Below are 72089 nucleotides of genomic sequence, written 5' to 3' on the forward strand. Positions count from 1 at the left end.
TTACATATATCTTACTCTAATACTTATTTAATACTTACTTTACAATTCGAGACTCATATTTGTTGAACTAAATAAAGCATTAAATACAAAACTAAATTTGCTTTATTTTAGTTTCTTTAGAAAAGTACATTGGAAGTGTCACTTAACAAAGAAATCACTTTAAAAAAATGGTCCGAAGGATCTCAGTTCAGTATTTGTAATACACAAGTTCACATCAATACCAACAGTTTAGAATCCCCCCGCTTTTTTAATTTTAAAATATGGCAACCCTAAGCTGAGATCGCAAATTTACAAAAGTTTTAACAATAGCGTTATCCACGAATTAATTTCTTAACAATTCAGAAAACATACAGTATCCATCATTATTACTATCTATGTTGACCGTCTTACATGTCTAAAGAGAACGAAAATAAGAATATTATTTTTTTTTTAAATAACAACATAGTCATTCATAGTTGAAAAAATTCATGAAAATTTTAACGGATTAAAATTAAAAATTCAAGTTCTGAAAAAATAATGGATTAAATTAAACTTAATATAGGAAAAAAGGCAACGTTTAAAATTAGAGTCAATTTCAAAATTAATTGGTTAAAATTAAAGTTTAAAATGGCAATTCTCAATATCATGAATAAGAATTGTAAGTTTGAAAGAGAAGGTCTCGCGACGATCCAGTCTATTGCCTAACATAGATAATTGATATTAATAAAAATAAAATAAATAGTTATAAAACTATTGAACACAGAAAGTTAATGTACGTTACTTTTAATTGTCATTGTTTAAGTTCCATTGAATATATATTTCTGCTAAAACGAATTTCGTTTGTAGAAAGTGTGTTTTAAGGCAGCTCAATATGTGGAAAGAATATAATTCGTCTTTTACTTATACAAATTCTTTATAACAGAAAGTAACATATCTTTTTGTAAACCAGGAAGTAATTAAGTATATATTTCTCGGAAATATCCCGCTTTTAACGGAAAATACCTGAATAAATGTTAATGTTTTTCAACGTCTGCACAAGTTAAGTTCCCGCTTCTATTTAATTCGCCCAATTCTACAGAATAACTTTTAGTTCAATATTTAATTAGCCTGGTGTATGGTGTACCTACCTACGTACATATTTAAAACCCTGCCAGGAAAATAATTAATTTAACTTATTGAATTTCTTTACAGAAAATCTCCTTTCAAACAAAAAGGATGTTTTGTTTAATACTTTCAGAAATTGAGAAATTCTGTCAAATCTCTTATGAGACAGCAAACAATACTACTTAATCGAAATGAGAAACATGGTATAAAACTTTTCCTTTATAAGTATAGCCATCTTTCGAAAAAAAAATATACGTAAAATTTGACATTTTTAAATTGAAATTTCCAGAAAGATGAACTTTGCATAGAGTGTTTTACATCAAATTATTCATGTCAAAGAATCCTGTAATTAACCATATGATCGAATATCTAAAAGAATTTAAAATTTTGTCATCTAAAAATTCTAGAAATTTTTTTCATCTAAACTTTTCTGAAAAATTGTCACACGGATGATTCATCCCCTATAATTGGAACAATTCTAAACTCTTTTCAGTAATAAACATTATGACATTAGAAAAAGAAGAAGAAAGATCTTCAAACCTGCAATATTTTCAGAGTTGATTTTAATGTTTGATAATAAGCTTTAGCTCACGTACCAGGTAGACTTTGTGGTAAACTTTTAAAATGCGGTAGTTTTAGCATAATTGCAGATATTGTAGAAATAGGTTTGAGACAACACGGTTGACTGAAGTTTAGTATCTTTTACGAACAGATCATTCGCATATTTATAAGACTTTTATCCAGTTTTACTTATAATCTTTAAGAAAAGTACGAAAACTGATGATAAGATCCAGTATAATGCGAACTCAAACAATATACATCATTGCATAAAAATCCAACAAAATCGAACATATTGGAGGGGACTAAAGTCTACCTCTAATTCTTGACTGATATTTAGTACCCTTCTGATTTTAGAAGGAACTTCAGGATGGAAATAAGATCCATTCTTGGGACGTGTAATAAATTGGAGAAAACAGCTTCTATCTATTTCCGTTCTTACTTCATAGCTATCGAAGTTAAAACCGGTAGTGGTTGATTTCTGTCATTTCCTGTTTCAGTCGACAGATTAGAATAGAGATTAAATATGTCTCTGGGACGCTTAATTAGTCACAGAAAAAAAAAGTTGGTTGATATTTGTTAGGATTTTTGTTCCATGGCTATCAATGGTAAAATCGGAACTGGTTGATTTGTGATATTTCCGTTTGGAATAGAGGGTTAAGTAATAAAATTGTACTTACTGTTAGAATACTAGGTAGATTCCAAAAAACCTCTTCTCTCTATCTGTTAGCGTTTTTGTTTTATGTAGAGCAATATTGAAACTGGAAGTTGTAGTGAATTTCAACCACTTCCGGTTTAACTAGAGAGTTAAGGATGGAGATGTAATGTATTTTTAAGACGTTTAATTGATTCCAGAAAACCGGATCTCTCTATTATCGTTTTCCTTTAAAGCGATTAACCGGAAATAACTAATTTCTTGCTCCTCCGGTTTGCTTATCGATTCCAAAAACAAACTCGATTCTTAACTTTTGACCCTTAATATTCAGATGATGTCTGACTCACTAATTCTTGATATTTTTTGTCTCCCGGACGACGGATGGACGAATAAATATATAAAGGAGTTTTGTAAACCACACTCTTTAAAAATACGAATAGTTATTTATTCCTTAACGATTTTTTTAAGGATTATGAATTAAAAATTAATTCCTGGATAATTTCATTTATTAAATTAGAACTTAACAAAACTTAACTGATTAATTTAATCGTTTATTTTTTAACAAATTAATTACAAGTCTGATAATCATTACCGTCAACTAGGATAACTTTCCTCATTTTTCATCTTGAAAGTTCTTATACAGAATTGTACGACTAAACAACGTGTAATAATAACATAGATTATGTATAGGGAATATTTGTAAACGCTGTATATAGGCATTTCAAATGAATGATTATTGAAATTATACATCTTAATGCGATACCAAAACATAGGTCAGCAATTGGACAGAACGTTTTGAGATTGTCCACCAATCTAATATTTGTTAGAAAAATTTAAACCCCGTTCGTCCCTCTGAGATGCCCATAGCCTTCCATGTATATGTGTGATTTAGTATGGTAGCAGTGATGCGTGTGTGTGCATATAAAATTACTCTTTTTAAGGACAGTGTATTGTTGATGGATTATTAATCTCTTATGGTCGGTTCAAATAAGTAAATTAGTCCGTAATGCAAATTTATAGTAATTCCGTACCGTTATTCCATATTATTTATATCATACCGTTATTCCATACTACTTATAGTTAATCGATAATAGAGTACAAAGTGTGTTTAGTAGTGCAAAAGTTTGTTTTTATACTAACAACGTCATCTCGTGACGAGCGAAGAACTGCTCGTCGCTAGTGTTTTGTTCCTCCGAGACTTAAGAATGTAGTCAACTCGAAAATTACCCTTTTTTGTAATTATTGATGCATAAATATTAGTTTTGATCCACATGAATAGATACGTAGATGAATTACATTATAAATTAGCTGCTCTGAAAAGCACAATACGTTATGTAGTTTCATAATTAAATGATTAATAAAATTAAACTTCGAGTTTATCCTTAAAACAAAGTCTGACTATATGGCACTATTCTGTCGTCAGACTGCAGTTTCAAATTTTCTCTGTTCGTTACGTTTTGTGAACGATCTCGTTGTTGTTGTTTTTAAAATATAATTGCATTTAGTTAAGAGGATAATCAATAATATTGAATTTTCATTGTATATAAAATAATATGAAGCCATGAAGTTTAAATATACTTTGGTTTGTACTGAAAGAATCTAGTATTAGTTCATACAAATTCTCGCGTATTGATCAGTGTACTATAGTTCGTGTAGTGGCTTTTAATTTTAATATATATATATATATATATATATATATTGTAGTGTGAATAAATAATAGGACACCCGTGCATATATGAGCCCAGTTATAATTTTTGCATCAAAGTATTGATTGTATATATATTTGGTCTAGGAATTAATTGGTGCGGGTGGACAAGAGATGGCGCAACGAACGGAGCGTCCCACAGTTCCGTGTATCCACACATGTGTTGCAAACCCCTGTCATCGCGTATCGTTCGTAGTATAGGGCAGTGGATTAAAGCGTCAACAATACCAGTTTGTAGTTAAGTGAACATGGCACAATTTGTGCCTGATAAAGTGTTTTTGCGGGGTGTCCTGCTGCATTACTTTAACATGCAGAAAAGTGCGACTGAAAGTCATCGTATTTTGGTGGAAGTGTATGGTGACCATGCTCTAGCTGAGTGAACGTGTCAGAAGTGGTTTGCACGGTTTAGAAGTGGTGATTTCGGCTTGGCAGACCAAGAGCGAGCTGGACAGCCAAAAAAATTTCAAGACGAAGAATTGACAGCATTGCTCGAGCAGGATTCGTATCAAACGCAGGAACAACTTGCAGCAGCATTAGGCGTTGATCAAACAACAGTCTCCAAACGCTTGAAAGCCATGGGAATGATTCAAAAGATGTCACATTGGGTTCCACATGAATTGAAAGACAGAGACGTTGAAAGACGAAAAACCATTTGCGAATTGCTGCTTCAACGACAGAGCAGAAAGGGGTTTCTGCATCGAATTATTACGGGTGATGAGAAGTGGATCCATTACGAGAACCCTAAACGAAAAAAGGCCTGGGTGAAACCAGGTGAACCAGGTCCATCACAACCAAAACGAGATATTCACTGTGCAAAGGTTATGCTGTGCATATGGTGGGATATGAAAGGTGTGGTGTACTATGAGCTGCTGCAACCGGGTGAAACTATGAATGGAGAACGTTATCGACGACAATTAATGCGTTTGAAGTAAGCTCTGGCCAGAACACGACCAGAATGGGAGAACAGACATGATAAACTTATTGTTCAACATGATAACGCTCGCCCACATGTCGCAAAACCGGTCAAAACCTATTTAGAAAATGTCGGATGGGAAGTTTTACCCCACCCGCCGTATTCACCAGACGTTGCTCCTTCGGACTACTACTTGTTCGATTGCATGAACAACGATTTGATTGGACAGCGGTTTACTTCTTCAGAAGATATCGAAACATGGGTCTCTGACTGGATCGCTTCCAAGGATGAGGACTTCTTTCGCCACGGAATCCGTACATTGCCTGACAGATGGGCGAAAGTGGTGGCTAGCGATGGACAATATTTTTCTTAAGGTATTTATGTATTTTGTGTTTGTACTACAGCTTCAATTCGTACCAACCGCACGAATTAATTCCTAGACCAAATATATATATATATATATATATATATATATATATATATATATATATATATATATCCTGTGTATATATGTATGTTTCATGCACTGAACATTACGTCAGAATTTTATGTGAGGATAGTGTGTCGTGTGAAAATGACGGATTGTGTTTTCACTTCGTAGCTCGACCTTTAATAGTAACCGTACATATTAACTGCTCATATGGTCTGACGACGCGAATAGTGGTCATGTAGCAAATGAGTCCGGATAGCTTCCAAGTTATCACAGAACAGAATAGCCGTTTGCAGAATTGGTATAGTTTAAATATATGCGTTCAGCTTAAATTTGCGATACTACTCTGCAACTTTGAATTTTTTCCCACTGTTTGCCTAATTCCTCACCTGTCCAGAGGTGACGAAGGGAATAGGATTGAATGATATAATAATTTATTTACAGTAGAATCTCGTATTTCCGTACCAAGGTGTCGATTCTAGTGTTGTAAAAAAACGTTTTTTTATCTGTTAAGTTTTTTTTTCAATAAAAAACATCGTTCTTTTTCATGTTTTTTTCAAAGGTCTGTTTTTTTCTGGCAACTATTATTTATTGATTTATGTTGCAGATTATTGAAATAATCAACAGAACTTGAGTCGGAGCCCTCGTAACTTACAAATCCTTTGTTTCTTTGTACCTATACGAGCAAAATTGTGTGATTATCCCTTTGGGGATCCTGTGCTGCAATTCTGTACCATACGCGTTTTTCATGGTACATTGCATTATTTCTCTTCTATTTGAGCTTTTTCGTCCGGGTTTTTTGGTTTTCCAAGTCCAGAGGCCTTGTAGAAGACATTACGTATGGTTTCAGACCGTCCTGCGTCCAGACATAGGAGGTGATGACGTCATAAGTCAAATTTCTTTTCTCATTTTCTAAGCCTATGTTCAATATTTTTTGGCGGGCTTATTTCTCTACGTAGAAGATTGAAATTTTGCACAAACATTCAGTCCACCGAGTAGTATTTACCAGATTTTTTGTCCCGATGTCAGTACTAAAACAGGGGGGGGGGACCAGAGGGGCAAAGGGGTGAAAAAAGGGATATTTTTACCCCCAAAATCCCGTTTCTCGTCATTTCCCGGCCTCACATACATGATGGGGACACGTGAGTCATACCGTCTGAAAGGCAGTTCCATTCTAAAGAGAATGACGGTCGAATCATTGTCCTATGGTAATTAGGGACGTCTCAGGGATTTTTTGAAAAATATACTTTTATATAAAGAAAAATGGGACATGGTGGGTATATTTTTTTTCTGGCGGGCTTACTTTTGCACCTAGAAGATTGAAATTGTCCACAAACATTCAGTCCACCGAGTAGTATTTAACAGATTTTCTTTCAGATTTCTGCGTTAAAACAGGGGGGTCCAGAGGGGCTAAAAGTTGAAAAAAGTGAAATTTAGACCAAAAAATCCCTTTTTTCTGCAATTTCCCGCCTTAGATACACGATGGAGACACGTGAATGGTACCGCCTGAAAGGCAGTTCTGTTCAGAAGAGAATATGGGCGACACATGACCCTAGGGTAATTAGGGATGTCTCAGGAATTTTTTCCCTGAGATCATAGTGTTTTGTGGTAATTTGGGGCATGGTGGGAAATTTTGATAAAATTTCTCCCTCCCTTACTATTTAAGATAGAAACTTGAAATTTGGCACACACATTCAGTATACCAAGTACTATTTCTCAGATTTTTTAGATGGCTACGTTGGCACAGGGGGGTCCAGGGGGGGGCCAAATTTCGAGAAAAAAATCCCTCCGAAACTTTCACTTTGACATTTTTTCCCGCTTCTGGTATATGGTATGAGCATGCAAGTGGTACCATTTGAAAGCCAGCTTTATTCTGAAGAGAATGAGGTATGAACCATGATCCTAGGATAAATAGTGACGATACAGTAGCTGCTTGACTGAAAGTCTAAAAAATAGCCCAAAAAGCCAGGATCCGGAAAGGGTTATTCCTTTCGGACCCAGGTCATTTTTGGCGTTTTCCTACATTTTTCAGTTAGTGACTTATTGCTCAAAAACCATTCATTCGATTGATATGGTTAAGACCTTGTTTTTTTAGAAAATGGATGTGGCTATTTTTGGTGTAAGTTGCATTGCAGTGTTGCCAACGGGTAGGAAATTATTGATGGAAATGTAGGGGTGAAAATTTACCAAAAAAACCCTAACCGAATTTGAATTTTTTTGTATCTAGCACCACTGCTGCTATATGGATTCAAGTCACCAAAAAAAAACATTCTTTGGTGTGTTAACAAAGTCCAGTGCAATCATAAAGTCGCTGGCTTCAATTCAAAGAGGGCAAGAAAAAATTCTGTCATCATACACATGAAATTTCGACACTTTTTACGCCTCAGAAGCAAAAATCAACAGATATGCCGGGGCTACAGCTTCTCTAATTATTCTATTGAAACTTTTTATGGTGCGTTCTGTAGGCCAAAGAGGATGCTTTCAGGTAGTCGTACATTTGTTTCAATGTACCCAACAAGAGGGTAATAATAGAGGGGAAAGGGGAAATTTCCGAATTTCTCACCTAAAATCGGGAATTAATTGTTTTAGCTGGAAACACTGCTATCAGACAGACGAAAACTATCTGAAAATAAACCATAGTACTCCAAGAATATATCCTACAAGTATCATGTCGATATCTAACAAAGTAAGCATGAAATTTTGAAAAATATCTCATTCTACCTCAGAAATTCACCATTTTCTTACCATTTCCAAAAAATGGTTTATTATAAACCCCAACTGTACTTCTCCTAATTATTCTAGTGAAACTTTTTATGGTGCGCTGTATAGGCTAAGGATGAGGCTGTTAGACACTGGTACGTTTGTTCGAGTGTAGCCAACAAGAGGGAAATAATAGAAACAAAAAGGGATTTTTTTTTCAAAATTTGCCCCAAAGTCTGGAATTAAAATTTTCTGTAGCTGGCAACACTACTATCAGACACACACACACACACAAACTATCTTAAAATAAGCTTTGGTATCCCTCTAATATATCCTATAAGTATTGTGACGATATATAATAAAGCATGTCAATAAAAAATATCTCATTCTACCTTTAAAAATTACAGTTATCTTTCCAATTAGAGTACAAGGTCTAGTGTAAACCTCAACTGTACTTCCCCTAATTATCCTACTAAATTTTCAATAGTGCTTTGTGTAGGGCAAAGACGAGACTTCCAGATACTGATACGTTTGTTTCGATGTAGCCAACAAGAGGGAAATAATAGAGACAAAACAGATAATTTTCCCCTAAAATCTGGAATTAAAATTTTCTGTATCTGGCAACACTGATACCAGACAGACGCAAGCTATCGTAAATTAAACATTGGTACGCCACTAATATATCGTATAAGTATTATGGCGATATTTAAGGAACAAAGCTTCTAATTACCAAAAATATATTACGGTAAACATAAAAAGGGAAAAATTTTAAAAATCAAGGGTTAGAACCTAAATACGAATTTTTCGTGCGCCCCCTAATTACCCCCTTGTAACGATCTGTACTTGCGTTTGTTAAGTAAGGACAAATGTTCGATTGGCGTAAGTTGACTTGCACTCGGACGTATAGGTACAGATTTATAAACAAAAATCTCGAATTTTTTGCCCAAATTTTGGGAAGTTTTAATTTCCCTAATTGACAACACTACGCGCAGGCCCGTCCAATTGATATCAACAGTTATGTATCCATCCGAGGTATCTATCTTGCAAGTCTTAAGGAGGTCTTTCTACAACGAAGGAAGATACAAGGAAAAAGAAGTAAAGGAAATTCGAAATTAGAAAATTCTCGAATTTTTGACTGGGGTGAAATTTGAGAAGGAAATTCGACACCAGAAGAAACAGAAATTAATATGATAAACTATGGTTCAACCATATTTGGCAAGAATAATATCCCGATGTCTTAATTAGTGTCCACACAGGAGCGGATTCAAAAAGTGACACACCCGTGTGTGCCACTTTGGCCACCTGGTGTACATTTGATTTCATTTTTTTGAGTACCAATGTAACTGTACCAAAATTTTGCTTAAAATACTTTCCATATAAACGCAAATTCTGCGTTGGTGCGTCATGTGACGTTCGTCTGAATTTGTGCACTTTGTGCGGTGTATGCTTCTTGTTGATCGTGCTGCCGCCTAGTGGTGCTAAAAGACAGTATAGAAGAAGAAGAAGAGGAAAGTAAAGAGAAGCAACGTTTAGTTTTCTTGGTGTGTGTTGGTGTGTGTGGGCGTTATGCATGATTCAGCAAAAATTTCTAGAATATTACTAAATCTTCAACCCAAAACGTTTTGAAATATATAAATAGTAATATTCTTTATTAAGAAAACTTTGATATTTATGATTTTGCATAATCATCCATTAAAAATAATGCTGTTGATGTAGACGTTTTGATAGTTTTGAAATAAGGCATTATTAAAGTTAATCGATCCTAAGTAATATTGCATAGCAACAAGGTGGTGGTATAGAGATTAAGTAAAAAACAAAAGGACTTGGCAGGTTGTTCTTGAAGTCAACGGACATGTAATCAGCAACTAATACTAAAATTTATCGAAACAAGTCAATATTTCATTAGTAACTACAAAATAATGCTGCCTTTGGATTCGCCTGGAATGACTGTCTACTAAATTCCATGAATTAGAAGAAAGGACGATATTTGTGAGTGGATTCGACGGATGTTCGGTGTTTAACTTAAAAATGTGATCACATTCATCGTTGAGCCATGGTGGACAGAAACATTGAAGTGAGTAATGAAAAGTATACTTACGAATTCGTTACACGAATGGGGCTACTAAAGTAAAGAAAGTTTGTATATTTCAGGTATGTAGTTCATATTAATAAATGGCGCTGTAATATATAACTTTATTGGTTTTTCCTTCACAGATTGCATGACATGGTGAAAACGTGACTGTTGGGTAACTTGTGTTAAACTTATGAAAGTAGGGGATACTCTCGTCTATTTTCGTAATACGCCTTAGGTCATCTCTCAGATGGTTCGTCCGAACTTGGACCGTAACGGTGAAGAGTATTGCGCCTTTCTCAAACGATCGTCGCGGGAATAAACTTTCCGAACCCACAAATAAAATGGTGCAAAGCTGTATTATTTGAGGGCAAGGAGTAGGGAGTTCTCCGCGGAGGCCGGTTGAGGACGGTGCGCACTACGCAGCACTATGCTGCTTGAACCCAGAACCGTAACAGAATGGCGTTTCCCTCCAGGGACGTGTCAATTAATAATAATTTACGTTTTTATTAATTGATTCGTAACGAATGTGGCATCTGGGAGAGGATCTAAGCGTAATATTTGACAGGTTTTATTTCTCATGGTATGCTATATGCGCTAACTTGAAGATATTATTGGTGTTTGTTGTGTTTGTATATTTGTAATTTGCAATCATGGCAGAAAGTGAAAATTTGAGTTTGCAAACTTTGCTTGAAGCTATTAATAAAATTAATGACAGTGTAAATGACACTAAGCAATCACTTAATGGTGCTGTGAATGAAACCCAAGCTCAGATAGAAAAGTTTTCTAACGATCTTACAGGTAAATTAGAAATGTTAGAATGTAGGATGGATGGGCAAATTCAGACACTGTCGACTGAGTTAGTGCAAATGAGAAATGAAATAGACAGGGTTAGTCGTACTTGTGCGGATAACTTTGAAAAACTGTCAGCACAGTTTCAAGAGAAATTAAATGTACAAGAAACAAAAGTTGATGAAGTTAAACTTGACGTGAAAAATAACGAAGACAAAATACGTTTTGTCAATGCTAAAGCTAATCAGTTAGGAGATCAAGTCAGGGACACTGAGGAACGTATTATAATGATTGGAAATAAAGTTAAGGATTTAAGTTCCGATGTTGATTTAGTGAATGAAAAAGCTGAGCGAGCGCAGGAAAAAGTGGGGGAACACGAAAGTAGAATCATGAAATTAGATCAAAGTGTTCGTGAGATTTATGACGTAAGTATTGCAACACGAGAAATAGCTCACCATACTCAAACGATAATAGATGATGTTAAGGGTGAAGTAGAAAGTAAATTCGAGATAGTGAATCGAGAGGTCAGAAATTTGCGCGTGAGTATGATTGAAAGTCAAATTAGGTCATCAACGCACGTGGAAAATGTAAAGCCCGAGGTAGAAATTAAAGAAGAAAAAGTTGATACCAGTGTACGTAAAAATACCAACCCTTTCCTTGATTATGATGTTAGTCCGGTGTTAAGTGAAAATGATTCTTCGGATTCTTACAGTGAGAATAGCTTTGTTGGGGTAAAAACAATTAAACGGAGAAAAAGGCGAGAAAGAAAAGTAGCTTTAAAATTACGAGATTTAGAATCTTTCGAGAAATTCTCTGGTCATGAAAATGAATTGACTGCCACCGCATTCTTACGTAAGTTTGAAGATCAAGCTTCGCTTATGTCAATTTCTCGTAGTCAATATTTAGACATTATCAAATTTTTGTTGACTGGTTCCGCGCAAAATTGGTACATAAACAATTGTGGTTTTTTCACTTCTTACGACCGCTTTGCCGAATTGTTCAAATTAGAGTTTGAGAATGAACAGGTTCGTGCTAACAAGTTAATGGTATTGCAATACAAACCTTATGATGCAAAAGTTGACGGAAGCGTGTACAATTTCGTGTCCTATAGATGTAATAAGATTCAAGAAATCAATCCCGACATAAAAGAATCGTTAGCTATCAGTATGATTCTCAATTTGATTCCACCTTACTACCGGCGTCAGTTAACAACTTTGTCTACTATGAATTTGTCTTCTGTGTTGTCCGTTATACAAAGATTAGAAGCAATTCCTAGGTCTGATAATCGTAACAATAGCAATAATCATAGGTTTCTGAAAGTCAACCAGGTGTCCGTTAATAAGAATGGTAAGCGTGAAAGTAATCAGAATAACGTTAATGATTGTGATGAATCAGATCAGGTACAATCGAACGAAAATTCAAACAACAGAGGTAATCGAAAAAGAAAAGACTCCTTTCGTAGAAACAAAAAGAAAAAATGGAATAATAATAGTAGCTCCGATAGGCATGAAGAAAGTGTATGTTTTTGCAATCATGGTCCAAATGTAAGTAATGGCAATGGTAATGTAAATCAGAATGAAGCCACTAGTGATGTGACTAATAGGTCAGCGAATGGTAATTCCCAAACGAGAAATTCACCTCAGACTGGTTACAGCAATGGAAATTTTGTAAATCCTTCAAATTTTGGTAATCCTACTGGCTTTAGGCCACCAAGACCGAATTTTACGAATGTTGCTACAGGTAATTTTGGATTTCAAAATAGATTTCCTCCCCCAAACTAGAAGCACCCTGCCTGAAGAGTGCTCATAGCAGGGAATTAATTCAAACGTGTAGTAATGAGTTAAATAATGCACTCCTTCCAAATAGTCAGACTGTTTTTGTAAAGCTAGATAAAAATCTAATAAACTTAGTACAGTGGGATGATGTTTTCTCATCTGACGAAGAGGAAAATAAAGATTTTTGTAAAACTAAGGTAAATTTATGTGCTACTGCTGAAATTCTTGTCAAAATCATGAATGAAAATTTGTACGCTCTGTGCGATTCAGGTTCTTCGGCTAGTTTGTTAAGCTACAATGCGTGGAAGAAAATATCTAATATTGTGTCGAACGCTGTATTACAACCCGCTCCTCAAATTGTTCTAGTAGACTATAGTGGAAAAAGAACAAAATCAGTTAAGGGCGAGGTTACCCTCTGTGTAGAAATTGGACCTGTAATTTGTGATGTTAGATTTATTGTAGTCAGTGACCTTAATTGTAATTGTCTGCTAGGCAGAGATTTCTTATCGCTAGCTAATGCGAAATTAGACTTTGGCGAGAAATCCGTTACTGTAGGTTACGACCCTAACACTTGTAAGGTACCAATGAAAGAGTATGAGCACGGATTTGGTAGTGACCCCCTTCTGTGTAATGAAAGTAAAGGTAAAGTAAAAATACTTAAGAGAGAGAGTGTTAATAAGGTTGGTTTTTATTCAAATAATGTGAATAGTGTTGACATTAATTCTGCTATTGAAAGCGAAAACGAAGATGTAGTCGAACCTGTGCTAGAGTGTCCGATAGTTCAGAATTTAGAAATTCATAAGAAACAGCTGACACAGGAATGGATAGATAGTTTGTTAGAAAACAGTAAAGCATTTGAACATGTAGAAAGGTGTAATATCAATAATAATTTAAACATAGAGCAAATAAAACAAGCACGTTTGAACGAAGCTGCTGAAGTAAATTTTTTGTATCATTTTTATGGGGAACAAATTCATAAATTGGATGAGGAAATTCAAAAGTCTCATAATAATGTAAAAATAAATCAGGATGTTTGTAATGTAAGTAACATTACTCGTAATTCCCAAAGTCACTTTCCTTCTGTTACTGAAATTAGAACAAAAGTACTTAAAATTGAAAATTTGTCTAATGTTCAAAAACAGCAACTATATGATTTATTGTTGAAACATAGATTGGTTTTTAGCGACTTGCCAGGTAAATGTAATAAATTTGAATACACCATCGAAGTTGAAACAGACCAACCAATTGTCAAACGTCAGTACCCATTACCTTTTAAGTACAAAGAAAATATTGAACAGCAAATAGCTGAGTGGCTAGAATGTAATGTAGTGGAAGAATGTATTTCTGTACATTGTCATCCTTTGTTGTGCGTAGCTAAGAAAAACACTAGTAAACTTCGTACTGTCGTAGATTTAACTCAATTGAACAAATTTGTGAAATTAAAGCAGTTAAAAGTCAATAAGATCGATGACCTTCTCATTAAATTTCAAGGAATTCAATTTGTGTCTTGTTTAGATTTTGTTGGAAGTTATTTACAAGTGTGTTTAAGTAAAGAAAGTAAACAATACACGGCCTTTTGTTGGAATGGTAAAATGTATCAGTATACTCGAGTTCCGTTCGGTTACATAAACGGAGGAGCTGCTTTTATGTTGTGTTTGCAAACTGTCCTTGGGGCAGGTTTATATGAAAAAGTAGTCTCGTACATCGATGATGTCTCTGTAATTTCTATGACTTTTGAAGAACAGTTACAATTTTTGGATCAAATATTTCAGAAAGTTTACGAAGCTGGCATGACTTTAAATCTGCAAAAGTGTACTTTTTGTAACACGAAATTTAGTTTTTTAGGGTTTGACATCAGTCCGCAAGGCATAACAAAAAATCCTTCTTACGTACAGTGTATCAAAGACCTACCAAGGCCTAGAAATTTGAAAGAATTACAAAGAGTTTTAGGTTTATTCCAGTGGTGTGCCAAATTTGTTGAAAATTTCGCTCAAAAATCTGAACCTTTATTTGGTTTGTTAAAGAAAAATAAAAAATGGATCTGGGATCAATCTTGTGAAGATAGTTTTAACCAATTGAAAAGTGATTTAGTTCAAGAGGTAATGCTTGCACATCCTTTGTTAGATCATGATTTTTGTTTAATTACAGACTGTAGTTCGGTTGCTTTAGGAAACATTCTTTTTCAAGAAGTAGATGGTAAGAAACATATTTTAGGGTTTTATAGTAGAACGCTAAAACCTGCTGAGAAGCATTACACTGTGACTGAACGTGAGTGTCTTTCAATTGTAGTCGCGCTCAAACGTTGGTCTCAATTGTTGTATGGAAGGCATGTAAAAATTTACACAGATCATAACTCATTGGTATATTTGCATAAAATGAGACAGTGGAATTCTAGACTTGCTCGTTGGAGCTTACAAATTCAGGGATTTGATGTACAAATTGTATATATTAAAGGTCAAGATAATCAAGCTAGCGATGCATTGTCACGTATCATTTTGTTTCCTGAAGTTGAAAAGTATGAAGTTAATAAGTACGAAGTGTTGCCATCTTGTTTTAAAAATTTGACTGTACAAGATTTAATTAGCAAGCAAAGAGAACATTCGGAGTATGAAAATATCATGAAGTACTTAGAGAATCCCAACGATCCTTATGTTAAAGTTAAGAATCGAAACATTGGTGAATTTTACAAAATCGAAAATGGAATTTTGTTGAATCGTAGTTACCATTTTCCTAATCAATGGAAAATTTGTATTCCTCCTTCACTTGTGAACGATGTAATTCAAAATTATCATGAACAAGGTCATTTTGGTTTTGAAAAGGTTTTAGGCTTTGTAAGTGATTGTTGTTATTGGAAGTCCATGCGTAGAGATATCAGCAATTATTTGCGTGACTGTGTTGTCTGTAAACGTACGAAAGTTGAAACTTCGCCACCAGCTAGACCTTTACAAACTGTGGCTGTAAAGAATGTAAGAGACATGGTTTCGATCGATTTGTTAGGACCTTATCCACCTTCTCATACTGGAAATAAATTTGCATTGTCAATTTTGGATGTATTCAGTAGATATTACACGATGTTCCCAATCAGAAATGCAACGACCAAATGTGTTTTGAGATGTTTAGAATATTACTATTTTGTAACCATGGGAATTCCTAAATCCATACTAGTAGACAATGGTGGATGTTTTGTATCGGCAAAATTTAAATCTAAAATGGAAGAGTATGGTATTAAAATTCATTATGTAACTCCCTACCATCCAAAGAGCTCAATTGTAGAACGTATTCATAGAGAGACGAATAGGTTGTTCAAATTGTTGTGTAACGAAGAACATACTTCTTGGGAAAGGTACATACCTCAAATTGTCATTTTGTTGAACTATTCTGTGTGTAGTAGTTTAGGTGTCAGCCCTGCTAGTCTTCATTTGAATGTAAAAGCAAATTATTCTGTTCTAAAGCATTTTGGCATTGTAACTAACGAAAGCTATGATGAAAGTGAACCTGTAAATTGGGAAAATAAACTCATAATGGCTGAATACCACAGAAGTGAAAAAGTTAGGAAAAGAAACGAGAAATATAATGCGTCCCAAGAAAGAAAGTATAAAATAAAAGAAAATGATTTGGTATTTTTGTTGCAATCACATTTGAGTTCGGCTGTAGACAAAAAGATCCGCAAATTTTTCATGCTTTACAAAGGTCCACTGTTTTGTAAAAATAAAATTTCAGACAAAGTTTTTGAACTTGTAGACCCTTTAACTGGAGAATCTTGTGGTGTACATTCTATCGATCGTGTGAGAGTGTGGAGACCCACTCAGAAAACTAAGAACATCTGGTTAGAATTAGCTAAGAAACATATTCATGAAAGAGAATTTGATTCTGTAAGAGAAAATAGTGAAAAAACTGACTCTTGTGAACCGGAAACTTTAGTAAAAGTAAATTCTTTAAATATAACGAAAGTTAGTTTGTCTGTATTCAACAAGAGCGAAAGTAATAAGTTCAATGTTCAGTTGTTATTGAAAGAACTATTGAAATGTGATACATATTTGCAATATTTAAACGACAAGCTAGATTGTCGGCATCGTACTCTTATATTAGCCTTAAATCATTTGCTGAATCCTAAGCTAAACAGACGTGACGTGTAAAAAAAAAAAAAAAGGCATTGATATGATCACTTTTTAAATGCTAGTATGTATGAAAATGTTGTTTACTAGTATTCATATGTAAAGGAAATATGAGATAGAAACTCGTTTACATGAATAATTGTATTGTCTTGTTGATGCTTTGCGATAAGTTATCAAGACTAATTGTAAGATCTTAAAACACCAAATGTACAAGATGAATTGTATGGCATTCATGTGCTATTAAGAATGTAAACGATGATATGCTCTGATGTAGTCAGAGTAAGAGTAAGTTTTTATGTGTCAGTGGAACACTGTGACACGAGTATTGAATTATGAATGGCAACTTCCCCCCCCCCTTTCATTTATTTTTAACCTTTGGGTTCATTTTTCCGTATTGTTGTACATTCCTACCTCACTAGAAGGTCTTGTTGCCATTCCAAAGGGGTGGGATGATAATATAAATGTAAAAGGGGAAGGGAGACTTAAAAATGTAAGTGGATAGGCGCTTATAAGCGTAAAAGTGTGGCAGACTTACTTCTATCCGGCCTCACTCTTTTTGTTACAGTACGAAAGAGTGGTAATAAATTTATTTCATGTAACTACTATGTTTAAATAATGTATAATCCTTGTATTTGTGAATAACAATTTTGTTTTCGTAACTTCTTTGTCAGAATAGCATGAGAAATGCAAGTATGCTTTGTCATTTGTGTAATTTAAGTATAATGTGTGTAGAATAAGTTTGTTTATTTCCTCTTGTGGAATATTGAAATATATTATTCAAATAATATTTGTTTTATCTATTTGCTGAAAAGTTGAGTAATTCATAATGATTATTTGTTCAGGTTTTATAGTTTTTGCATAATGTCGTAAAGTAAGTAATGTGTATATCTTATGTTTAAATAATGCCATGATTTTGTATAATATTTGAGTTATTTTAACAATAAGAGCGCATATAGCAATATTGTAATTCGTATATTAAAAGTATACCATGAGAATTATTTGTATATTAATTGTGAGTCATGCATTTATAAATGTTTAACTTAGTGACAGTGCCGAATGTAAAAAAAAAAAAAAAAAAAAAAAAAAAAAAAAAAAAACTTTAAAGACTTTACGCATAAAAGCCCCATAGAATTCTTACGTAAGTGTATAAATGCCCCACGCGTTTATTGTTTTTCTACGAGTAATTGAAATTTAATTAAACTTTTTCATCTGATGAGGTGTAACTCGACGAAAGTTCTTATAAACTTCCTTGTGAACTAGTGCTCGTCTTCACTTTGGAACAGTGGTGATTGTTGAAGTGAAACTACAGTCAGGGTTCTTGAACGTTTACCATTATTCGATGGTGCACGTACATTCCTTTCGACCGCCAATGTAACTGTACCAAAATTTTGCTTAAAATACTTTCCATATAAACGCAAATTCTGCGTTGGTGCGTCATGTGACGTTCGTCTGAATTTGTGCACTTTGTGCGGTGTATGCTTCTTGTTGATCGTGCTGCCGCCTAGTGGTGCTAAAAGACAGTATAGAAGAAGAAGAAGAGGAAAGTAAAGAGAAGCAACGTTTAGTTTTCTTGGTGTGTGTTGGTGTGTGTGGGCGTTATGCATGATTCAGCAAAAATTTCTAGAATATTACTAAATCTTCAACCCAAAACGTTTTGAAATATATAAATAGTAATATTCTTTATTAAGAAAACTTTGATATTTATGATTTTGCATAATCATCCATTAAAAATAATGCTGTTGATGTAGACGTTTTGATAGTTTTGAAATAAGGCATTATTAAAGTTAATCGATCCTAAGTAATATTGCATAGCAACAAGGTGGTGGTATAGAGATTAAGTAAAAAACAAAAGGACTTGGCAGGTTGTTCTTGAAGTCAACGGACATGTAATCAGCAACTAATACTAAAATTTATCGAAACAAGTCAATATTTCATTAGTAACTACAAAATAATGCTGCCTTTGGATTCGCCTGGAATGACTGTCTACTAAATTCCATGAATTAGAAGAAAGGACGATATTTGTGAGTGGATTCGACGGATGTTCGGTGTTTAACTTAAAAATGTGATCACATTCATCGTTGAGCCATGGTGGACAGAAACATTGAAGTGAGTAATGAAAAGTATACTTACGAATTCGTTACACGAATGGGGCTACTAAAGTAAAGAAAGTTTGTATATTTCAGGTATGTAGTTCATATTAATAAATGGCGCTGTAATATATAACTTTATTGGTTTTTCCTTCACAGATTGCATGACATGGTGAAAACGTGACTGTTGGGTAACTTGTGTTAAACTTATGAAAGTAGGGGATACTCTCGTCTATTTTCGTAATACGCCTTAGGTCATCTCTCAGATGGTTCGTCCGAACTTGGACCGTAACGGTGAAGAGTATTGCGCCTTTCTCAAACGATCGTCGCGGGAATAAACTTTCCGAACCCACAAATAAAATGGTGCAAAGCTGTATTATTTGAGGGCAAGGAGTAGGGAGTTCTCCGCGGAGGCCGGTTGAGGACGGTGCGCACTACGCAGCACTATGCTGCTTGAACCCAGAACCGTAACACCAACCCGTGTTGCTGTTGTAGTTATAGTCTCGACTAATAATAATATCGTTGTTGTAAACAATAGCTTTATAAGGAAATTTTTCACTCCTTTTTACATCTTAGCTCTAACACTGTTAGTGAGAAATGCAGACTGTTTCAAAAGGAATATCGGGATTTTAAGTCTTCGTAGTACTTATTACGTTTTACGTACAATTATAAGCAATGCATCAAGTAAAAGAGCACCTCAAACAGTGTTAGCTACAAGTGTTCAATGTGAGATTCATTCTTCACACGGTACACATCTAGTCGATAGACGAGAAAGGCCCATAAACTTTCCGCCATATGGCACAAAACGCATTCAATTTGGGGAGTCTCGTTTCAATTGCACCATCTCCTGAGGATTGCTGACGGCCAGATGCAAACATTATGAGTGTTCACGTTAGCTCTTAGGTGAAATGTCGATTTACCACTGAAGACGACACGATCCAGAAAATCTTCATTCTTATACAGCAATATTTCACTTGCGAAATTGGCATGTAAACCGTAGTCTGTAGGCTTTAGACCTGTAGCAACTGCAAGCGTCTCCTTAATATTCTTCACACAGACGGTTGCACTGTACAGATTCAGTCTTTATTAAAACACAAAAAAGCTTTCTGCTCTCTATTCTCCATCTTTGCTACTTGCTCTTTCTAACGACAGACAGAAGAAACAATGATTTTGCATGCGTGCGTACAAAACTGTTTGAGTTGCTCTTTCATTTGATATAATATTTATAATTGTAAGTTAATTGTAATAGATACTATAAAGTTTCAAAGTCTAATATTAATTTTGAAACACCCTGCATTACTTCAAATTGTGTCATCCTATATTCATGTCTTGTATATACATATACAAGAAGTGCCATTATTATCAACTACCAACTTTCATCATCATACACACGGCCGGCCCTAGGCAATTTGTCGCCCCGTGCAATTTAATAATTTGCCGCCTCCCTTTTTCTCCAGAAAGAAGAAATCTTAAAAGTCATCATTTTGAGTATCCTACTCCAGCATGAACAATGAAGGGGAGGGTAAGTGCAGTTGCACTCAGAAAGGCTTAAATACTTACTAAAAATGCAATCCCGTTTTGTCTGCTTTTTTTTCGTTTAAATATTAATCTATTATGTTTGTGTAAGATAAAGCAAACACACCTGCATAGAAAAGATGGTAATCCTTTTTATAGAATTCAATATCGAGCTTCAATGTCAATGTATCAGTTTGCAATTCCAGTGCAACTAGCTCTTTTATCTTTATTTCTTGATTTTTCTTCTACATCTGTTAACATTTTTAAAAAAAGCTTGTTTCTATCTTCAATGATAAGGAACTTGTTTCAGACAAAAACAAGACTAGTTGTCATATCAAAACTGTGATAACTTACTAAGTGGAACAGATATTCGCCACTATTCGAGAATTGGATTCTTGCATTTGAAAACAACCAAGCAATTTGTGCTCGGATTGATTCGACCATTTGCTTTGTTGATTCGACCATTGTTCATGTGACCTTAAACTAATGCAACCTAAACATAATTTATGAATGTATTATTCAAATAGGTCAGCTTAGTAAATGTAACTACCATCATCATGAAGTCTGTATCCAACAAGAAATATTTAATGTAAATAATATACTTATAACCAGAGACCGGAAGTAGTAATGGGGCGACTTGGTCTCACTTTTTGGCCCCTGGGTCCCTGCCTCAGGACCCATGGTCCCTGGCCGGGGTCTATGACCTAGGGGTACCTAGGACCACCCCCTAAATTTTGGCAGGGGTACATAGGACCACCCCCCAGGACCCATGGTCCCTGGCCCGTGTCAATGACCTAGGGGTACTTAGGACCACCCCTCTAGATTTTGGCAGGGGTACATAGGACCACCCCTTAAATTTTGGAAATTGCCAAATCTAAAAATTGGGTGTGGTAGCCTAGGACCACAGTATGTACCTCTATCAGTATTGGGTGTCTATGTCGTTCCCTTTTATGAGTAAAAAATTGCCAAAAATTCAAATTTCGGGGGTTTTTGACCTAATTTATCCCCTTTGATGAGGTATTATTATCCTATATGGTTATATGGGCATATACAGGGATTCATTACCTTTCATAAGACATGGGTATATTGGTGCACCCCGGGAGGGTTGCCTTGGCCCACCCCTTCAATTTTTGGAAATTGCCCAATTTAAACATTTTGGTACAATAGTATAGAACCCTAGTATGTATTACTGTAAATTTGGGTGGTCCACTTCGTTCCCTTTTTAGGGGTACAAAATTGCCAAAATTTTAGTACAACCACATGTTTGGGTTTTTGGCTCATTTTATTCCCTTGGATGAGGTCCTATTACCTTATATAGTTATATGGGTGTATACAGGTGTTTATTTTCTATTGTAAGACATAGGTACATTTGTGCACCCCGGCAGGAGTGCCTTGGCCCACCCCTTAAATTTTGGAAATTGACCAATTTAAACATTTGGTATAATAGTATAAAACCCTAATATAGATCACTATAAATTTCGGTGGTCCACTTCGTTCCCTTTTAGGGGTACAAAATTGTCAAAATTTTAGTACAACCACATGTTTGGGTTTTTGGCTCATTTTATTCCCTTGGATGAGATCCTATTACCTTATATAGTTATATGGGTGTATACAGGTGTTTATTTTCTATTGTAAGACATAGGTACATTTGTGCACCCCGGCAGGAGTGCCTTGGCCCACCCCTTAAATTTTGGAAATTGCCCAATTTAAACATTTGGTATAATAGTATAAAACCCTAATATATATTACTACAAAATTTCGGTGGTCTATCTCGTTTCCTTCCAGGGGTACAAAATTGCCAAAATATAAACGTAAGCAATACGTTGTATCACGTGTTTGGGTTTTGACCTAATTCATTTCCTTGGATGAGATCCTATTACCTTATATGGTTATATGGCCATGTATAGGAGTCCATTCCCTATTATGAAACATGAGTACATATGTGCAACCCCGGGAATGGTACCTTGGCCCGCCCCTTAAGTTTTAGAAATTGCCAAATTTAAACATTTGGTATCATAGTACTGGACCCTAATATATATATATATATATATTACTACAAAATTTGGGTGGTCCACCTCGTTCCCTTTTAGGGGGCATTTTGTTCCGCTTTAGGAGTGAACATGGATACCTTGGAATCGTCCCGAGTTTGATTCTTGGAAATGTTGAATTTAACGTCCCCGCGAAAACGGTGAGAGATGATAGGACGAAACAGGAACTTACTTGACTGAGGATTGAAGCAGTGACCTCATACAGTAGAGACAATCGCTGAGCCATCGTACACGTGTGTTGATTACTATGCAATGGTCCCGAGTTTGATTCTTGGTGCTAGTTTCAGGAAATGTTAACGTTCCCTTGAAACGATGAAATGAGAAAACATCATAAACTTACTTGCTTGCGGATTGAAGCAGAGACCTCACACATCAGAAATAAGAGCTGAGTCACCATGGCCCATTGAGAAGTTCAGTTTGTTGATTACTATGTCATGGTCCCGAGTTCGATTTTTGTGTTAGTTTAAGAAATGTTGAGTTTAACGTCCCCTTGAAACGATGATGAAAAAATGATAGGAGGAAACATGAACTTACTTCGTTGTGGATTGAAGCGCTGAGCCGCCGTACTCCATTCAGTGCGAACAGTTTCGCGTATGAAAAGAAGACGAGCAGATTATGTTACATTACACATTTCAGTGCGAGCAGTTTATACTAGGTTTATGTTTCATATAGAAAGATAGAAGATCTGCGTTGTCATCTTTTTTACTTCGTGTGCAACTTTGACCTTGAAGAAAACCTTGTTGACTCAGTGCAAAGCATTGACGTATACACATAATCTTATTGTTTAGTTGGCTGTATTTAGAGATGAATCAGACATGTAAGGTTGCTGGTTCGAATCTAGTTGTGTTCGCTGTAACTCAGGGTCTGAGCGATACTTACCGAAATTTTTCCAGTGTTGCCAACACTATCAGAATGAATCGATTCATTTAGTCGGAGCAGTTTCGTGACGAAAACTGATTTTTGTTTTGCACACAAAAATTTTCTGAAACAGAATTTTGTTTGTACATAAAAATTTTTCTGAAACAGAATTTTGTTTGTACATAAAATTTTTTCTGAAACAGTTTTTGTTTTGTACACACAAAAAATTTCTGAAACAGAATTTTGTTTTCGTACACAAAAAATTTTTCTGAAAACATTTTTTTTTCGTACACAAAAATTTTCTGAATCAGTTTTTTTTTCGTACACTAAAAATTTTCTGAAACAAAAATTTAGTTTGATTTTTTTTTCGTAAAACATTGATTTATTTTACCAGTAAACTGATTCAGAAAAAGAAATTGAAATCGCAGTACAGGAAAAAGAATTTGATTTTAGGATGTGAAATAAAACACAGAATCATGTTTTTGTACATTTATTTTAGCATGTGAAACAGAATACAGAATTTCTTTTTTCTTCAAAGGAAGACGTGTCCGTGACGGGTACAAGTTCTGTAAAGAGAAAATAAAACATATGAATATACATGGTAATATTTATTTTTTTTTCCTGTGAAAGAAGAAAAACAGATTATTAACATCGAACTAACTGATCAAGAGAGAGTGAGGTGAGAAAAAGAAAAGCAAATGTGACGTACCTGAATACTTTTTTTTTTCTCCACGGGTTTCTGCAAGGTGATGTCATCTGAGTTTGTCTCCGCTCTTGTATCGTTGAAGCATGTCCCGTGTTGCGTTGATTCTTTGCCCCGTCTTTGGGAGGTGATGTTGGTGGGATTAGGGGAAAATATGGCTGTTATTCTGTTCTGGCTTTTTTATACCCATAGGGCAATGTCTCGTATGTGTCTGGTATTAATCGGCGTTTTTTATAGTTGAAACTGTACTTCTTTTCTTCAGGTTTTGTGACAAGATGATGATCGTGGGTTCTGTAAATTTTGTGCGGCGTGCTAATGGTGATTTTTTCACTCGATTGATTTATGATCATTTGCTCCAGACTATTAAAATTTAACTTTTGACTTGCAGTATAATTGAGTGTAAACCCACGAATTTTGCATACATAACTGGTTGATTTCGTGTCGGGGTTGTAGATTTCCAAGGCGTACTGTTTTGGGCCACCAGACACGAATTTTTTAATGTATGCTTTTGGTCCAATTGATTCCAGTTCATTTGACATTGAACCAAGAAATACTTCTGGTTCTATTGTGGGCTGTGATGGTCGCTGCGTGAATATCACTGAATCTGTATCGAAATATAGTACTCTTTCTTGCAGAAGTTCTAAATATTTGTAGAGTTCCAGACGAGCTTGACACGTTGTAAATGCTCCAAGGACAACATTAGCATTGTGATTTTGTACTGGAACATCATCTTCATACTGCCAATAAAGGTATAACATCGAATCGTTAACAGGTAAAATTTGGTTGACTTTTATGTCTGGAGCAGTTAATTTCTGATACAGTTCTTTGGGGTCGTTAATGATGGTCGTTTGGCTGAAATTGTCTCTTATAGCGAGTCGTCCCCAGAAGGCATTCAAACAGAGCTTTGCAAGACTACGACGTGCTGAATTTGTCATTATATTTGCTGCATCTAAAGTTATGCCTTCACGTTGTTGTACCACTTGAATATACTGCTGCTTTTCTTCTTCGGTGACGCAATTGGCAGGCCAACCAGAAGCTTCCAGCTTCGATTTCAAAAATGTATTAATGTATTCGCTGAATAATCCGCCAGTCTTGGTTTCTGGATCATATACGGTGATGTCGTAATCCCAAATTTCGTAAATTTCAATGACTTGATACCCAAGTTCAATGGCTTTTTGAATTTCATAGGACACCCATGTTCCCGTTAGGCTTCGTTCACTGTCCGAATGTGTACATTCAGAATCTTGATTTAATGCTGTGGCACAGGCAGCACAAAGTGGAAACAACAACTTCTTATTTGAGCGAAATGGCAGCACTGGATGAAACACATTTCTGCTAGGCAAGATCTTCAACTTGACCAATCCGTTGACAGTTTGAATGTCGGGCATTTCTGGATCTCCCTGTAGATATATTCGTGGATGCCCTATTGGATACCGTCCACATTTATTCACATAAGGATACAGGGAGACGATATCCAAGAATTTTATTTCTTCGCCTTCATTTTCATTTGCGACGTGGTACAATTTAATGGCATTAACACGGCCACCATAGAAGCTGTCTCTTGGATTTAATGGTGTCTTATTAGTATAAGGATGTGTGCTTAAAGAAGAGGCCAATGCTGGATTGGATTTTAACACTTGACGAAATTCACATTCCCACATTTCATGTACTTTATATCCCATGGATCGTAATAACTTCATTTTACGCTGTGTTCTCTCGTAGCGATAGTTCATTGTTTCTTCGGAGTTCTCATAAATGGGTTGATCACGGCCTGTAGGGACACATAGAGGACAGCCGTGGAATCTGCACCCTTCAAATTCATACACGTGTTTCTCTTTAGTGTCAGGATCTTTGTAGTAACCGTCCAGATGAAAACCAGCAACATAAACTTCTTTTCCTCTCGCAGCATGTAGAATTGAATGACCCTCTTTTTCCTCCATGTAGGCAAGCCACTGCAAAGCAATCCGTGACTGATTGTTTCTGTGACGGTATCCACGTGCAGGGAGAATGCTAATAGTATTAGGTTTTAAGAAATTTCGTCGAAATACTAAATTGCACGCACTCGCCAAAGTGATAGCCTCCAGGAAAGGATTGACGTGAGTTTCTTGTTCAAAAGTGGTCATGAAAGATATACAAGCCAATCGAAGTACGTTGACGTCCTGGATACAATAGTTCACCAATTCTTTTTGGAAAATAAACGTATCGTTCTGGTGTTCGTTATACCATGTCATGAATTTTTCTCGTTCATCCACTTTCATTTCATCTGCACCATAATAATGGATGTCCGGTAATTTTCCCACATACGTTTGATTTGCAGCAGTATTAAAAAAGTGTGGAAAATATCCTTTGGTCGCTGGTAAATGAAATGCCTTGGATAATTTACTTAAAGCCATTGGCATGAAATTTAAGGAGTCAATAAACGATAAGTGATTCACTTTCATGCTTAAAATTTTTGCTCCGTTCAAGATCAAAGTAGGTTTCAATTCATGTTCTTCCACTAAAGATTTAAGAATAAAATGACCATCATATCCCTTACAGTTATGTGCCAAAGATACAATAAGTTTGATGTTGGGTCGTGGTTGACGTAAATACGCAAGAAAGGCATTGATCGGATCATCTTGAAAAATATGTTCTCGCTGTCCACAAACTTCACACGGATGATGTATATCCTCATCTTGAACACAGTTGTAACATACTTGTTGGGCCACCAGTAAATTGGGATTATGAATGAACGTGTCTTCATCGAAGAAAGTATCCTGTGTGGCTTCGATATCATAGAAGACAATCATAGCTTTCTTGGCATGTAACACTGATGGAACTCCAGGCTTTAATTGAGTCGTATCAGGCTTCATGTAGCATTGGTGGGTAGACGTAACATGTTTATGGCACACATTACAAAAATAATCAGTACAATCATGTTTTCTTTCCCCTGTATGGACAAACGAATAAATGCGTAGACATTTGGCACACTGTTTCACCATCTTGCATATTGGCTGGCCCTTATGATATGGTACAGTTAGATGATTTGTATAGCATGTTTCACCATAAAATTCACGATTGCATTCTAGGCACTGCTTCTCCGTATTGGTCTTACTGCATGGCGGTTTCTGCAAACATTTCTCACACATGGCCGAACAGTTCTTGACGTGTCTATTTCTGTTATTATATTTTTTGTGGCATGCAGCACAATAGTAGTTGGTAGAAAAAACAGACGTTAATGACGTGATGATGTCATAATGAGAATTGATGCACATTAAATTGATTGGAATTTTGTCTTCGCCACCAGGCCCTTCATACAGAATATCTTCTCCGGAAAAGCTAGTGTATACGGTAAGTTTATAATTTGTCAAGTAGCGTTGCAATTGTCGTAATTCTTCCACGGATCCCCCATGCTCTAAATTCACTGATGATCTGGACAAAAGTTCATGTACGGCTGGAATAACAACACACTTTCTCTGGTTGTGATATTGATCGTAAACTTTTTTATTTGTATCCTTATATTTCTTTAGGCCAATAGCAATCACAATCGCATACGCTAAACATTTCTTGTCGGTGTTTTTTACACGTAAAATGCCTTTCTTGCACTTTAATAATTCGTCGTTTGATAAAAGACCTCGACGCACCAATCCAAATCCACGGGGCACATCCACATGATGAAAATGGACAATGAACGGTTCGTTCATGAGAAAACTATCGTTACTTTGAAGGATGCGATCAAAGGATGCCCATAAAGTCTCCAGTGTCAAATTACTTGCATGCCGGAAAGATAGATAAAATGGCTTGTTCTTCTCATCGTGGGATAAAATCGATAATCCAACCATCGATGATTCGTCGACGTTTTCCAATAAATAATCCAACATCTGTTGAAAGGAGGCCTGAACCCACTCCACAATATCGGTGCCACTGGTCGGAGCATTAATTTGAATTTCCAGCATTCGTCCTTCCAGATTAAAACGCCGATAATGTCTATTGATTTCTCGCAAGACAGTAAAGCCAGAAGTAGCCATATTCAAATAGGGAAAAAAGGTAAGGTAAGCAAAAAAAGGAATAGGCAAAGAAAAACAAATATCTAAAACGAAAAGAGAAAAAAAAGCACGAATTAAAATTGAATTCATAGATCACTACGTTATCAAAATGACTACACGATCAATCCTAAAAGAATGATCATATCTCAAATAGTTCTACTACTGAAACGTTTTATTGTCGTCAAACCCGGACCAACATCAACATGTAAATGACCTAAGTTTCTGTAGTGATAAAAAGAATGAATGAAATTGTTTTTCTAACTGTGCTGAAAGAATCATTGTAGTAAGCATTTTTTCCTCTGACACTGAACTTTAAAAACGTATGACGAACATGAAACGAAAACAAAATCTCATGCGCTTGCTTTTCTCGAGCTAAGGCAAGAAAGACTCGGCGGGAGATCAGATCCCACATTAAACTGCAAGTCCACGTCTCACGTTGTAGGGAACAAATTCGTGCGTAGTTTCTTTGTTTACTATCAGAAACTGAGCTAAGTGGTTAGCGTTACGCACCTCTGGCCCGGGTTCAACACCCAGTATGCGATCAGATTCAACATTAAGCTGTATTCCTAGCCCCACTACTGAAGGGACGCTAAAACCAAAATCAACAAATTTCTCGTGCTTACTTCTAATGTGTGGGATGTGGCCCGGGTTCAACACCCAGTATGCGCTCAGATTCAACATTAAGCTGTATTCCTAGCACCCCACTACTGAAGGGACGCTAAACCAAAATCAACAAATTTCTTGTGCTTACTTCTAATGTGTGGGATTCCTAATTCGATCCCCGGTCAAGTTATTCTTCCATTTGCTAAATATTTCGTGTTAAAATAAAACAATGATAACAATGTTATCCTCATGCAAAAAACACTCCATTGATGTTAAGAAAACGCAGTCGATACTTACCTCAAATTCAAGGAACGGAGTAAAGTCACGCTGTCACTAGAGGTACACCTACGTTCATTCAAGATCTTCGTGGAAGTAGGATTTGAAAATGAAATTAAGAAATTTATTTAGGTCTAAAACGTGTTCAACTATAAAGTGACATCACTATCAGCCAATCAGAAACGAGGAAAATGAATCAATGACATCACGGAGAACCAATGAAAACACAGCTTTCATCATGAGCCGAAACGTGATGTAAGAAGCAATCTGATTGGTTGTGACATTATTCACGTTTTTTCTCCTTACACATCAATCGTTACGACATCTAGTATCGCAATTTTGATAATGACATCATACCGTTGACTCGTTAGTTTCTTACGACATTCAAATTAACACATCTAAAATGTGATTCATTTTCCTTAAACTTGATTGAAAAAATGTAACACTCATCGATATGTTACGAAACTGTCTTTGACATAAATGTAAAGTTGAGCTTTAAAAGTCCGTCAGCTGAGAAAAAATGCTGATGTAGTAAAAGCAGATTCTGCAATTTCACAATAACAAGCTTCTATGCGTAACAACAAGCAGAAATGTGTAGTAATGTAACATAATCTGTTCATGTTCTTTTCATACGCAAAACTGCTCGCACTGAATGGAGTACGGTGGCTCAGCGTTTTTTTTTTTTTTCTGATGTGTGAGTTCTCTGCTTCAATCCGCAAGCAAGTAAGTTTATGATGTTTTCTCATTTCTCATCATCGTTTCAAGTGGGACGTTAAATTTTTCTAACACTAGCACCAAGAATCAAACTCGGGACCATTGCATAGTAATCAACACACGTGTACGATGGCTCAGTGCTTGTCTCTCTACTGTATGAGATCACTGCTTCAATCCTCAGTCAAGTAAGTTCATGTTTCGTCCTATCATCTCTCACCGTTTTCGCGGGGACGTTAAATTCAACATTTCCAAGAATCAAACTCGGGACGATTGCAAGGTTCACTCCTAAAGCGGAACAAAATGCACCCTAAAAGGGAACGAGGTGGACCACCCAAATTTTGTAGTAATATATATTAGGGTCCAGTACTATGATACCAAATGTTTAAATTTGGCAATTTCTAAAAACTTAAGGGGCGGGCCAAGGTACCATTCCCGGGGGTACACATATGTACTTATGTTTCATAATAGGGAATGGACTCCTATACATGGTCATATAACCATATAAGGTAATAGGATCTCATCCAAGGAAATGAATTAGGTCAAAAACCAAACACGTGGTACAACGTAATGCTTACGTTTATATTTTGGCAATTTTGTACCCCTAAAAGGGAACGAGATAGACCACCGAAATTTATAGTGATCTATATTAGGGTTCTATACTATTATACCAAATGTTTAAATTGAGCAATTTCCAAAATTTAAGGGGTGGGCCAAGGCACTCCTGCCGGGGTGCACAAATGTACCTACGTCTTACAATAGGAAATAAACACCTGTATACACCCATATAAGGTAATAGGACCTCATCCAGGGAATAAAATAACCAAAAACCAAACACGTAGTTGTACTAAAATTTGGCAATTTTGTACCCCTAAAAGGGAACGAAGTGGACCACCCAAATTTATTATAATACATGTTAGGGTCCCGTACTATAATACCAAATATATAAAATGAGCAATTTCCAAAATTTAAGGGGTGGGCCAAAAGTACCCCTCCCAAATTTTTAAAGGAGTGCACAAATATACCCATATCTTATGAAAGGTAATGGACCCCTATACATGACCATATAACTATATATAAAGGATAATAACCTCATCAAAGGGGATAAAATCGACCAAAAACCAAACACGTGGTACTACGTATTGCTTACGTTTATATTTTGGCAATTGTGTACCCCTAGAAGGGAACGAGGTGGACCACCCAAATTTATCATAATACATATTAGGGTCCTGTACTATAATACCCAATGTTTAAATTGGGCAATTTCCAAAATTGAAGGGGTGGGCCAAAGTACCTTTCCCAAAAATTTCAAGGGGTGCATTAATATACCCATGTCTTATAAAAGGGAATGAATCCCTGTATATGCACATATAACCATATAGGATAATAATACCTCATCCAAGGGGATAAATTAGGTCAAAAACCTCCGAAATTTGAAATTTTTGGCAATTTTTTACTCATAAAAGGGAACGACATAGACACCCAATACTGATAGAGGTACATACTGTGGTCCTAGGCTACCACACCCAATTTTTAGATTTGGCAATTTCCAAAATTTAAGGGGTGGTCCTATGTACCCCTGCCAAAATCTAGAGGGGTGGTCCTAAGTACCCCTAGGTCATTGACACGGGCCAGGGACCATGGGTCCTGGGGGTGGTCCTATGTACCCCTGCCAAATTTTAGGGGGTGGTCCTAGGTACCCCTAGGTCATTGACCCTGGGCCAGGGACCATGGGTCCTGAGGCAGGGACCCAGGGGCCAAAAAGTGAGACCAAGTCGCCCCATTACTACTCCGGATGTCAGGGAAAATGTTCTTCATTGTTCTTTAATGCTAAAGATATGATCAAAAATAATGTTTTAAAGTTTATATCGGGGATTATATGTAGTTTCGATTTAAGCCAACTTCATATTGCTTATTTTGCCTATTTCGGCCCTCACTGCCTAAATAGTTGCTTTAGAGCCTAATGTTGTGTATTCTATGCATTTTCTTTGAAATAAGACTTAATTGGGAAATATATATAATTTATATACTGTAAATAACACAAGCACATTGTACATTACAATTCCTCTCTCTCTCTCTCTCTCTCTCTTTATATATATTATGAAATACATATCAAGCTTCGTTTTTTACATATAGAATGAAAGAAGACAATAACAAACAGGTATGTTTGCTATATTCTTTGAACACTATTTATGGCGAATCTATTTTTTAAATTGTATTGAGTATTTATCATCATTATTTCGAGTTACATTTTAGTGCCTATTTTACTGCTTATTTTTTAAATTTTAAGTGCTTATTTGCCTGCTTATTTTCCAAGTTTTTAATCCCTAAACATCTGGTCTCTACTTATAATAGATTTTGCCAGACCCTCCAAACTTGCCGCTCCATGCAAATGCACGTGTTACAGATATGGTAGAGCTGGCTTTGCATATCATATATATCTAGTCGACAAATTGTTTATATATGATATTTAGAAAACTACTATTAGGCAAATTAGTATTAGCTTTTACTTTTAGACAAGTTGTTCGAATTACTGTTCCTGACATTATTTTCGTACATATTAATGGCCTGCTTTCACATTTCATTTCTACTTTTATTTCTTAGTTGATATTGATGAAAACTGCTGAAACACGAATTGTTAATAGGTATGGTATTCATGTAAATTGTAAAATATTTGTAGCGTATCAGTGTCTAGCGCTTAATTTATGTTGCATTTTACGGTGATTGCACCTACATAAAAATATTTCATACTTAAATAGACGTAAAATGACTATTTGAAAAAAAAACGAAATTTAGAAAAAAAACGAGAGGCAATGTTTTTTTTCTAAAAAAAACGTACATTTCTGAAAAAATACGAACGGTTTTTTTTTCTATTTACAACACTAGTCGATTCTACCCCCTAAATATTTTCATTTTCCTTAGTTTTTAAACCAGATAGTGATTGAAATTAAATGACACCTCAAAATGTAGCAAATCTTGTGAATTGGGAGCTACTAGTAAGATTTGGCAAATAACTTATTAGCACAAAATTTATTTTATTTATTTTTTAAAATTTTGGCAAATCCCTGTTAGTTTTTGTTTTCTTATTGAGTTTATTCTAGTTTCCAAACTTTACTTGTAACTATTCTTAGCTTCTGGGGTCGGATATTTTTTTTTAGAAATTCTAAATTAAGAGACCACACTGACCTTCCGCTAGGGCCGGAGTACACAAGGTCTCGGCCGGACACGGCGCGAAGTAGGATTTTCATAAAGCCGCTGTCGTTGTGGAAATTTCGCTCAAGACACAGACTAGCTCGTAGGCTTAGAGATATTTATCTTAGGCTACATATTTAGTAGGCCACCTGTTTCGGCATATGAAAATATATTTGGCTGTGGATTATCATATGTCTAAATTCGACCACTTATCTTTGTAGTTTTACTGTCCTAACTTGTTTTCATTTGGCGTCCCGCTATTTCTCTTACCTAGCCATCCTTCTATCTTCTTTTAATTCTTAAGATTTTTTTAAATTTCCAACCTTCACCCCTCCCTCTGAGTTTTAAACTCGACAAATATCAACCATTTAACATATATCATTCGAACCTGAATTTTCCAACTGAGATGTTCCGAGACACGATTCATGGAGGTTTTTGTTGATGTCAAATATTAAGGGACCGTTTTCCATCACAATTTGACTCACCGCTATAGCGAGCGATAGTTCAGTATAAGATTAAATTTTTGCTTTCGTTCCTTTTATCATTATCCGTTTGAAATTTCTCCGTGACACTATTCATTACATCTACTTTTGTTTCCATTGATTACCATAGAGGTGAATGTTGTGTAAATTTTGGGCCCATAAGTATTACTAACATTGTTAGAATCGTTTATTTATATACTATCAGTTGTTACGTGCCCGCCTTGTACATTAAATGTCCACTCTTTAAAAAATTGTTTGAGAATATAAAGTTTCATCATTATGCGCAGTTAATCAGTTGTATAATCGGATTTTTCTTATGTGAAATGTTGCAACCTTAGAATTTTATTAATCGGTTTGAAAGATTAAATGATAATTGAGTATATGTATGATGAGATATAAATACATGTTGAATATAAATGTGATATTAAAGTAAAATGTATAATGTTGATTTACGTAGTTAAATATGTGTAAAGAGTCTTGGTACCTACCTCGAACGATTATTGGTTGCCATAGTTTCGAAAAATTCGACGAATATAAAATGTGAATATAAAGTATACCGTCGCATGTTAGATATTTTCTTCAATCTTTGTAATATGATTAATTAACATGTTTAAATATCAACATCGTCTGTTATTATATTAACTGCATGTAGCATGAAATTAAGGCAGGTTATCGTAACCCTAATTTATTATTAAATCTACCCACAAGTCATAAACCTGAAATCTTCCTGTGGAATTACATTTCAATTTCATCATCATATAATAATTCTCAAACCTGAACAGTTTTCCGCTTCAGCAATTGTGGTATTGATATAAAAGCAAAACCTCTTTGAACCTAGAAAATTCTCTTTTCTTTATATTGTGTGAATATAACTACAAATGTGTACGCCTAATGTGATACAATTTGATAGTGATTTGAAAGGGTAGTAAATGAACGAGATAATAAATGGAATGACAAATTGAGTGACGTAGTCACTGTGACACTAGTGACAAAACTTATGTTTCCTTAATCTCTGAATTAGAAAAATGTATAAATAAATAAGTCTACGAACTGAATATGTGTCGTTCACAATCTATTAATATTATTTCATGTGTGCATATCTAAATAAAGTGAGTTTAAGTACATGGATACCAAAAGGGTGCCTTACGAACGTGTGATATAAAAGATCGTCTGAAAGTACGAGAAGAGACTCGTTTTTTAACATCTTTTAAGTTTTTTTTTCCTTTCATATGAGATATGGACTCATTTAACCATCATCTTAAGTTTTTTTTCTTTCATACGAAATGTTATAGAATATAACTAGATTTTTTTTCAAATGTACATTTTATCAACATTTAAACTATTCTTTTTTTATTATTTGTCTTTCATCTTTCTGGTAGGGTCAAATTCATATTGATGTAATCCAAGATTCTATGTGGAATGATACTTTTATATGTGTATTCAGTTGCATGTTATAAATATTTTCTTTATGTTTTAAATTCTTAATAGATGTAATAAATTTGACCAACTGTAGTCAGATTATAGTTTCTTTTTCTTCTTTCCTCCTACCTTCTTCTTATTTCTCACTTTTCCTTTTCCTATTTCTAATAAAACTGAAGAGGGGTCGTGACTGGGAGTTGTCGCTATAGACACGGTCATTAAATTCTTTTGATGTTTCTCTTCGGAAGTCCGATATAAATTAACCAGTAACAAAACATACATACAAAGCAAAAATTCCCAAATTCATTTATTTTAATTTATATTTACTAAATTATGAAATTGAGGATTGAAATATAGTGACTCCCGTTTCCCACTCACGACTTACGCTATTTTTGTTCTCTTCAGAATACATTTGAAAATTACTATGTTGAGGAGACCCTTGCTTTATCAGATCCATTAGGCAATTAAAAGTTTTTACTGAATCGCCGTTTGCGAATGGAATTTCCTCTCTTTTGTCAGTGATCTTCTGCCGCATTGTCCTTTAAAGCTTGCTAGAAGCTGCTTTTCATTTTACGTCTATTTGCCTAACAACATTTCTCTTAACATTTTTTCTTTGTTACGATCATGGGTAGAGGCACGAGTTTTTCGCAATGCGCAATAAAACGAAATGTGTCAGAATTAAGTAGTTTTCAGTTTCTTGACGTTTTATGATCTTCTACGTGTATTTTCATTGGTTTCCATTGCGCGATAAAACGCGAAATTGGCAGTTTTGGGCGAAATTTCTAACAATACGGCAAATAACGCGAAATTTTAAAAATGCCTTTTCATTAATTTTAAAACGTTAGTTTTCCGCTAACGGTGCGGTAGAACGTGGCATGAACGGTGCATTTTGTGTGATTTGGACACGGCTATAGAGAACATTGATTAGTTTTGAGTTTAACGTCCCTTTCAGAAGCGAGGCTATATGAGACGTGGACCTACTGATTAAGGTGGAATCCAAACTACATGAGCTCTCGCCGGGAATCGAACCCGGGTCTTCCACGTCAAAGGCGCGTACGCTGACCGCGTAGCCACAAGGGCGCTATTACAGAAAACATGTTGCACGTTAGCTATCACCATCACAGCTTGATGGTTAGGAGCGGTTTTAATTAGCTAGCCAATGGCATGGAGTGGTAATAAGTGACAAACATACAACAGTGGAGGAGGAAAATGTGGAAACATGTAACATGCTTATGTTTAATGCTTAAATGTAACTTGTGCTTATGTGTTTTCAGAAGACAGCAAAGCTTTATTACTCATAGTAATTGTTATTTCTGTAATGATCTATGAATAAAAGGAAATTTTAAAAATGTCAGGGAATATCTTTTCCACAAGAGCTATGAAATGCGAAACTTTATTTGGAAAATGCGACAAAACACGAAATATGAAAAACGAAACGCGAAATTTTAAATTCTTAGCGCGAAAATCTCGTGCTCTAATCATGGGTATAAAAAAAGAGATCGCAGACTTGCACATCGTCTGGTTGATAACTTTTTTTTATGTGTAGTGCATAAGTTTTGTAGTGTATATTTGCTATTGCTTTGGTTGGAATACACACTAGTGATTATAATTGACTTATAGTTATTTTGTTTGTATATGATTAGCCCGTTGACATAGTCATAGTTTCAGTATTGAAATTCTAGTGCCGGGTTATTCTCGTGTTAGTAACCACTCTGAATTCGAATTTCCGTATATATATATATTTTAGTCTGGTTCGTACTGAGAGTTCCCATGCATGTTTTTCCGCTGTGTGATGTTTCTTTGTCTCGTGGGGATGGTGATAGACTGCATCATGGATAATTTAGTGATGGTGTAGGGATATGAACTACTGTAATTTAGTGAGGGAATCCAGGTGTTCGAAAATTTTGTGTATATTGAACAATCATTTTCGTGGGACAGAGTGGTATTTGAGAGTGCTTAACGTGAACATTAAAAATTTTACTTGTCATTACGAAAATCTTAACTTTTAATAGTTAACTATTGCAGTAATTAAATCGCTTCGTTGTGCTTGGATAGTTTAGGATCCGTTCATAGTTTGAGTTGTGGCGCTAGCAGCGTCGTATCCAAAGCTGATTGTTGATATACAGAGCCAATTAATAGATAGCAAATACAAGTATATTTAATAAGTTATTGAAAGAAATAGCAGAAAATTTATTTAGTAGTGTGCGTATAGGTAAGCTTTCGTAGTGAATCTGTAATGCTTCGTTTATTGGAAGGTAAGCCTGAAATTTAAAAGCTAATTTAGTAGTGGTACAGTGAAATGTGAGCAGCGGAGGGTAGTAGGAATAATAAAAAAATATTAGTTCAGATGGATGGAACGGGAGTCTTCGTGGAGTATAATTGTTTTACGTATCATATGTATACAACACCCCGGTGGTATTGTGTACATATGACAACCTATATTACAATACAAACGGTTACTGGCGTAAATATATATATATATATATAAAAACATAATATTATAGTATGGGATTATTGAGTCTATGGGCTATTTTGTAAATTGGTTGGTGTTTCGTAGTACTGACTAGTACTTGAGAATATAGATATGTTGATTCGTGATTATGAATATTAAGAATATAATAGGAACCCAACATATAAATATATAAGCCCAATAGTGAGTATATTACATATGAGAGGCCACTAGATCAAAATGAGTGAGTGTGTGTGAATGCGATCGGAGTCTCCCAGACCTATCGTCGAAGATTATAATTTCAGGAAAGCTAATTCATAAAATTGGGTTGAGTGGAAATTAGTCGCAATTCGGTGTGTAAGTGAAGGCGAATAGTGTAATGACATCGATGCGTATTCATACCTTTGAAACCATAAATACATCCGCATATTATTTAGTAATGTTATTATACCATTTATTTACAATATTTTCAATAACGAGGAAGATTTAGTAAGAAAAAAGTAATACAGGTTAACACATCCTATAGATTTTTTCATTATTTCGGTATTTTTCAGTTTCTTGTTTTACTGTTTTACTGTTTTTTTATATTCGAATTAAGTACATTTTTTTCTACTTTGTTTTCGTGTGAGAGGAAGTTTTCATCTCTTTGTATACTTCATGGCGTTTGTCATGGTTCCTTCGGGGCAGAGCGATGTCGTGATGTGGGGGGACATGTGTGCGAGCTCACAGTAAGAAAGTTTAACGTGATTTTCCATGACCGATGGACTTGTACTATAACTATCCAATTTAATTTTAAGCTTTCCTTCGGACATGTTATTTATCTCTTATTGAAGCTTGCTGAAATTCTGACTGCTTTGATAATGAAGCTAATCTATTGTCATATTTCGGGGTGAAGAATTTATAATTATGATGATTTAAAGAAAAAAAAAGGATATATTTACTTATTTCACCTTTTGATTATAGTATTTTTTTATTTTGATTTTCTTGAATTGTTTTTTTTTCCTTTTTTTTTTAAAAAAAAATTTTCCTTTCTATTGTCAAAGACTTTCATTTTATTTGTGTCTATATGTTAGGTTGATATGGTGGTGTGGATTTACTCCGTTTTGGTTATAAAGAATATTTCAATAGTGAATGATTATATATATATATATATATATATATATATATATATATATATATATATATATATGAGAGTAGAATCAATACCCTGCTTAGGCATGCACTGAAAACAGTATCAATCGAACTTATGAAGTAATATCTACTTATTATTATTCATCTAAATATGATCTAGATATATACATATATTCAGTGGTGTATAGCACAGAAGAAGATAGAGTAATCGTTGAAACTAGCTAAAACAAAAAAAAAAAAGAAAAGTTAAGTAACTTTATTACAGAGTTAGGTCGTAAATATTTTCTCTCAGGGTTATTCTTTTATGTGGATAAGTTAGATACTGTTTCTTACTTCTCTTTTCTTTTATCTTCTTCTTCTTTCTTCTTTCCTTTTCATTCTTTCCTAGTCTAAAAGCCGTACTCATGTCATCTTATTCTAAAGACATTTCCTTTGGAATGTTTTTTTTTAATTATTTTTTTAAAATTTTCTTCGGTGAAGTGGCCGCCTTATTCAACACACGGTTAATATTTGCTATGGTTTCTACGGAGATCGTTGCTATGCAGATGACATGAGAGATGGGGTTAGAATTATTATTATTATGGTTGTTACGCGTTCTTTAGTTGTCTTTTAATAATAATTCTTGTTCAATTCCTGTAGTAGTAAAATTGGAAGCGTTCTCAAAAGCGTTGCGATATCTTTAGTATGAACAGATCAGCAATCGAAATTTCTTTATTTTCTATTACCTATCGGCTTGTGTTGTACGTATTTTTTTACATTGTACTGACATGACGTTTCCAGTGAATTCTTGTAGAACGTTTTTACTAGTACTTTTTTGAGGAAGTATGCAACCACGCACAGTGATTAGACTCTATTACTTCATCCGCCATCTTTTAATCTGCGTGTATGAGTACAGTCTGCCACATAGAATTCTTTCTAGGCAATGAGACATCTTTTACATGCTCTTGTCCACTCAAATTACGCCATAAAATGTCCGAGAATCCCTAATGTCCTTTGGGGAATCCCTTGTGCCGCCACTGCACAAATTTGGATAGAGCATGTTAGGATTCTTTGACGATATCAAGCCGCATCACGTCTACGCTCAATAGTATGTGAAATATTTAACTCTTAAGTTCATTTTCTCACTCTTTCGGCAGTCTTTAACACGTAAACGATGCGGATTTCACCGTATGTTTATTGGAACTTTTTTGTTTGTTTTACTCTCAGGAATCACTCCTCTGCTTTTGTACTGTAATTGTGTATAATCGTATTTGTTTATCAAAATTAGTTACAAAACCTCATAAACCAATCAAAATAGGGTAAATGTGCCAGTCCTCGACCACCTAACTCATTTTCTTATGGTCCTTAATTGTTGTTCACTGAGTGGAACAACTTAGGAGGATGAAACTATCTCACATATATTCTTAAACCTGTATTTTATCCAAAACTGAGATAACTTATACGATTTATGTAATGTTAGTCGGAGAAACACCAATGACTTTTTTTTTTTTTTTTTGGCATGTGTGTCTGTGTGTATGTGTGTGTTCGACCATTTTTCGTTAATGTTTCCACCGTATACTGCTTAGTCATCGACCATTACTCGGTTAATGTGTTTTAATTACGGTAATACAACTACATAGGCTAATCTTTATTAATTTACTTATAATAGAAAAAGAGGTGCTTTATTTATTTATTCTTTACTTTCTTTTCTTCTTTTTCTGAAATAAGCAGAAAATATACTATGACATAAATTTAACATTACACAGACAATTTCACATAATATCAAGGTATTTACATCCATCTTAATACTAACATTAACCTTGAAAACTATACTAAATCTGTCTAATTACAAATATACTAAATCTGAAACCACAATATAGAAGTAAACATATACTACTATTTTATGTGCACAGTTTTGTATTTTATTGCTGTGACTTTCTCCATTTTTATACTTATTTTCGTATGTTGCACTTTTAATAAGGTATCTGCCATTTGCATAATTGCCCTGGCAACTACTGCAATAATGCAAATTCTCATGTGCAGTTGGTGATCTCTCCCCTTGTAAAACATACGGTTTCTCCCCTGTCTTTGATTTCTTCCTGTTTCTTATTATATTTTGCTTTCTCTCACAAGCAACACTTTGACGTTGTATGAACTTAGACATAGCAAGAACTTACATACATTTAAGAGGCAAATCTAAACATTTTCTGCTAAGCCCGGGTACAATGATCACAAGTAAAACAGAATTGCTCTACCTCATCGTATGTAAGCCCAGTAAAGTGCATTTCAAATGGTACCAATGCATACATGAATTACAGCCCACATTCTTGTCCTGGTCATTATTGGCGAAATCCTTTTATTTCACCACAGTCAGAGCATGGTGCTCCATCACCATAGTCCATTGCTGTAGGCTCAGTTTGGACACTGTAGTTTGGCTCCACTTAATTTTCATATTTTACCCTTTTGCCTGTTGCCCTATTGCCTGTTTCCTTTCGTTTTTCTTCTCTTTCTCGTTTCTTCTTTGTTCTTCTCTTTTCTGATTTCTTCCGTCTTGGCTAGTTGCTCTTTTTGTTGGAGATAAGTTCTGAATTCGTCAGAGTTGATGGCTAAAAGGTGTCTTTGCTGTCCTCTAGGGTATCCAGGTCTCTTCTTATCTGTGGGACTTTCTGGCCAATGTAGATGCTTTCTTAACGTTGGTGTTGTGAAAACATCGGGATATTTTTTTGATGGCGTCACTTTGTTGGTGACTGTTTGATCACTAGTTGATGGAGCGGGATCAGTAGTTGCTGTGAGACTGCAATTTAGAGGATTTACTGCAACTGTTGTTGTGAGAGACTGACTGACTGTATCTGGAGACAGAGTAATAGAAATTGCTGTTGACATCTCTCCGTGGTTACAAAAATCAGCAAGAATACTGGGATGGACAGGATTCGATAAGGTTCCTTGATTTGCTCCAGCTGCTGCACTGACTTCGGTAAACATGTTGGAAGCACTAGCAACTGGTTCTGCTGCCTCATCAGTTGGATCGTTTTCAACAAGTGGAAGTGACTGCAAGATCTCTGTGAGAATATCAGTATCCTCAATTTCGAGAATGGCTGATGGTCAGGGATCAACATTCTAAGAGGTGACTGCTCTTCATATGGTTCTGCAGATGGACATTTCTTCTTATTGTGAGCATCTTTTATCGACTGGATGAATTTTTCTGCATCGTGGCCATCTTCAGCAAGCGATACAGAAAATTGCCTTAATACTTTTACCGCAGTCTCAACATCTGCTTCTAATACTGCTGCTGGTACTAGTAGTAAGTGTGTTTGTCCTGTAGATGTACTCTTTTAAGCACTTAGAGTAATCCACTGCTTCTGGGTTGAAGGGATATAAACCGCATCTTCTAAATCCGTTCTTAATTACTAATGGTGTTGCTGCCTTGTATATCACTCTTTTAATTAGTAGTGCAAAAGTACTGCGTGTAACATTTTGCTCAGTTTCCATGTAGAACGCTCGAACCATCTTCTTCCTTTCAGTTTTTAGCGATTTGAACACTGACATGTCACAGGGTTCGAGAATATGTGTGGTGAGCGGTGGCAGGCAGTAGACTACTATGCCATGGCTGGAACAGAATTCGCTGATTTCCATTGTCAAATGAGTCTTGTGGTCGTCGATTAGCAGAAGGATGGCTTCTTAATAGAGTGATCATCCATCCATTTTAGGAAGCCGTTTGCTATCCATTCGTAGAATGTTTCACTTCGCATCCAGTCGCTATCTGACCAGCCTATAAAAATCTCTGAAAGAACTGCACTGATGGCGTCTTTTGGAGGATGTCTTACATACGGATATACGACTATTAGGTACACAATTTCTCCTCCTGTTGAAAAGTACAAGCACTGTTAATGTTTCTTTTTCGTTGCCCTTCACCTCGTACACATTTTTCCACTCTTTGGACCCCAACACTTTTCCTGATTTAGAACACAGTTGAAAGCTGGATTCGTCAGCATTAAACATTCGCTCAGAATCATTCACGATATCAGATTACCACGTTTCTTCCAATTATCTCTCAAGGTTCTGAAACCATAAGCGAATGTTTTCCTCAGTTACAGCGTATCGCGCTTGTACCTTTGGCTACGGACATATAATTTGAAGTACTCACCAACTACCTCTACAAAAATTGTTGCGGAAGTACCACAGGATTCTGAAACTTGGATATTTAGATAGGGTACATACTAGTTCTTAAGTGAAGTCTTGATCCGACTACGGTAGATCCCATAGTGTTGGATCTATAGACCTTTAAAGTTCATTTTTTCATGTTTTCGGCCGTCTATAACTCCGAAAGGACACATTTATGCACCCAGGTTGGTGTATACTTTTCGTTTTATCTTGCTATTAGGAATCACCTCCCAAACGTTGTTGATGTTGTTTTGAAACACCCTGTATATTGGTCAAATTTCACTGAAATACGATTAGCAGGTACAAAGAGAAAAACATTTTAAACCATATTCTGACATTTTGAATAATAAATAAGTAAAAATGATTCAGGAAATTTCTATTCGTACCTAATTACCTTAGGTATATAGTTTATATGTCATTATCTTTAGAATAAATCAGACTTTCGAATGATACTATTTGCATGTGCCACGATTTATAAATTCGAGATAAATTCTGGAATTTTCCAGAAAAAACTTTTCTTTTTTCTTCTTTTTTTTAATTTTATCATATTTAGCAATCATATTTAGGTATATTTAAGTAAGGTATCTCGAGAAAAATTAGATGTCGAAGTCTATAAATTTGCACATTACTCATCATCACCGTCTCCTTTAGCCTAACCGGCATAATCGTGGGACGTAAAACTAAAAGATTTCATTTCTTCTATTGAAATATGGCTAGTGGGTATGCAGATTTTAAAAAAGTTTTTCGAATCAAGAATAACAATTTTGCAGCTAATATAACTTTGGGAAGGACGGGGTAATATATTGAGAGTGTATTTGTGTTTGTGACAGATTATGTTTTGGTATGTTAACAGTAGCGTGTAACTATGAGAAAGACAAGTGGTTTGAAAAGCACTTACAATGCAATTAAGTACGTCATTAATCGTCATTAATAATCTTGACCATATGTTCTAGTAATTTCAAAGAAAAGCAGATTTAAATAGTCTAGCTATATTTGAATAATCTGTATAATAAATATTTGAACCTTTCTCAACAAAAGCTCCTGAGTGCGAGCCTTCTTCGAATTGGAGAACATTGATGTAAAGAGCAGAGGAGAGAGAGAGAGAGAATATTTAGCACCAAAGTCAGAAATTTCGGGAGCTCCTTTTCCCACAGGACCCCCACCCCATCCTTCGATACTTCCCTGCAGTAATAATATATATTTTTTTCTGATGTTCGTCTTTTATTTTACAGTCCATTGTAACTTATTTTCTGGATACCTCGTACTAATACTAAGATCTTGAAGGAATTCTATCATTTTTCCTCCAAATCTGCGGAAATTATAGATGGTTTTACAGTTATCGTGATCAGAAAAGAACATTTCTCTACTAATATGATAAAATATACGAGTATTTACAAACTATGTTTTGATATACAGACATTAATGTTTTGCATCTTTCGTTAAGAGAAAGGAGGGAAAGCAAAGATTAGAACTGATGGAAAATGTTCAAAAGTATAAAATAATAATAATAATAAAAGTTTTTTTTTTTTTACAAATTTGCAGTAATTTTATTATGTCGAGACAACATTTTTATCAATTGTTACCACAACGGCTTTGAATTGCACCTGTAAGATAAATTAGATATATTAATAAATTGATTTTAATTTGATTTTTAGTTTAGCCTCCCTTTCACCTGCGAGACTATATGAGACGTGAACCTACAGATTAATGTGAAATCCGAACCACAGCTCCACCGGGAATCGAACCCTGGTCTCCCACATTGATATATTAATTTACATTAAATTTGTAATCGTACTACTAGAGGGACTGTTTATTAAAATAGAGAAGTCAATCTTGATATAATGTCAAATATCATGGCCAGCTATACGACGAGGGCCGGCACGAGGTGAGGCAAAATCTGTCATAACTATGTTATTTAAAATAAATATTTCTTGTTGGAAACAGACTTCATGATGATGGTAGTTAAATTCACTAATCTGACCTTCTATTTAAATATTACATTAATAAATCATGTTTAGATTGCATTAGTTTAAGATCACATGGGCAGTGCTAAAGCAAATTGTCAAATCTCAGCATGAATTGCTTGTTTGTTGTGAAATACAGTAACTCTCGAACAGTAGTGAACACCTGTTCCATTTAGTTAATTATCAGTATGGCAACCCAAAAGCATAAAAACATAACAACAATTTACACATATGGTTGGTACCTTGGACATGGTTGTGGTTGTCTAAGGGTCCAGAAGGAGTTAATTTGAAAAGCAAAACAAAGCATAATTTTAGAGAATAAAGCATAAAGCATAATTTAAAATATATAGCACAATTCTTGGAAAATTCTATTAGAGCAATTCTATTAGAAGAGACTGAGGGTGACATAGATGGAGATGACTAACTTTTCATTCGTAGCCTATTTTAGTGTGGTGTATAAGTGATACTTTAACAAACTTCTAACAATTTGCATATTATTTTGGAGCATTTGGCTTCAGATATAATGAATAGCAAAGGTGATATTATGTGAGTTATATTAGTGGTATTGTATAGTTTGTGGGCAACTTAAGTGAGTTACTTTTTCCGTACAAAAATCTTGTGTATAAGAATTGTATGTATTATCATTCGAAATGTACAAAAAGTGCACGAGAACTCCACACTATATTGTTATGTGTTCCCCTTGAACTTTAGCACTTTCTGTATTTTTTGGTGGCATCTTTTACTTTCCCTTTCAGTATATATGCAGCTCTAACAAGAGAAAAGAAGGAGATTATATATCGAAGTGGAAGATGGCTTATACACCAATCGAAAGAACTAGTAACACCTATTACAAAACTGTAATAAAAATTTTCCGATTGCATATACTGTGCGGGTTATATGAATATACAGGGTGTCCAGAAAATCCGTTTTCACCCCTAGACTTGCAAATGGTGATAGATGCCAAAACATCATTTTAAAAGTACAATGTATCAAAGCAAAACATGTTGTCCCAGGGCCACCCGCAGGGTTCCGGTGGCGTTCAACTCAAAAATTGCAATCGATAAGGGAGTCAAGTAGCATATCACTGGAAATGTGTTGAGAAATTAAAGAAGACGGAACACGTCTCGACTCTCTAAAATTACCCTGTACAAAATGACAGCCGGTCAAAAAGTCAGTAAAAATGCCATTGTAAAGTCTATGACCACCCCTATAAATCTGAAACGGCGAGACAGATGTCAAAATAGCAAAATACGTGTGTCATCATTTCAAAAGAAAAAATATTTGTCCCAGGGTCCTCCACAGGGTCCCAGATGGGGCCGTACTTAAAATTTTCAAACGGCAAGGTGAGCAGGGACGGCGCTAAGGGTGGGCGGGGGTGGGCAACCGCCCACCCGATGGATGGCCTCGCCCACCCCAACAGAACAGGTGTGTCATTAAAGGGGCACAGGAGGGGGCAATTGCCCCCCGCAAGAGTTTGAGGAATACATATACTTTATCGATTGTCTACTAATATACTAGTGCAAACTGTGAAAGTCTTATGTTGTTGGTGTTCTTGCCCCCTCAAGCGAAGTCTGAAATGACACCCCTGCAACAGAAGAAGAAGAATAAAGGTGACCAGTGCCGGATTTCGGTTTGATGGGGCCCTAAGCTATTGAAGATAATGGGGCCAATTTATTTCTAGCATTCTTTTTCAGCGACAAAATTTCGCCTTTTCTGTTTGAATATATGCTATATGGTAATTTATGGACCTAATACATATCTATTAAGTAAATACGTTTTCGTGTATATTTCGTTAACTTAACTTACTGTTTTGAATACATTACAGAAAAACTGTAACATTTGTAAAATTAGCGGTAGTTTAATTTGGTACCAATAAAGTCCCTTGCCGATCTTTTTGCACCAACTATGATCCACGCTCCACGCCATGCTTCTACAATATGTGGAGACCGCATCATTTCTCATTTCAAGTTGTTTCTATTCGGTTTGGTAAAGTTTGAAACGTTTCCAGGGATCCGTGTAAGTAAATACAGTCTAAATATCATCCAGGGTTGGTAATTACTGCCTGAAGCTCAACTAATCGTGTGAGCTTTTTCCAGGTCAGGTTACTGGAGTAACTCAAAATGGAATGCAACCCTCGAAGATTACTCAAGGTGTAATACGACACAAATTCGCTGGAACCAGAGGCGAACTTAGAAGGTTTAAACTGGAGAAGGGGCAACTAAAACCCAGATTATGATAGATATATCATGAGTTTACTCTAAACTTTCAAAAATATGTAAGTAATGGCTTCAATTATTTTTGTCACTCAAAAAACTGGGATCGTAGACCTCTCCGCACCTGGATCCGCCCCTGCCTTTAGTGATCCATTATCGCACTCTATAGATCACTATATGAGCTCCTCCGTGGCTAAGCGGTTAGCGTACGCACCTTTGGCGTGGGAGACCCGGGTTCGATTCCCGGTGGGAGCTCATGTGGTTTGGATTCCACGTTAATCAGTAGGTCCCGTCTCATGTAGCCTCGCTGCTGAAAGGGACGTTAAACTCAAAATCAACTCAACTCTATGGATCACTATGAAAATCAGTGCCAAGTTCTGAAAGTTATGAAAATACTTCTGCAAATTACTTTTCATACTTACGTACAGCGAAATAAAATAGCTATAATTTCGCGATGTAAAGATTATTGCCGCTTAGGGCTGTAATTCCTTTATATTTTACTATTATTTCGCGAGCTTGTCGTTTTATGCCTTCTTCTTAAGCATCCACTGTTACCAGACTCAATTTCTTGTCGAATTCCAAATAGTACAAGAAAGGGTAGCACTAGAGTTCTATCCGCATACAAGATACTGTATCACTTATGCTGTGAAGTCTTATTAAAGTAGCTAAGTGTAATGGCTGGAAAACAGGGTCCCGATTACAAATGGGGCTCTGAAACAAAATCCCCATTACAAGCGGAGCTGGGAAACGAGGGTTCCATTATAAGCGGGACTGGGCAACAGAAATCCCATTGCAGGCGCGTTGGAAAACAGGGCCCTATTACTTGCTTCATGAGAGCTTAATACATAACAGTACAGAACACCGTTGTTGTATGTGCGTTTTATCTTATTTGCTTTTTCTTATTATTTGGAAATGACATTACAGCCACTTTTTCTTTAAAATTTTTGGGGCCCCCAAGAGAGCTATAGCTTGTTTAGCTTATACGCAAATCCGACACTGAAGGTGACATCCTGTACTTCACAAGCAATAGGTATTACTTTCGATTGTAATGTAATAGGTTCTATGACTCTGTTTAACTCTGCAATGGACAATGATTTTAAGACAGATACTTGTAGTAATATAATGGATGCCAAAAGTCGTGATTAATGAATTGAAGTTTAACACACACGCACAATCGTGCTATTGAAACGCCAGTGTTTGTATGTGCTGCACTGAAAAAAAAAAGGGCTTTCTAAAAAGCCAACTAAATAATAGACAGAGCTGGCCAGTATTATCTATTGTCTCATTTTGAGAAAGAGAGGGAGGAGAGTAGTGCTTTGTGTCAAGGGCGCCGATCCTGGGGACCCAAGGGGGCCCGGGCTCCCCCAAAGCCCATGTGCGCCCCCGCATTTTATTTATGAATATACAATATTTGGCATAATTTGAATTCAATTTGTCTTAAAATCCTCATGCATGCCTTCTGCATCTCAATGCCCCCCCCCCAAATTTACAGAGAAATCGGCGCCCTTGCTTTGTGTTGGCGCGATAGCTTCTTATAAGAGGGTTCCAACTTGCAATTGTTTACAGCAATGTACCACATGTCTTACCCGTGTGGCATTAAACAGATTTGTAAAAACCCTTATTATAGCATTGTTGAGTTGATCTCTGTTGCGTTCAGAAGTCTTGGCGGTCGGTGCTTGTTCAGCTAATATGTCGAAAAAATTTAGCGATTTCTTCTCGGGCTCGGTGTCTTTCTCGTGTTCAAAGAAGCGCGATTTTCAATCCGTTGATGTTAGTGATAATCCTTCTTCTTCAATGGGGAAAAAGACAAAAAATACAAATACATGTGACAACCAGGATTCGCAATTTGAAGTGTTCGATTTCGAGGAAAGTGAAAATGAACTAGATGTTGGAGAGAGCGAAGACGACAGCATTGCTTCTGAAGTTACTCATTTATATTTTTTGCCTCTTGCTTTCTTGTAATAAATACTTCAAAGATAAAAATGTTTGCTGCAGCCTATTTTATCCTTGTTTTACTTTACCTACTTATTGTGTATTTTATGTTATTAACGAAAAGTAGAGTATTATCTGTTAGTCTGCGTTGTTTGAACCTTCTTTTATTTCTATGCATTCATGTGCATTCTTGGAGGGAGAGGAGTTAAAGCAGTCTTGAACTTCTTCGACTACACAGAACACACCGTTATTATTATTTAAAAAGCTGAAATTAGAGGTAGTGTGTGTGCCACGCGGAATTCGGTAGGTCGAGCATATTGCCACGAACTCCCGCAGCCCATCCTAAGTCCTGCATTTCTTCAGTCTTACCAGGTGAATGCTGGAATGGCACCTTCTATAAGGCCAACACAGATGTTCCACATCCTTGTTTCTCCCCTATTTCGGTCTGAGCCTTAGCTAACTAAAGAGTATAAAAATTGAAATTTAATTATTGTCAAAAAATGTCTACATTGCCCAGTTCTCATTTTCGTTGTCCGCCCACCCAGCAACTAGGTCCGCCTCTTTCCGCCCACCCCATCAAGCGTTCCTGGCGCCGTCCCTGAAGGTGAGTCAAGTAGCATATCGAAATATTGCGAAATGAAAGAAGACGGAACAAGTCTCGACTCTCTAAAATTAAACTGTGGAAACTGGCGGCCGGTCAAAGTGTACATCCTCATTTCTATTCTTCGAGCGCATTCGCTTTCCATTTTGCAATCGGCACTTGTTGTCATTGTGAGACATTTGCACGTACTTGCTGTTCCAGGCGCAAGAATTTTTGTTTGTTTGCTTGTGTGAATCATATTATACTTGAAAATTCAGACGAGTATAAGTATCACTATTGTACACTATATGTTACCTAGTCAGTTCTATGCTCAAAGACGTCAAATGTTATTTCTTTTATTTTCTTTATTTCTTAATTTTCTTTTATTTCATTATATTTCATTACATTTCATTATGTTTATTTATTTATTTAGACATTACTTCACCCAAAGAGCAGAATCTCATAGTAAGGGCATTTCCTTTCTTTCCGTTGAGTACAAGAATTAAAGTGAAAACAAACTAAAACCCGACTACAGAAAGAACTAAAAAGAAAGATGTTTGCACAGTGTTATCGTAGAGCGTCCAGACTTATTTCTTCTACTTTCATTTAACAACAGCTTTCCAACGATCTGTTACTTGATCCCCCTTGCCATTTGAAAATTTTGAGTAGGACCCCGTCTGGGATCCTGTGGACGACCCTGGGACAAATATTTTTACTTTCAATCATTGTAATTTCGAAATGATGGCACATGTATTTTCCTGTTTTTAGTCTGTTTCACCGTTTCAGATTTATAGGGGTGGTCATAGACTTTAGAATGACGTTTTTGCTGACATTTTGACTGGCCGCCATTTTGCAAAGCGTAATTTGAGAGAGACCAGACGTTCCGCCTTCTTTCATTTCCCAACACGTTTCCAACGATGTGTTACTTGACCCCCTTACCATTTGCAATTTTTTAGTTGGACCCCACCTGAGACCCTGTGGGTGGCCCTGGGACAACACTTTTTGCTTTGATACGTCGTACTTTTAAAATTATCAAACACGTGTTTTCCTGTTTTGGCATCTGTCTCACCGTTCGCGATTCTAGGGGTGAAAACGGATTTTCTGGACACCCTGTATATTCATGTAACTCGCACAGTATATGCATTCGGAAAATTTTTGTTACAGTTTCGTGATAGGCGTCACTAGTTCTTTCGATTGGTGTATAAGCCATCTTCCACTTCGATATATAATCTCCCTCTCTTCCCTTGTAAGGCGCACACAAGTGATTAAAAAAACTGACTAGAGTAAAGCATATCTCTTTACAGTGCATTAAGTAGAAAGTTCATTAAATATGAAAGAAACTGGTTGCACAAACTATTAATAAATAGATCAAGATATTTAGAATATTTAATGTATAGTAAATATTATACATTATACACGTTTAATGTAAAACAATGATTGAAATTAAAAATAAAGAATAATTTTAAAAAAAAGCATAATTAAAGAAAAAATGAAGCATAACGTGGGTTGCTCTAGTTACCAGTTTTGATATGAAAAGTAGTCTTGTCTTTATTACAAACAAGTTCCTTATCATTGAAGACAACAAATTGGAAACAAATTGTTTATAAATTTTCTTAATAGAGGTAGAAGGAAAATCAAGAAATAAAGATAAAAGAGCTAATTGCACTGGAATTGCAAACATATATTGAAATTGAAGCTCAATATTGAATTCTATATAAAAAAAAAAGATTACCATCTTTCCTCAACATGTGTGTTTGCTTTATCTTTCACTAACATAATAGATTATTATTTAAAGAAAAATAAAAACAGACACGAGATTGTATTTGTAATGTTTAGGCCCTTGTGAGTGCGAGTGGAGTGCTATTTCCCTCCTCTTTGTTGTTCTTGATGGGGTAACATACTTAAAATCTTGGCTTTTGGGATTTGTTTTTTCTAGAAAAGGGGGGGGGGCGAGGAAAATGATATCATTGCACGGGGTGGCAAATTGCCTAGAGCTGACTTTACCAAATATGTCTAGTTGTTTTGATGGTATGAATCAATTACGATCTACATTAATATTTAACAGGAAACATAAAGTTAGGCTTGAACTTCAAGCATTATCATTTAATATTGTTAGTTTTGCTTCAGAGACGGATATATTGTATACAGTCTTATTAAAATTAATATAGAACTCCCCTGAAAAATAATTATTTCTTTCCTCTTCTTTCTTTTTTCTTCTGTAATTGACTGTTTTTGGAAGTTGACGACTCTTGAACCCTCCAACTTAAAACTAGCAAAGACATCTTTTTTTTCGGAAATGAATCACCAGCTGCACTGGCCTTTGGTGTTCTGCCCACAGGTAGTTGATCCACCGCAATCAATTGGAAAACCATTTGAATTAACATATTGTGCAGCCTTGTATAGAAGGTGATAAATAATGTAAATAGGAGACAATCTATCGCCCACTTAGCGTTAGAAAATTTAGGTGTAAGTGGATCATATAAGAATCAAATGTTAGGCCTAGATGTAGAAAACGTGCTAACCAAACAGTGTACATCATTTTCTATATATTTATAAGGTAGTTAGGCTTAAGGTTTTTAAGAAGGAAAGAAGAAATATGCACTGAACAGATTTTCCTTATCATTGGAATAATCTGTAAATAAAAGGGCCGCGCTCTTCCATATCATAGTTATCATATATATCAACAATGTGACTACATCAATGTGATCATTTTATCAATCAAATTAGAAATACTACACAGGAATGTTTTCCATTTTTTCTCGTAGTGACATCTTTTTCACTATTTGTAATGTGACGCGGTGTTCATATACAGTGTTATACTTTATAATCAGAAGATTAAATTCAAATAAAAACAGCGATATTATCAATTCAAAGGTAACACTTACAACTTGAGATTCCTGAAAGAACTACTTTAATATTATTATTATTATTATTTTATTATTATTATTATTATTATTATTATTATTATTATTATTATTATTATTATTATTATTATTATTATTAGTAGTAGTAGTAGTAGTAGTAGTAGTAGTAGTAGTAGTAGTAGTAGTAGTAGTAGAGTAGTAGTAGTATTCTGCCTTTCGGCAGGTCCTGGAACTAATGAGGATTTTTTTTTTTTTTTTTTAATTTTAGATTTGGGTTTGGAAATGTTTCTTTCACTTTTGTCGATCTTCAGCTTCCTCTTTTAACTCCCAATATTTTCTCCTTTCTTTCAAATCATCGATCAGTTGTATTATTCTTCCTATTCCTCGCTTCCCTTCTATCTTTCCTTCTAAGGCGATGTGAAGAAGACAATTTCTCTTTGGTGTAGTAAGCGTCTCTCGTCAAAATACTTCCCAGATACGTGAAATTATCGACCTCTTCAAGTTCTCTTTGTTCTACTCTGATCCGTAAGGGCGTGTTTCCACGGGATATTCTCATGACTTTCGACTTTTCGATGTTAATTTCCATTCCATACATTTTTCCAGTGTCAACTATTTTGTCAGTCATCCCCTGTAGTCCTCCTTCGGTTTTAGCTATTATAACCGTATCATCTGCATACCTGATCTTATTAATGATCTGCCCTCCAATCTCAAAATCGCCAATTCCCATTAATGCTTCCTTCATTAAACATTCACTGTTCATGTTGAATAATTGGGGCGACAAATTACATCCTTGTCTGACTCCTCTTCTAATCTCCACACTATTGGTTTCTCCTTCATTCAAGCACAACTTAACTCGTCCTATGCACAGGTTTTGAATGAGTCGTCAATCTCTCCAGTTGAGTCCGGTTTCTTTAAGTATTTTGAGAAATTTCGTCCAATTGACTTGGTCGAAAGCTTTTCGCCAGTCGAGGAAGCACAAATACAATTCTTTCCTTACATCAAGAATTCTTTCTGATATAATTCTCATCAATCCAATAGCATCTCTGGCGCCTTTTCCTTTCCGGAATCCAAATTGATCTTCTTCTAACCTCTCATCTATCTTACTTTTCAGCCGCCTGTTCAGTATTCGTGCAATGATCTTTCCAGTGTGAGAAATCAGGCTAATGGTTCTGTGATCGCTTGCTTTTTCTTGGGCAATGCAATCATTGTAACATCAAGAAAATCCTTTGGCCATTCTCCACTCAGTTAGATCTTGTTAATAAGTGAAGTCAGTACTTTCATTGCGTTCTCCTAATCCCTTGAGCAAATCTACTGGTATGTCGTCATCTCCAGTGGCCCTTCTCCTTCGCATGTCTTTGATTGCGTGTACTACTTCACTTTTCAATATACTAGGTCCTTTTTCATCAACATCCACCTCTTTCTCTGCTTCGATCGTAATATCTTTGGGGCGGTTCCTCTGATCATACAGATCTTGTATGTATTCCTTCCAAATTCTAAGCATTCTTTGATGGTCAGTGGTTACATTACCTTGTTTGTCTTCAATGCCGAACGTTCGTATACTTTTGTTAGCTTTCCCTCCTAATTCTTGTGCTTTCTGGTACATCAGATCATATCTGCCGCGTTGTTGAAGTTCCATTATTTCTTCACATAACTGCTCCATGTACATTTCTTTTGCTTTGTCCGTCTCTCTTCTCAATTCATTATTCAGCCTTCTGAACTCGTTGATGTCCATGTTTTTCGCCCTTCAGCGTTCCTCCATTTTCTTAAGCATGGCTCCAGTTATCCATGTTTTTCTCGGTGCTCTTTCCATCCTGCCAATGTTGTTGTGGAGTGTGTCAAGTAGAATCTCTTTAACTTTTCCCCAACTACTCTCTATATTGTCAATCATATCGCCCATTGCACAGAATTTTTCTTCAATCTCTTCTTTCACATCATCGTCGATATTTCTTAGTCGCTCTAAGTTCCATTTTCGATTTCTCCTCTCATTTTTCTTGATCGACTTTAACCAGGTTTGCACTTCCGCCACCAGAAGATTGTGATCCGAATCAATGTCCGCTCCTGGCAGTGTCTTCACGTCTCGTACACTATTCCTGAAACGTTGCTTTACAAGAATGTAATAGATTTGGTAGCGTTTCTGATATCCTGGACTTGTCCACGTGTACAGCTTGGTTTTCCTTTCCTTAAACCATGTGTTCATCTCCACCAGATCATGTTGTCTACAGAAATCAATAAGCATTTCTCCTCGTTTGTTTCTTCTACCTAGTCCAAATGGTCTGACTACCTTATTCGCAGCTCCTTCTCCTACTACGCTGTTGAAGTCTCCCATTACCATGACATTGACCTTACCTCTTCCTTCCTGATGCAATATGTCACTAATCTGATCATACATTACTTCTACTTCATTATCATCATGGTCGGTTGTTGGCATATATACTTGTATTACTACAATATCCACAGGTTTTGCATATAGTTTTACAAACATCAAGCAGTCACTTCAGCATTCCACTTTGGTTATTCTTCTTGCTACTTCGTTTTTCATTGCTATCATGACACCATTCTCGGCTTTATCGCCACCCGAATAGTATTTTCTGTAATTTCCTGATACTATATTATCTTTTCCTGGCCATCTCACTTCACTCAAACCCACTATATCCACTTTACATTTGTCCATTTTCACTTTTAAATTTTCAAGTTTTCCCTCACGTCGTAGAGTTCGTACGTTCTAGGTTCCCATGCTGAAATGAAAGTTATTATTTTGTCTTCTGATGATTCTTGCCGGAATAGTTCTCACCCGGATATCCGAACGGGGGCTATTTTACCTCCGGAATTTTTTACCTCATGAAGAACCATCATATTTATTTATTCTCCTTCTTCATCCCTCCTGGGAAAAAGATAATGTGGTAGTATTTCCATTTCCTTTCCACATCTCCATGCCGTTGACCATCTAGTGGTTCATCCGCCTTTTAGGACAGTTTCCCCTCCTAAGGACAAGAAAGTGACCTGATCTCCACTCTCTCATCCGCCCTCCGAGAAGGCCGTTGGCACTTGGTAGAAGATGACTCCTTATCCCAGAATTCTCCGCCCCTCCTCCCACTTTAGACGCCAAACACGTTGTCTGCTTTCTCCCCGCGAAAAGGTGGAGGTTGGGATTTTCCCTTCGTTTAGGCTGAAACCCGAAGGCTTTTCTCAAACCTCTCAGTACTTTTAGAAAGCTACTTTAATAATAATAATAATAATAATAATAATAATAATAATAATAATAATAATAATAATAATAATAATAATAATAATAATAATAATAATAATAATAATAAACTTTTATAATCATTAAGTCAAACAGGTAGTTAGAGGGGATGAAAAGTTCGCTTGTAGCTAAATGGATAGCATTTACGCCATTTGCCCAGCATCATATGGCTCGAATAACATGTTAAGCTCTAGATCTGCGTCTCGTGTAGACTTAAAGGTGGAAAGGTGTGTTAAAATCTAACCCAATGAATCGAGGAGGATGGTAGGAAAGCTTAATCCCTTTACTCCTTATTGGAGAATTTAGAGGATTGTGCTTTGTCACATAATTATACAATGGGAGTGGTATTTTGCTTTCAGTTTCCATTTAATTGCCTTATATTGCTGTTCAACGCAACTTATTACTCGAAATATGGATACCCAAGGTTTTTTGTTTTGTTTTGTTTCGTATAAAAGTTGCTAATCTCCCAGCAACGAACTCCCTTCTCCCATTGTAACCTTTTCTTAGCAAAAGTTCTCCAAGAAGCTCCTGGTTTTTCCCTTTTCCTGCATTTTGTAGCATTTCACAAAAATAAGTGTCCCAAATTGAGACATATCTGTTCATAGAAGTTGTTGAGCTGATTAAAATGATATACACAACTGTAGAAGCTCATGCGTAGATTTCGAGAAAATAGAGGAAATAATAATTGATGTTGTATGTAAACCGTGTCACTTATTGAGGTAGAACTGTTACTTAAACATTCGCTCATTAAGTGCTTTCTTATTATTCAAGCAAGCGAGAGTATGGTTAATGGGATAGAACCTAACTAAACTTGTCATTAATTCTTAAATTAATATCTTTGTATCTGAAATATTGTCAAAACATAAGACGTATCTGTCGATACATCATATCGAGCTCAACTAGATAATGTTGATTTGAATTTAGTGTCACTTTGAACAGTGAGACTACATGAAACGTGGAAATACAGCGTAACGTGGAATCCAAAATAAAATGAGTTCCTGCTAGGAATCGATTCCAGGTCCTCCACACCGAAGGCACGTACGATAACCGCTTAGCCACGAGGGAGCTCTAACAAGATAACGTGTATGAGGGCAAATTATCATGTGCGGTTTTCGAGAAAATTGAAAATCAACGGACTTCTGTGAGTCTGAAAAGTGTATCGTTAATTGCCAAAGATAAATGGTAGTTTTTACTTTTTCTTTTTGGAAGATATTGTTATCTATTTGTGTACTTTATAAGTAGTAGATTAAAATGTTAATTAGCAGATTGTTCTTTGTCTTTTTTTAACTGTGACGGACACACACACACTCCTTTACGCACATACTTTTTGTAATCTCTTTTACGACTACGCCTTTACATTATACATATCGGCACTTCTGTTTATTCTGCTTCATAGAATTTTTCAAGTTCGAAAGGGCAATTTCTGTTCAGTTTAGTCCGTTCATCTTGTTCAGTTAAGTCCCATTTTTCGCAGAAAACAAATAGTATTTTATACTCAAGTAAGTAATTTAATCTGTAAAATCTAAGGATGAGAATTTTACCCAAGTCATTTACCAAAACTACAGAGTGAGTAAAGTCAGGCAAATTGTATAATCATCTCGTAGCAACTTCTTGCCTATTATTGAAATGTTCTAACGATTCCGAAATGTATGAATGAAATTACATATTTTTTTCCCGCAGGAATTTCGATGTCTTGTTTTTAACACTTATTTATTATTATTTGGCAGAATGTACAATCCTCACCTTCAAAAATTGAACTAGCATAAATGTTCACTTTGCATGTAAAAGTTGTAGATTTTAATCTTGAAATTTAACTAAATATAGGCCTATGTGGCTTTGTATAAACAAGCCTTTAGAAGATAAATTAGTGAAAAACTGGACAATAGTGTCTGTTTCTGATACAAGTGTTAAATAGAATAACACTGGTAGTGACATAAATCCACTATTTGATATAATATTAACATTTTTGGAATAGATTAGAACTAATTTATATAAAGTGACCTCATCTGCTTGGGAAAATATTGTTGAATGAGTACTTTTATGTTGACAGTAATGAAAGTCAAATTGAGTTAAAAATTATATTTAAATGAATATAAAAATTACATCGAAATATATGTCAATTACAATTTCTATACTTAATTGTGTTTTAAATTTAAGAAACCATTTACAGAAAGGTGACAGTATAGTTTTATTATAGAAATCCAGCAACAGAGAGCGCCTTTGGCAAGCGCGATACCCCCACCTTTGAGTGGGTAATACATAATAAAACATCCTCAGTTTCTCTTAAGTGTTAGAATCAGACCCACATCTAGGGGTGGCTAGGGAGTGTCAGTTCTTCATTCTCCCTCTCTCTATTTAGTGTTCTAGCTAAGGGTCTGCTTACAAATATATATAATCCACATGTGTAATAAATTGTTATATTATGAACCTAAAATGTGTTGCTTAATGACATTAAAATATTTACACATTTTAAATAGAAATTCAAATGAGATTGAGCATGTTTTATTATGGGGGACTGGTAGCCATTGTTTGTAATTTAATTAATAGAGATGCTAGAGTTATTATTTCGGGCCAGTGAAACATGTAGACTGGCTTTTAGTAGATTCTGGATACAAATATGAACCAAGGAAAAACAAAACTTGTGACATTCGTTGTTGATATACTTATACGTATATTAGGCGTTGAAGAATGTGTTTAATAAATCGCTGCATGTTTCAATTTAAGATTGACCATATAACATCACATGAAATAACAACTAGAGGAGAGGGTGCAAATGTGGAAACGTGAGGGTAATGTGGAAACGTGACGTATGTTGACTGCAGAGAGCTTTACCCTAGCGGCGATTGCCGTAAACAATCACCCTCGTTCCCATTCGTCACAGCACAACGCTATGAAGCAGTCGGTCAGTGTAGTAAATGGTGGTGCGTCGATTGTTGTTTTCACATTTTCGTGAAGTTTTTGGAGGTAAGTGTGTAGTATTATTAAGTCTAGCGGAAAAAAGGCAAATAACTGTCTCTGCGATTTTTATTACAGGGCCCCAGCGTACCGAGTGCCTCTTCAGAGGGTCCCAGCGTACCGAGCACCTCCTCAGATGATCCCAACGTTCCGAGCACCTCGTCAAAAGTTTGTGTGTCACCATATGAAATCATGAAAATACCCCCTTTGAAGAGGCAGACTTCGAATAGAGGTTGTAAGCCGAGTTCTTGCGCTGTTCTCCGTACAAAAAACAGCTCGAAGAATCCTTATGTAAGAGTACGACTAGACCTAAACAGAAGCCGCCTGCAGCCGATAAGAAAACTAGAAAAATGCCCAAAGTTCCTCCTCCAATTAAAAAAAAGAAAGAAAAAACTGCAGTCTATCTTCCAGTTAGAGTAGAAGAGCCCGCCGAAAAAGACTCCCAGTGAATATTTTATGGGAATCTATTTTCGAAAGATATGCGTGGTGAAATATGAATTCAATGTCAATTATGTTAGAAATGGAGTCACTCTGAGTGTGCCGGAATGGAAACAGACATTTATATTTGTGATTTCTGCAAATAAGACTTACCTATATAATATTTTAGTCTGCTGATAACAAAACCTTGAATTGAAATTTGTTTCTTTGTAACTTTTAGCTTCTTAACTTTGTAATCATTTAAAATCTTTTGTTGTCTTTGTTTCATCTACAGATTGAAAACATACTATGATTAAAAAACATACTATGATCCAACAACTTTATGTGTTTACACATTGATTTACTGTAATTTTAGGGTGTTTCCACATTACCCTCAGTTTTAAAAAAATCGAAATATACTAGTACATGTGCTAATTTTTATTTTATTTTTTTACTTACATGTTTTTGGACTTGCGAATTATGGTCCCATTTTTCTAACATTATAAGGCATTTTGAGGCAATTTTCCAGGTTAAATTAACGATTCACTGCTTTTTTACAAATTAAATACAAACTGGGTTTCCACATTTGCACCCTCTCCTCTACATAAAGCAAAGAAATTAGGGTCATGTCAGTTAGAAATGATCAACGTTTAATAATGTATTTATTCCCATTTAATGGATCCACCAAAAATGAGGGAGTAATATTCTCGAAAGTTTTGAGAAAATGAAGGAAACCGAATTTCTTTGTAAACCTAAAATTGATGTTATATGAGAACCATGCCACTTATTGAGGGAACACTGATACTGGAAGTTGCCCTTAATAAGCTCTTTACTACGACACTAGCATGACAATAGTATTGTAAAATTTGCCTTGATAATGTACAGGGTGGTCCATAAGTCTTAGTACAGTGGATTATTTTGCAAACAAACATGATTAAAGTAAATCTGACTAGCGGAGGATGGACTTGGGTAATGGAGCTACCGATTGATGCATGCGTGCTGAATGGCGGCCATCTTGATGGTCGCCATCTTGGATCCAGGTTATTTTTTTCAAATGGAAAGGTAAGCATGAGACACATCAATTAACACTGTTTTTTTTTTTTCAAGGGAATGCAGTCTCGCAAGTAGAAATGTGTTATCATGTCTCGTTCCAAAGTTATGACGCCCCAAAGTCCCACCTACTAGGATATGCTTCACATGTTGCCTGTCCATTGCAACACACAACCGGAGTCTCTTAATCCAGTCCTCCTGAACCCGTAACAACACAGCGGGGGGATGCTATCACAGGCGTCCTGAATACGTCCTTATAGGTGTGCAACATCCCGAATCTTCTGATACACCAGGTGTTTTAAGTGTCCCCATAAAAAAATCAAAGGAGTGAGGTCCGAGGGCCTCGGCGACCGAACGTCCAGGAAAATGCAGATCCAAGCATTCCCGCACAGGCAGCGCACAGTGCGGTGGGGCACCATCTTGTTGAAAATATCGCGGCAAGGTGGCATCAGGGCGGAGAAGCAACGGAAACACCAACTCCTGTAAGTTGTCCAGATATCGGACACCATTTAGGGTACCAGGAATGAATAAGGGTCCTATGATCGACGTGTTCTATATGCCACACCACACCATGACATTGGCAGGGGTAACCCTCTTGCAGGGATTGATCGCATGTGGGTTTGCATCCAACCAATATCGCATGTTCTGGCGATTCACTTCCCCATCCAAATAAAAGTTTGCTTCGTCTGTGAAGAGAACGCTGGCTGGGAAATGCGGATGTCGGTCATATTGTAACAAAACCCAATTGGTGAACTTCATGCGCCGGTCTGGATCATCCTCTGAAAGGTTGTGGACAAGCTGCAGCTTGAAGGGATGCCACTTGTTCGTATGGAGAATCCTCATCACGGCCCCGCCTGTTATCGCTGATAGTTGTCTTGTGCTGCACTTTGGACTTTTCACACTCGCAGCAAGCACCATTGTGGATGCCTCCTCATCTGTTGCGGTTGATGAGGGACCTGACCGTGGTCTGTCGGCAACATTACCAGTTACACTGAATTTCCTAATGCGGTAGCTAACGGTGTTGTGGCTTATTGCACGTCTTTCGGGGTGGCGTGCGTTGAAGTCCTGGACAATCACACGACTGCTTATTTCCCCAGACAGTAGGATGATCTCAATTCTTTCCTGCTTCGTCACTGCCATCTCGCTCTACCTGCAACGAAAAGAAAACCTGCCAAATTTGGGGCATCACGTTTTTCTTGCAACGTTACTGCCATGTCGCTCTCCCTGCAAGAAAACAGAAAATCCTCAACTTTGGGGCGTCATAACTTTGGAACGGGACATGATACGCATTTCTGCTTGCGGTACTGCATTCCCCCTGCAAACAATAGTGTTAATTGATGTGTCACATGCCTATCTTCCTATTTGAAAAATTAACCTGGATCCAAGTTGGCGGCCATCAAGACAGCCGCCATTCACCACGCATACATCAATCGGTAGCTCATTTACCCAAGTCCCCCCTCCGCTAGTCAGATTTGCTTTAATCGTGTTTGTTTCCAAAATAATCCACTGTACTAAGACTTATGGACCATCCTGTAGTATTAGAGCAATTTAGCGCGTAAATAGGGATCCCAAGGCCCAGGCAGCCAAGGGAAGGAAACGACAGAGATACAGGCAAGATAAGCAGGCAAGGAAACCACAGAGCTCCAGACAAGCAAAGAGACTTGGGTTAGGTTATATCTCTCAGAGCTCCAGGCAAGCTAAGACAGTGGAATAAACAATCAAAACTGATGTTGATGAGAACCTTACAGCATGTTTTATACCCCTTCTTGATAGCGTTGGTGCTAATGTTCCTCTTCTGTCATGATCCTGGCGATGATGACGGTGCCTGTCATCTGCTTCCTCGTAGTAGTTGTAGTAAGATAGCACGTGAGTTTGTTTACAAATATAGACCACTTGAAGGATATTACAATATGTAGTAAGTTAATGAGATATGGCCTAAAATACAATTAATTTCAAAGCTGGCTTCAACGGTAGACCAAACACTACCAAAAATTTTGAAAAATATAAAAGTGGAAAGTTTATTGTAATGTATATTTATATTTTAAATTTATATCTATGAATTAAATTAGCCTCAATAAAAACTTATTTTTCTAAACTTTGTTCAAGTTTAAACTAATTCATTTTATGGTCTTGATTCATAATTAGATGATCACATCTTGTATCACTCACGCCGGTGTTCTTCAAATTATAATTATATAATTATTATGTATATACTCAAAAGTGTTAACTAATATTTTCTACTTTCATTATTCAAGAAAATATTGTGTATACTATGAATACATGAGCGAGTACATGGACCCAACGAAAATTAAAATCCTAAAGCCACCCCTGATTAACTCTTAAGTTTTAACTTGTTTAATTAAAATATTGTCAAAAGATGAGACATAGGTCTATTTCAGTCGATCGATCTCATCGACCTGAACCTTGTAATCATCATGTGTACTTCTCTAGAAAATCTCAACAACAAACTCTTGTGGCGCTTGAAAGTATGCCATACATTGTCAATAATAGACCCTAATTGACAACTTTTATTTTGGTAGAAGTAATCGTGATTTATTTATGTACTAGTAAATCCCATTGTTAACTAACAGATTAAGTTTATCTGTTAGTTTCTAATTTATAAATAGTTTCTGATGCGTGTGTTAATTGATTTTTTTTTTTTTTCGTTTTCGCGAGATGAAAGTTTCTGCCGATCAGCATAATAGATTCAACGAGCTACTTTAATTGACCTTCTCGGCGAGAATCTCATCTATTTCCGATTGAGGACAATTGGCTGTTAGCGCTAAACATTTTCTTTATTTTACTGGAAAATTCATTTATGTTTAAATTTATTCAAGAATTGAATCTTTTTCTCACACTTAGTCGATTTCGTATATCTTTTGTGATTTTCATGAATTAATCGAACTTTATTAGATTTTCACACAGAATGACACGAAGAAAATTTCGACGTCTCTTTCAAAGAATTGTTTCAATTTAACGCAGTTTTAAGAAATGACAGAAATTTTCTCTTCGTCTTGCCATATCCAGCAGGAACATAACGACTATACCCTTTATGAATTCTCACTAGTTTTGAAGGACACCAATGATTGCAATTTGACAAGCAGAGAGATACTACTAACATCAATGGATATTGGAGATAAATATTAGTTAATATTTATTCCCGTTCTCATTTTTCGTTTTATTTTATTTTTATTTATTTATTTATTTATTTATTTATTTATTTATTTATTTTTGCATTTTGTTTCTCTCTCTTTCTCTTTCTCTCTCCACAGTAGTCCTGACACTTCAATAAGCATCTTAGACTGACGTCTCTTGAACTACTTTCGGTTTATTGTATTTTTATACCATATTGGAACACTTCGGGACTTTTCATTTTAGACATTGAGTTTTAATGACTATTAAGTAATTTCTGTGAGTATCAGTTGATAACATGAAAGTCATGCTTTTCATAATATTAATATATATTTCGAAGGTGTTGTTCACGGTCTATAACTAAATTTGCACTTGTAAATATGTTTTCTTTTACTTTTGTTATATAATAATTTGTCACTAAAGTTTGAATCGTTATACAATATCTCCGAATAATAATATAAGGAATCTGGGTTCTGATTACCGAAATGATGCATGAGATAGGTTTGAAGCACCGTGAATACAATCCTGAAGCTCTTACCGTCTGGCTATGTGCTACATATTATCTACTTTTCGTTCTACTACTTTATATAGGACGCCACAGAGTTAGCAGATATCTCGAGTTCGATTCTCTCTGACGTGGATTTTCCCACATTTACGTTAACAATTCAACGGCTAGTACCTTGTGGCCTGTCACAGTATGGTCATGAGTTTTGGAAAATCCTTTTTCATCCTCTTTCCAGTCTTCACTGGAGACTAGTGGAGCTGTGCGTTAAAAAAATATCTCTCATCTCCCGACCTGAACGCGGATCTCTTCATCAGGTTAGAAGATTAGAGTGAAACATCGAAAGTTGTATAGTTGGAGTTCCATAACGTCACCAGAAATAGAAAAGAATTTGTGTACTTGGTGCTTGATGTTTCCAATATTTACTGTTTTTCATGTTGCCAGCACTTGAAGATTCCTGGATTAATTCAGTTTCTCCTGGATATCAAATATATGTTCTTACAACGAAGATACATTCGCCTGATAAACTACATACCTGAACTTGACTATCATATTAAATTGTGAAAGGACAAGGAAAGCAGATACAGAGATAGTTCTAGTCTTATATAAAAACAGTAGTAAAGAAGAAAATAAACTTTAAAAAAATAAATATAAAAATGAAACAACGCTCCCATTTCTTTTTCCAATGATTATTTTTCGCAGTTAGATCATTGGTTAGGAACTATGAGATGAATTTTTATTTTTTTAAGTGCGGAGATCAGTAGTTATTATTATTATTATTATTATTATTATTATTATTATTATTATTATTATTATTATTATTATTATTATTATTATTATTATTATTATTATTTCCTTCTTCGATAACTTTAGTAAGTTCTACCATCGAATACTTGTTTGGAATCCGTCATCATATATAATAAGAACGCAAAGAAACAACAGATTTGAATTACTCTTTACACAATCCTTCTATACGTACAAGGAAAAAGTACTGTAGCAGTTAAATAAGAAGCCACAAATATCTACTTATTTTTTGCAATTAAAGATTTAGATTTGGTGCCAAATGATACTACTGAAAGGTACTAGTTACATAAGTCATAAAGAAAGAAACTTTAAAAAATTTAACAGATTCTTGTCATACATTTTATCATCAATACATAGCAAGAAACTTCAATATACAAATCACCATTTTCATGAGAGAGCAGGTGACACATCGGATAGAAAATTTAATAACCTCCCGTTGCAGTTACATAATACATATAATACCGCTTTTGCCCTGGATAACCTCATGATTCTGTTCTGAAATGATTCCAAGAAATGCCACATCGGCATGAATCTATTCGCTCATCAGTAGATCCCATTATTCAACGATGTATGGAGATAGCTACTTCTGCGTTTCACCCACTGCTTCAAATAATCCCATACATTTTTAGCTGAATTCAAACTGGCAGATATTTTAGAAGATGGTGGTAATGTTTACTGTGTATTCACCATGAAGTTTTTGGAGAAATGGCAACACGTAGTCACTAAGAATGTCCAAATAAACATACTGGTTCATGTTTATATTAATCTGTTTAAATGCAAACTAGCTCCCCCTGTTCCTAGCACCATTGCAGAATCTCATCCAGTGTGAACCATACACTGCAGATGAAGTGCTTCATTGAGCTTTTGGTGCACTGGATGCCTTTTCTCATCTGAATACAGACAAAACCACGCCTTGACGCACTAAACAACATATTTTCCTTCCCGTGAAGTCCAGTGTCTGTGTTCATGAGCCCATTGAAGACTTGTCGCAACAAAAATTAGCCTCTTTCGTTATATATGACAGAAATTGTCTATTATGCGAAGTTGATTTTCGTAAATTAGTTGGGACATCCCTAGACCTTTCCGAAGTTTGCAATTCGCGTATTTCAAGAAACAATTTTCATTATCTACTTCATATATGTAAATAAAATGTTTAGATACAAATATTAGGAAAATGCAAGTAGTACCTACAATACATTTTGTGACAGAAAAAAGAACGATAAAATGTTTCGTATGCAGATTTAAATCACAATAGCCTTGTTTTGTTTCACGAAGTGAAGTCTCAATGTTCAGCGTTGAGTAGTTAAATTCCCTGCAGCTCTGGTAAGTATTCCCTTTTACAATATTGACAGTGAAAGAGAGTTTGTCTATATTTTAAGTCTTTTAATTTAACTGATTCTAATTTAATTATTTTACTTTAATGTTCAACGAAAATATATTTGGGAATGCTGAAGTAAAGAGTTGGAAAAATCGTAAATTTGGAAGAATTTTTTGTCGTTTTTTTCAAGGGCAGGGAAAAACCAAAACCCTGGGAAAAAATAAGATTAAATTTTTCTACGTTACACAGTCATTCGAAAACTAAATTTGAGTAGTAAATTTCATACATACTGTTGCACGAAGTTCCGTATCTACACTTGTTGCTGCCAGGGGTAAAATTCATTCTGAGTTCACACCTCTTTTCTACATACATACAAGAAAACATACTCGAAGAAAATAAGATTTGCTCGTGGATGAAAAGATACACTCAGTAGATGAGAGCTTAATTATTTAAAGTTTGGAGTCTAATTATTTCCTTTTCACAAGAAAATTTATTCCTGTTGTAACTTTAAGTCCACTGTTTATGTTAATGCACTGTTTGAGACATTATATTTACAATTTAAAATGCTTTAACAGAATTGAATGACTTTTATATACTTTATACGAGCAATGATCGAAAAAAAAAGTTTACACAGTCTATTATGGCTTATGTGGAGACATACGGTACCGTAGCTGGAAATCAACACACCTCATGATATAGGGCACTCAACATAATTTGGTGAATAACCGGTGAAGAAAATTGTCTACTTTCTCTGTGCAACACTGTAGAATATTCAATGATGTTCTGGCTGTCTTTGTTTCGTGAACACTGCCCGTTGTACCCATTTCGCGCATGCTTTCCTATACAGAAGGACATTAACCACAATTTCCTGCACAACATCATATAGTAGACCCAGCTCAGTTGATATTGAGTGTAGTGTCTTTTGTTTATACAAGGACAGTTCCAGTGTGCGAATTAGATAATCTATATTGAGGGGAATAAAATTAGGCCAACAGGACATAAAATCTGAAGCTGCAAATTTAAAAATGAAACAATAATGCCTTACTCCATATATATATATATATATATATATATATATATAATAAATAACAGATTTATTAATTTAATAAATCTACTGATAATAACTATGTACGTATATATTGTCTGACATATACACACCCCACCGAACCTTTCTGAACGTGTTTAAATGTTGTACTCACTCTTGTTCCCGTAGCTCTTTAAGGTTTATTTAGTTAATAATTCGGCGATAGCCATTATCACAAGCATATGTTAATTTTTCCACTCATATTGAAATCTTCCACTTTGCGTTATTACATACAGGTTGCAAAAAAAAAAAAAAAAAAAAAAAAAAACCTTCAGTCTTATGAAAACCACTAAAATTATCAGTTAAACCGGAAATACTTTTTTTTTTTTTTTTGTTTTAAAAAATAGATATTAGCATTAACAAATGCTGAAACAAATCTTCAATTATGCGCTTATTCACCTAAAAATCACCTTCACTAACATGTCTGCTCACTAGGAGCGTATCCCCAGCGTGTACGTTAACATATAGTTACGAGAAAATACCTATAGGTCAATCTCAGATTTTGAGTAAGTTTTACAGTTTCAAAAGTTCATTTCCGTAAACTGTAAAAGGCAGTGATTACTATGCTAATTATCACAAATTAAATGCAACTTTTGAGTTGCATACATACAAACTAGTAGGGAATGAAGACCATGTGCTAACAAAGAATACACTGGAAAATGAATAACATGTTATAACAAAACTTAAAATAAGATGATAATCGATACAAATGTAGAGGATGAATATGACATGTCCGAACTTCGCCAAGTATGGTAGAAGAAGCTATTTATTTACTCTTCTTGGCCAACCGCTAAGAACATTTATAAATCTATATGTGGTTTTGTTATACGCAATTAGTACATTCAAATTCACGAACGATGAGGAATGAAAGGTACGAAGGTAAGAGTTGCAAGTAACAAACGTAGTCATAGTAATATAGTTCAACCAAACAACATTGAAAATAGCGGGTAATTATGGGGTAAGTAGAAAAATAGCGGGTAAGTAGAAATGACCAAAACTGAATAGTTTACATAGATCATTTCGAAATACAGCTAGAAGATTAAACTTACAAGAAATGATAAAAATCAGTGAAATTTATACTGAGTTATACTGAGCATAGCTTGGGGGGGGGGGAAGCGAGCATCCCCGGTGGGGATACTTCAGCTGACTTCTTTGGGGGGGAACAAAATGAGATTGAGGGGGAAAATCCCCCTCATCCCCCCCCGGTAATTCGCACCCTGGACAGTTCACATCAATGGTTGAGGTGCTAAGTCTACCTCTGTGTCCAGAGTTATCATTAACAATGCTGATCGGACCACCTTAGAAGACACGAGATCACTTCGCTACATGTTGTCTTGAATTTGAACCCTTAACAATCTGCCTATGAATGTCAACAAGTGTACTGTTTTACCCTTCTTCTTGAAAACACCTGTAATCTTATCTTTATTTGTCTTCTAACAACTGTTGATACAATAAATCCAAGCCAACGCTTTCACAATCATTGACAAGGAGGATACATTAACAAATTGAGCTCCAAAGCACATATCTTCCCCAAGTCAACAACCCACTAAATGATGTCAGACAAGGAATAATACAGTTTTGGAAGAGTGTGTATTATCCCTTATCTCCCTTTAAGACCTATTATTTTAGGCTGAAATTCACTAACCTACAGCGAAGTGATTATCTTTATATTTATTACTACTAATAATACCTCCAAATTTAAGCGTGTAATTTAAAACAGTATGGAGATTATTTCTAATATAAAGTCACTAGTTAACGTAGATAATCTGAAATTAGCATTCGTTGGTATTACTGATATATTTAACTCTATTCCTGTTGATCCTGCTATTTTTTTGCACCCAGCAATGGTTATATCAGACTTATTAATCAGCCTGTAGACCATATTACATGTACGTTTCTACAAAATGGTATAGAGCTTGTCAGTACTTAGACACAATACTTAAAAAAAGTGCTCTTGTTTTAAACACTTATGAAAAGACATTTTTTTTTTTAGAATATTTATAATGATGATATATATATATAAGGACTTAATCACTCCTGTTTCAATTACTGTATGTACAGGTATGTTTACTATCTGATTTATACAATGGGTAATGTAACTATTTTTCTAAATTGCACAATGAGTTGCTTAGTTACTCATCCTGTAGAAAGTGTGTTATTTAACAGCAGTTTGTGCATTGAGTTGACAGAGGAACTGTTTCTATTAGTATATTTTTATATATTCAGGCAGCTTGTTATGACACCCATATAGATATATGATTTCAATATGCAAATATTCTATGATACACAGTAGATAAAATCTTTTCCATATGTAGGATAGTTGTGAGTATTACCATCTCTTTTAGTATTATCCAAGTGATCCCAAAATAATTTTAAGAAGTTCAAATATATACAATGAAGAAATTGACATCGTGTTCAATAGTTTAAATAGTTGCTTACAATTTTTGCATTTTGGTGAATTTGTAATGATTCTTATGACACATTTTTGTTGTTTAAATATATTTTGAAGTTTGACGAAGATCCCCCAGAAGACAATTTCGTATTTAATGTGACAATATAATATGGCATAGTAGAGGGACAGAATTGATTGTAGGTTCAGTATTAAGGAATAGAGTTCATCTTATGTACGTAGATTGGGCTATTTTTTGTTTAATTTGTCTACGTGTTCTTACCATAAAAATTTATCATCTAGATATATACCTAAGAATTTTACGGCGTTAGTAAGCGTAAATGCTTCATGATTCATGAATATCTGCAGTAGTTGGCGTGCTGTTCTGTGGGATAAGTGGTAATATACACACTTTGTTTCATTCACATTCAATTTTAATTTATTTGCAGAAAACCAGTGTATACGTTGAGATGTTGTAAGATCAACAATTTCTTGTAAACTATTTCTCTCTTTTTCCACTTATAACTACTGTTGTATCATATATATATATATATATATATATATATATATATATATATATATATATATATATATATATATATATATATATATATAAGTAAATAGGTAAATAAATAAAACTGCTTTTACTATAATGAAGGATACAGAAGAAAAAGCATAGTGACTAAAATTGAATCCTGTGCAACATCTCTTCTATTTATTGTTTATTGGAGTTCATTTTGCTCAGAGCTTTAATTGTTTCAAACATATGAAAAATTTGCATGATTTCTTAGGAGTGCACAAGTATAATTTGAATAATTCTAAAGCAATACTTCTAATACGAAATTCTCTATTTTATCTTTAAATGATCTTCACAATCAAATTCGTTTGAAATATTATTATTTATGTCTAGTTTATTTCTTAACCATCTTATGCTATGGTTACTTTGATATGTTTATATATCACAGTAATTTGTCTTTTATAAAACCATGCTGCGATGTTAAAATTAAGCTTGGTTTTTTAATGAAAATTAGCAGTCGTTTACATATTACCTTTTCAATAAGTTTTTAAAAATAGAAAAAGTGAAATTTACGTTATTTTCTATTCACTTTCTATAGTATTTTTTGAATAAGGTTTTGGAGACAGAGTTTGAATGCAACCGGGAATATTTCTTGAGAAAATGACTCATTAATAATGTCCGCTAATGTAGGCACGAGGTAGTTTTGAGGTGTTGCATGATGACGATTTCCTGATTATTTACAAGGACAAAAATATTTTATTGAATCTACTATTGAAACTTAATTCCATCCATAAAAGACATAAAGTTTAATTTTAAAGAAACCAGACATAGGCCCAAATTTTCTCAATCTAAAGATTTACCGGTACAACAACAAATTCTTCACCTCAGTGTATAGGAAGGAAATGATATGTAATTATGTTGTACACAAAGATTCAAAGCATTCAGACCTAACAAAAACCAATGTTAGGAAGAATATTTTTCTACGTGCTTCCCGCGTCATTTCTTAAGGATTGAAACTTCCGATCAACAAACATTTACAGTTACTAGTTAATTTAGGTAAGGAAAATAGATTTGATGTTTACACCTTAAAAAAATGGAAGAAAGACGCATGACAATTTCGCAATAAGCAACAAAAATGCTCCTCTAGAAAGTTAAAAATTTATTTCTTTACCTCTGTGGCTTGATATTTCTGAAAAACTGTGCGAAGTTGAACCGAATACAATTTCCAAACTAAAAATCTAAGGATAAGATAGCAACCTCGAATTTTTTTTTTTATTTTTATTAAATTTATTTATTGTTTTATTTTATTTTTATTTATTTATTTTTGTTCCTGTTCTAATTCTTATATCAGTATGACGAAAAGAAGCATTTCAGTTAGAGTGAAAGAAACTGTGAGGGATTCAGGAAATGAGGAAATGCTCACTTAGGTTTATCCAGATACTTAAACAGAACAGGGCACCAGATTGATAATATTATGGTACTTCATCCTTGTTATATCAAAGCGGGTAGAACTTTTTTTTTTTTTTTTTCATCCGGACAATAACTGCTACTCAATTATGATAAAGGCAAACTGAACCATAAATGGAATGGCATTATAGGTACTTATTGTCACAAGATTCTGACAAGCGAAAAGTAGGTCACAAATATAATAGTATATGATAGTTCACTGAGTCGGCAATGCGCATGTCCTTATTTCACTTAACGTTAAAGTTAATCGTTCATTTTTGTTGAAAAGTACCAACAAAAGTATTGAAGGAATTCAACACAACTCCAAATGTTTTGATGAATGACAAACTGGTTTAATTTTATGAACGCACAATGAAACTTAATGTAGGGCTAAATGCTTTTCTTTTATCGATGTTTGGAGCGCGAGATTATTTTAAGTAACGAGGGAAAATTTGGACGGTACAAGGGAACTTCTACTTAGTTGGTTAGCATCACTGACGTAACTTGAAGAAGAAATCTTCCCTACCTTACTAATATCTCAACAAGCCCTCCTGAGTAAAAACAATGTATTGCAAAACAATAGTTTGTTGATTGTTCTTCTTTCCTTATCTTTTGAGGAATGTTAAAAAACACAGCGGTTCATCATTCGCTGCAAAATAATGCCTGCGATTCAAAATATGGAAAAAGAATGAAACATTAAAATATTGGTAATAAGTTAACTCAGGACATTTCGCAGAACATTTTAAAAAAGGACATTTATAGATTTTCCAGGCGTCTTCGCAACACGCAGGACAGCTCTATGAAAAACAGTACTGTACTGCAAAAATCAGAACGTCTGGCCACCCTATAGGTACTGTAAACTGGGGTTACTTGAAAAATCTGGGGCTACTTGGAAAACTCACATTTTTTGTTTTATATGGTATATAGTGAGAGAATTATGACAGATACGTCGTTTTTTTCCAGACCAATGAAAAGTAGGCACTTAAAAGAAACAATATGGATGGTCATAAGTGCTGTGTTTTATTTATAGACTGGCCTAAAAATTCTCACAGCAATTTATAGTTGTTTGTTTTTTGAGTTTTCTGTAAATTGTCCCTGTGTTTGCTAAATATCATTGTTTTCAGAAGTTTCCTAATAAGACGAATTAGTTTTACATTTCCACTTCCTTTCTGGCACAATCTGTGGCCATTTTTCTTTTTATTTCCTTCCATTTTACTACTACTAAAAATGATGATACTGATC

General features: G+C 35.3%; 1 protein-coding gene across 1 annotated transcript; it reads right to left on the bottom strand.

Annotated features, from left to right (window-relative positions):
* Positions 1 to 17574: 17574 nt before the first annotated feature.
* LOC145665193 (uncharacterized) lies at positions 17575 to 29569 on the bottom strand. Its single transcript, XM_081732478.1, has 3 exons — positions 28934 to 29569; positions 26705 to 28077; positions 17575 to 17601 (listed from the first exon to the last, which is right to left on the bottom strand). The coding sequence occupies exons 2-3, from the start codon at positions 28013 to 28015 to the stop codon at positions 17575 to 17577; spliced, it is 1338 nt and encodes a 445-aa protein (XP_081588604.1). The 5' UTR covers positions 28016 to 28077; positions 28934 to 29569.
* Between the last annotated feature and the right edge of the window lie 42520 nt (positions 29570 to 72089).

Source organism: Thermobia domestica, chromosome 11 (assembly GCF_964235325.1).
Source record: "Thermobia domestica chromosome 11, izTheDome1.hap1.1, whole genome shotgun sequence".
Classification (NCBI taxonomy): domain Eukaryota; kingdom Metazoa; phylum Arthropoda; class Insecta; order Zygentoma; family Lepismatidae; genus Thermobia; species Thermobia domestica.

Excerpts from the sequence above, each read along its gene's own strand:
- LOC145665193 (XM_081732478.1), bottom strand. The coding sequence starts at position 28,015 with ATGGCTACTTCTGGCTTTACTGTCTTGCGAGAAATCAATAGACATTAT. Across the intron at positions 17,602-26,704 it reads ATTTACTGGTGGCCCAACAA|CAAATAGATAAAACAAATAT; the intron begins GTATGTTACAAC and ends TCAACTTTTCAG.